This window comes from Cyprinus carpio, chromosome B4 (assembly GCF_018340385.1).
Source record: "Cyprinus carpio isolate SPL01 chromosome B4, ASM1834038v1, whole genome shotgun sequence".
NCBI classification, from domain to species: Eukaryota; Metazoa; Chordata; class Actinopteri; order Cypriniformes; family Cyprinidae; genus Cyprinus; species Cyprinus carpio.
The window spans coordinates 37341302-37413390 of record NC_056600.1 but is presented as its reverse complement, the minus strand read 5'-3'; the positions used below and the strand labels follow the sequence as shown (position 1 = coordinate 37413390).

Genomic DNA, 72089 nt, shown 5'->3' with positions numbered 1-72089 from the left:
TTGTGCCACTTAGGTTTGAATCTAATACCTGGCTGTTTCGGATAAGTTACCCTGGGTTATGGTTATGTGCAAGTTGGTGTATCAACTTGACCTCCACTTAAGGGTGCAGAATGAGAACAAGCCAAGTGTGTGACATTCCATCTCTTCCCTCACTTAGCAGAAAGTTGTTTGGACTCACACGCTTTTTCCACTGTAAACGGAGCAGAGAATCTGGAGTGTGCTTTAGGGACTAAGCGAATAAGGAATTCTGACCCTCACTCTCTCCCCTTGAGCAAAAGATGGGGTGCATGCCGCTTAATGTCTGTGTACTGTTTCATCTTTGCTTGTTTCCTTGAATTCATCTGTCCATGACACCATTAAATCTGGAACCACAGAGAATGTAAGGACCCTACAACCGAGAGTTCATCCCTACTTTTGTAGAAGGGCATTAGATTCTGGGCAACAGCCCTTATGATGTGAGGCCAGCCACGGGCTAATCTGTTCACGAAGAGCCACCCATTTCTGAGCATGAGGAACAAGCACTGTCAAAGTCAGAGACCAAAAGGGAACTCCATGTGGAAGAAATCAGAGCTACAAGTTCAGGTTCAACATCTGTAATGGATCCTCTAGCACATGCAGAGGAAGACGGAACGGCAGTCTGCTGTATGGTTTTTGTGAGCCTGGCTTGTACACGACATCATAGTCAAAAAAATAGCAGACCGCGCTGACCAGCGGGCAATGCGCAATCCCGCCCCTTATTCTTTCCTTTGGTAGTGAGTAAGGTTGTGAGTGCCTGGTGGTCCGTTTGCGCAAAGTAAGCGCTCTTTTTCCACAATTATTTACGCTCTGCCACGCTCTGTACCATCTGGCTGAATTTGGGGCAAACACAGCACCCATCCATAATCACAGGCATCGGTTCGAGATCACTGAGCGTAGGGATGGGTCATACAGAGCTAGGGCAGAGTTGGACACTAAGAGCTGCTTTACTTCATCAAAACTGATCTGGGCAGCTGCAGACCATGTGAAAGTCTCTTTATCTTTGACACATTCATGCATGGGAGCCACCACCATTGCAAAATTCAGAATAAACGTTGAGTACCATGAAGCAAGGCCCGAGAAGGATCGTAAGGCAGCAGCATCAGATGGTGCAGGAGCTTGAAGTATTGCATTAACGTGCTCTTGGACGGGCAAAATACCATCTGTGGTAATGATGGTCAATACTCTGCTTCCATGGCCAAGGAAGCAGAGTATGGTCTTTCTGAAATGGCACTGTTCATCATTCAGAACCAGTCTAGCCTCTTTGAATTTTAGCAGGAAGTAAGAGCTGGAAGAGACTGTTGGAGAGATAGGTGGGGTCCTTCACGATACTGCTGGCTTTGCTGGAGCATCGTGTGAGGAAAATGTCCAGGATGGAGGGGAAAGGGGCACTGATGATCTTTGCAGCTGTGTTCACTGTCCGCTGGAGGGTCTTGCAGTCTGCTGGACTACATTTCCCATACCAGACAGTGACTCAATGGTCCCCCTGTAGAATGTGGTGAGGATGGGTGGGGGGAGACTTGCTCTTTTCAGCCGGCGGAGAAAGTGTAGGCGCTGTTGTGCCTTCTTGGAGAGTGACATGGTGTTGGTGGTCCAGGTGAGATCCTCTGTGATGTGCACCCCACGAATTTAGTTCTGCTGACTCTCTCCACAGTCGAGCTGTCGATGGTCAGTGGGGGGTGGTCAACAGAGTTTCTCTTGAAGTCCATCACAACCTCCTTTGTCTTCTCCACATTGAGGGGACAGGTTGTTAGTGCCACATCATTCAACAAGATGTGCCACTTTCTCTCTATAGTGTGTTTCATCGCTGTTGCTGATGAGACTACCACTGTTGTGTCATCCGCAAACTTGAGGATGTGGTTGGAGCTGAACTTGGCAGTGCAGTCGTGGGTCAGAGCAGCGGGCTGAGTACATAACCGTAGTATATAACCGGTATGAACCGAGATTTCTGTGCCTCTTAAATGCCTGAGCGATCGATTGAAATATTTGTCAGGGTTCTCCGAAATGTACGCAAGAAGCATGGGCATTGCTACGCTTTTATAGCGGGCTATAGCTCCATAAACTGCACACAACTTCACGATCGCCTCAGAGTCAGTCCCCTTAAATTTCATATGAAAACGGCGGCAGACCGGTCTCCTCCCCGTTTTTCAGCGTGCTCTTCAATCTGCAGACTGCGGTGGAGCAGCGCGAGGGGACTCAAACAGAAACAGAGGACACAAGGTGTATTTATCGATAGATTGTTAGAATATCTGTATCTGTGTATCACGATCAGATAATCAATCCGTCTGGCCCAGCTGGAGCTTGTCAGCTAATCACTTTAACAAGCACAATATGGGAATATCTATACAGCCAGCTTACCTGTCTTCCACAACGGTTTTCCAGCATTCGGTTTTGCTCCTTTGGCCATAATATCACAGACTTAACTTTTCCGTACAACGAAGAGACCCGTACTGGGGAATTTATCGTATCCTCCATCGCAACCTGCCGGACCCTAGGTTCACCTCCTTTTTTCCGCCCGTCACTGCCGCTGAGCACCAGGCTTCATCGCAGCCGCAGCCCTGCTCAACCAGCCACATGCCTTCTACAATGCCGAGGCTTACCTCGCCTCCACCGGCGAGACTTCCAACTTTTTCCCCGACATCCTCGTATCATTCGGCCATGCCAATATATCATCCGATTGGAAAGTGGATAGTGGTTTATTCAGACAAACCATTCTCGCGTAGGGTAAATAAAGCGCATCTGTACAATTTATTCTTCACCCCGCAAATTAGCCAAGTCGGCCAATAGATCGAACAAAGCCCTGTACTCGCCTCGTGTGTCATCACCATTGTCCCGCGCAAGACCCGGCTCTCCCCGAGCTCTGGGTCGCAGCGGCAATCCTCAAATGAGCCTGGGCCATGCCCCAGTTCTCACCGCAGAAAAAACCTCACTCGCTTCACGCTTCGGCTCAACTTTTCATCGTGGCTCTTTCGGCCACAGAGCTGCATGTAGCCTGGCCTCCAGCTCTTTCAAAAGGCACTAGCGCGAGGCCGGCTGCCTCTGCTAGCGACGCAGGCCGTGTTGCAAATCAAGTTTTTAGATAAAGATGCTAAAGGTAGGTTGTTTGTTGCTAAAAGTTTTTAAACGACATAACATTTTGGATATTTATGTCATTTTTGTAACCGTCAAAACTGCGTAGAACACAAAATTAAATTACTCACATTTTTTTTGTATTAATTTTCAGTAGCATTTTACCTGTATTTTAAATCACACACTGTACTACGATAGACAGATAAGATGAAAATTATTGATTTTCAAGAAAATAAGTTCAACAGTGTACCTAAATTAACAATTATAGGTGCAAAATAGAGGTTGAACGACTTTTGATTTGATTTTTTTTTAAGTAGACTTTTATGTGATTAAAGTCGAGTCAAAGTTGACCAGTCGCTGATGATGTCATTAATGAATAAATAAGTCTGGAGCTGTGACAGCACTGCCCACATGGCTATTGCTCCTATAACAGCTCATTTTTAGAAGTTCTTTTGCTTTTTGGGTTGTTTTATTTCTCAAAGATTTCTGCTCATTCTAAATTTGAAATAGATAAAGTAGCACAGTAAAGATTACATTTTATATGAATGCATTAGTGAATTAATTCTACATGGCAGTGTCTCTCTAGTAGTAGTGACGCTGTGGGATTTAGTTAAGAATATATGCTTGAACTTTCAGATTCTAAGCTATTTTGAGAAATCACAGAACAGTGTTGACCGTACATTTCCGCGCTGAATGATTCTGTGTGTGCGTGATCTGCACGCTACTGTCTATAGCCTATGCGTGTGCGTTACAGTGCAGCAGCGCATTAGAGTAGAACAGGGATTTTAACTTACCTGTTCAATAAGCTGTTTAGAATGTTCAATTTCGAGCATCCAGTAATATTATCACACATGTCTACTGGAGCTTTCGGAGTATAAATTTATTTGTCATTTTAACTGTTTGGAAACGGAGTGTAAATGTGGAAGTCCTTAAAAGATTTATTATCCTGTTGCGCCCTCTACAGGACCAGCAACTAGTCGAAGTTGACTAGCCGATCACTCTGTGCAACCCCTAGTGCAAACTAACAACTAGGGTATTATAAAGGAACTGTTAAAATTATTATTATTGAACATGTGTAACTAGCATCCTAGTTTGCATGTGTTGTGCATACTGCTAGGCACCTCTCTCCAAGTCTCTACCAGCTGATGTGCGGTTTGGCTGGCTAACTGTTTTAATACATAAAAAAATATTTTTGTGTGGTTAAGAGGAAAAGCATGTCTTTTTGTCATTTTATCACTTTTTAATATTGTCAGTCATCATTTCTCCTGCTACTTCTAACCTCTCTTTTCAGTGGTCTCCAGCTCCTGTAACACATGCTAGTGTGAGGCTGCTTCTGCTAGCTGTGCAGGCTACTCAGACTCTTCAGCATTTTTCCCCAAATATCACAAGCCCCGTGGACTACAGCTACAGCTGCTGAAACAAGTGCAAAGCTGCTTAAGCTTGCAACACATGCCCTCACATCTCAGTCTTTTCCTCCTGTTAATTCAAATCCTTTTCAGCGGCTTCAAGCTCCCCATAGCAGACACTAGCATGAGGCTGCCTCTGCTAGCCGTGCAAGCTGCACAGGCTCTTCAGGATGTCAAAAAAACCCACTCCCTCCCCGTGGCCTACAGCAGCTGAAGGAAGCGTGAGGTTGTCTCCGCTTGCAACTCAGGCCCACACATCTCAGGCTTTTCCTCTAACCCAGAGGCCGCACTTTATTCTTTTCAGTAGCCTCCAGCTTCCATAGCAGTCACTAGCCCAGAGGCCGATCTAAATGTCAGACTGCCTCTGCTGACAATGGCAGCCCATGATTCTCTTGCTCATAGTTCCTGCTTCATTTAAAATTACATTGTCTTCCAGATCAAGTTCCGCCTCCCCTCGAGCTTCAAGACGCAGCAGGCTGTCAGCAAGTTTGGGCCGCGCCCCAGAGTCGGCTGCTCTTCACACTCAATGCCTCACTCCTCTTCTCTACCAATCATTGTGGCATTTTCAGCTACAGCGCCGCAAGCAATGTCGCCCACTGGCATGGCTCCCTAAACTCTTATCCTTCCCACTCCCTTCCTTCTACCTCTGACGGCATATGTTAGCTTGAGGCTGTCTCTACTAGCCACTCAAGCTCAGCCACATTACTATTACCCATCGTCTACTCCTTTTCCCCATCAATGGCCACCAATCCAACAGTATCAGGCCCCTTTTTTTCTTCCCTCCAATTCAGAAGCTCTTTCTGCATGGAGTGGCCGTGTGCGCCGTTCATGCAGGGTGTGTCCCTGCCGGGATTTTTTAGTATCGCCTAGAGCATCAAAGTAGTTTTGACCCATAACATGTAGGTATTGTACATAATCGACCAATCGTGGGGCTGCGCATGAGAAGGTGAGATCTACAGGGAACAATCAAAATGATGTATGCGCACGTGTTTGTTCGTTCATTTGACTCAAAGCTGCGCACCGATCAAAAAATGACACCAAAGTAGGTGCAAAAGCGATTTGAAAGCATAAGGAGCAATCTGCTCTTCTCTCATTAGCTCTCATGAATGTCACACAACGATCGACCTGCACAGTGCAGACAGCCAAAACCTGGATGTTTTGGGCAGTATTGGGGTCCTGGCCGGGACGTGTCCCGTGTGGGCGGTGCATGTGGCCAGCCTATGTCTACATCCCCTCGTGACCCTATTTTTGTCGATGCCTGTAACCATCCCATCACATGTTTTTTTTTTTTTGGTTTAAAAAACATCTAAAACTCTCCATCGTCCAATCAGGCATACGTGTAGAAATATTTTCCAGCCACTCCTTCCAAATCGGGGCAGCAGCTACAGCAGCTCAAAACAGCCCTCTCACAGCAGCGGATCCAAGCTCTCGGTCAATGATCATCGGACCCCTTCAAGAGCTATCAGGACAAATAATTTTCACACAAAGAAAGCCCATCTAAATCTAATTTAAATGAAATTTGAAGCTACTGCTGCAGTGCCCTGCTCATCTGATACTGCTGCTGCTGCAGTGCCCTGCTCATTTGATACTGCACACTGAAGTGCCCTGCTCATCTGATACTGCCACCACTGCAGTGCCCTGCTCATTTGATACTGCACACTGAAGTGCCCTGCTCATCTGATACTGCCACCACTGCAGTGCCCTGCTCATTTATACTGCCGCTGCCATGCACCGCTCATTTGATACTGCCGCTGCAGTGACCTGCTCATCTGATACTGCCGCTGCAGTGCCCCACTCATCTGATACTGCCGCCGCAGTGCCCTGCTCATTTGATAGAGCCACTACAGCAGCCTGCTTAATTTGATACTGCCCTCCATCTGTCGTTTCAAGTTTCAGGCTTATTTAGCATCTGACAGGGCTCTCACTTCCAGTGCAGCAGAGCCGTGGCTCCCTTCGGTCACAGTGAGATCCCTCCGTCCGTCGTTTTGAGCCTTCAGCGTCGGACCGGGGCTCCTCCTTCCGGGGGGGGGGTTCTCTGGGTTCGGGCTCTATCCTGAGCTCGGAGCCCTCCCTCCGGACAGCATGCAAAATATGCTACTAATACTTTGGAAATGTAAACTGATTTTTCCTACTGACACACTACAGCAAAAGATATAAATAATTGGCTTAAAACCACTGATCTATAATATAGAACTGGATTGCTCATGACGTCATGAAAGTGAAGCCGCCGCGCCGCCATATTGGTAATCCCTAGTGTGCGTAAACGTTCTATTGAATTAATAGAAAAATTGTATGATTTTAATGAGAAAACATCATCTAACAAGTCAGCGTTTATAAATCTGAAATATTTCTGTACATTATTACAATGCAAACACCCTAGGCATGTAAACGGTTATTTTTCAAATGTCAGGATTTTCCCCTCCTTATTAAAAAGCTACGTTCATTACCGTAGCGAACATCATGAACATGATAAACATCAGACGGACACGACCTCAGCATATAAAAACAAACGACAAAGTGCTAATTCTGAAATCTGAATTTATTCACAGAAATAACTGACTATATACAGTACGGATTTAAAGACATAAAGCTTTATTTCCAAGATAGTAAGTTAAGCTTTTCACTTCATTATAAAGCAACATTAACAACATAATTGTATTATTCATTATAATATATTAATATATTTAAATCCATTTCTGATACTAATACGTTCATGTTTAATAATTCCTGAATAATTATGTTCATAAAGAAAAAAGCTATATTTTGTGTTGGATCGTTAACGTTACCTGTGTCATCAGTGCGCAGCAGACACGCCCACCTAAACGGTTTAAATATATCGCTTATACTGCCCCAAAAGACCGTAAACACTGCAGATAACACCTGACGTAAACATTAATTTACATTCACATAACATAAAAACTAATCCCGTTTGACTGATTTGCTTCAAATTGGGTGATTTTAGGACAGCGGTTTGAATGTGACTCAATGGTGCTCTCTGCCGGTAGGGATTAGTAAGATGGCAGATCGAACACTTCCGGTGGCTTCACTGCCTGCTGGCAGTTTAGAACACGATGAGCGATCCAGTCATATATACAGGTCCTTCTCAAAAAATTAGCATATTGTGAAAAAGTTCATTATTTTCCATAATGTAATGATAAAAATTAAACTTTCATATATTTTAGATTCATTGCACACCAACTGAAATATTTCAGGTCTTTTATTGTTTTAATACTGATGATTTTGGCATACAGCTCATGAAAACCCAAAAATTCCTATCTCAAAAAATTAGCATATCATGAAAAGGTTCTCTAAACGAGCTATTAACCTAATCATCTGAATCAACTAATTAACTCTAAACACCTGCAAAAGATTCCTGAGGCTTTTAAAAACTTCCAGCCTGGTTCATTACTCAAAACCGCGATCATGGGTAAGACTGCCGACCTGACTGCTGTCCAGAAGGCCATCATTGACACCCTCAAGCGAAAGGGTAAGACACAGAAAGAAATTTCTGAACAAATAGGCTGTTCCCAGAGTGCTGTATCAAGGCACCTCAGTGGGAAGTCTGTGGGAAGGAAAAAGTGTGGCAAAAAATGCTGCACAACGAGAAGAGGTGACCGGACCCTGAGGAAGATTGTGGAGAAGGACCGATTCCAGACCTTGGGGGACCTGCGGAAACAGTGGACTGAGTCTGGAGTAGAAACATCCAGAGCCACCGTGCACAGGCGTGTGCTTTTGAACCAGAAACAGCGGCAGAAGCGCCTGACCTGGGCTACAGAGAAGCAGCACTGGACTGTTGCTCAGTGGTCCAAAGTACTTTTTTTTTTCGATGAAAGCAAATTTTGCATGTCATTCGGAAATCAAGGTGCCAGAGTCTGGAGGAAGACTGGGGAGAAGGAAATGCCAAAATGCCTTAAGTCCAGTGTCAAGTACCCACAGTCAGTGATGGTCTGGGGTGCCATGTCAGCTGCTGGTGTTGGTCCACTGTGTTTTATCAAGGGCAGGGTCAATGCAGTTAGCTATCAGGAGATTTTGGAGCACTTCATGCTTCCATCTGCTGAAAAGCTTTATGGAGATGAAGATTTCGTTTTCAGCACGACTTGGCACCTGCTCACAGTGCCAAAACCACTGGTAAATGGTTTACTGACCATGGTATTACTGTGCTCAGTTGGCCTGCCAACTCTCCTGACCTGAACCCCATAGAGAATCTGTGGGATATTGTGAAGAGAAAGTTGAGAGACGCAAGACCCAACACTCTGGATGAGCTTAAGGCCGCTATCGAAGCATCCTGGGCCTCCATAACACCTCAGCAGTGCCACAGGCTGATTGCCTCCATGCCACGCCGCATTGAAGCAGTCATTTCTGCAAAAGGATTCCCGACCAAGTATTGAGTGCATAACTGAACATAATTATTTGAAGGTTGACTTTTTTGTATTAAAAACACTTTTCTTTTATTGGTCAGATGAAATATGCTAATTTTTTGAGATAGGAATTTTGGGTTTTCATGAGCTGTATGCCAAAATCATCAGTATTAAAACAATAAAAGACCTGAAATATTTCAGTTGGTGTGCAATGAATCTAAAATATATGAAAGTTTAATTTTTATCATTACATAATGGAAAAAAATTAAATTTCACACAATATACTAATTTACTAATAATTAACACAAAATCAGTGCTTAAAACCCTTTTTTGAGGTGAAAATACTAATGTGTCTAAGACTTTTGCACAGTACTGTACTTTACAAATGACATTGTTGCTACTTTATAAAGAATGACCATACAGTCATTCACTGAACTGATTAAAGACAGTGACAGACAGCACTAATTTTAACTAAATATTATGTGTGGTTTTGTATTAAATAATGACCCAGATCGTGAAATACGATGAGAAATATGATACGAATATTATGAGCCTCAGAGTAAAGGAAGCACAACTTGGGAAATGAGAGCATCCAAGGAGTGTGTGAATGCTATGGATTTATTTTAAATATTGTTAATGTTCTTTAATGTTATCCATAGTTTTTTGTGGCTCTTTTTTTAAGTATCGGTTCAGACACCGTTTAGGCACCGGTACCATTTTAAAAGTATCGATATGGCACTGGTATCGTAAAAAACCCAATCTATACCAACCCTGGTGCCATTCTGCATTTCAAACCGTGAATAAAAGTGGTTGAGTGCATCCGGGAGGGATGTGTCATTATCACAGGCCTGTGGCAGGGGCTTGTAGTCAGTGATGGTCTGAATGGCTTGCCACAGGCTCCGTGTGTCTGTAAAGTGATTGTTGATTTTTTGAGCATACGACAGTTTTGCATTTTTGATGCCACAGGACAGATTGGCTCTTGCTGTTTTGATGATTGCTTTATCTCCTGATCTGAATGCTTCATCTCTGGTCTTTAGCAGCCCGCTGCTGTCATCCACGGCTTTTGGTTTGCTCGTGTGGTGATGGTCTTGGTGACTGTCACATCATCAATGCACTTTTTAATATAAGCACTCACAATTTCAGTGTATTCCTCCAGGTCTGTGTGGCTGTTGTAGTTGGCTGCCTCTTTAATCATGTTCCAGTCTGTGCACTGAAAGCAGTCCTGTACTGTTGAGGTAGCATCATCTGGCCAAAATTTGATGAGTTTTTGAACCGGTTTGGTGAGTTTCAGAGGTGGTCTGTATGCTGGAATTAGCATAACAGAGATGTGATCCGAGTACCCTAGTGGGGGTGGGGTTTCTGTTGTGTAAATAAAGTCCAGTGTGTTTTTTCCCTTGTTGCAAAGTTCACATGTTGGTAGAACTTTGGAAAAACTCTCTTTAAGTTTGCGTGGTTGAACCCACACCCATCTATTATGAAAAAGCCGTAGGGGTTATTTGTTTGTTGTTTGCTGATGGCGCTGTACAGCTTGCGAAGCGCGTCCTTCACGTTAGCACACGAGGAATGTAAACTGTGACAATAACAATGGCCGTGAACTCCCGCGGCAGATAGAACAGTGGACACTTCACAAACATAAACTCCACCAGTGATGAACAGTGTTTACCACAGCATTGTCACACCACTCTTTGTTGACGTACACACATAAGCCACCACCATGAGTCTTACAAGACAGTGATGAATCTCTGCCTGCTCGGTAGCAGGCAAGTCCATGCAGCTGAATAGCGGAGTCAAGGATATTGTCGCTTAGCCATGTTTCAGTGAAAACAAACACACAACAATCCCTTGTCTCATGCTGTGTACTGTGTGCAGACAGACTGAATTAAATTAAGTTGTGTTTATTTTCCAGGGAGCGAACATTTGAGAGCATTAGTGATGGAATCACTGGTCTAGTGGGGTTAGCCCTTAGCCGAGCTTGTGTGCCTCCATGCTTGCTCCACGCTTCTGTTCTCTCTCACACTGCCAGCGTCGCCATTTTGTTCAGGTAGCGTCAGTAGGTGAGGCCACGGTCTCGGGGTTCGGCTTCAGCAGCAGATAGGAGGCCTCGTAGCTTCTCAGTGGTCACCAGCGAAAGCTGATGTTTGTACACACTGCCAATTTCCAGAAGGTTCTGTCGATCATAGGTGTTTTTCAGAGTGTTCATCTGATGATTTTTCAAAAATGCATAATAGGGGCACTTTAATAAAATGAATTATAGTTAACATACAACTAAATTAATCAAAACACAAAAATGCAGAATGAAGGAAAGTAAGAAAAGAGAGATAGAAGAACAAAAGAATGGCAGTATTTAACTTCAGTTACCCACAATCTAATGAGAATCATCAGAGAATCAAAAATAACCTTAAAAAGGGGGCCAAACTTAGACACGCGTCTAAATAGTTGTAAACGGTTACTTGCATTGGTTTTGTTGCTGAACAAGAGTCCGGATGCTGTAGACAAGAGGTTCTTGATGAGATCTCGGATTCTATGTAGATAACAGTCTCAAATTAGACAATTTTTTTATTTATTTATTTTTATCACAGTGGGTCTCAACTAGTTTGGCCATGAGACCCACAATTTCCCAGTAGTAGAAAAGGCCGCTGAGCTGACGAGTGATCCTCTGCTGCCATCTTCTTGTTATGATTCCATGTCATATTCAGCTTACAATTCTTTTGTAATTTGTTTTCCACCAGTAGACAATTTTTTTCATGTCACCTTTCTAATCAAAGTGTACATTTTTAATGTGAATTTTACTGCACAACTGTAGAGTTAAAAAATTTATAAATGGTTTGAAATATTATGTTATTTTTTCAAAAAAAAGTGTTTAAGTGGGGGTGAGCATCTTTGTCACCGTTTTTTATCCATGATGAGTTTGCATCCCTGCTAGTGCTTAGTGATGGTGGTAAGCATTGACTGTGTAAATTAATTTATACATAAAATAATAAAGTGTAATCTATAAATTGTTTCTAATCCCATGTTGTCTGACGCTGTTTTTAAACATGAAAAATTTAAGAAAATAGACGAAAACAGCAGGAGGAGGAGAGAATACATCGGCAACATGAGCAAACATAATTTTACTTTAACATAAGCCCTATTCAGACAGGATTCCCATCTGAATGTGCTATCTCCATAATCATTACAGACGATGACAGTAAAGATTAGGCTACTTTAAGAAAAGTCAAGGAAATTACTTCAGGTAATACTAATCCCCTGCAAATAGACCAGCTGTAAATATGTAAGTAAATATTTGGTCTTTTTCCATGATTTTTCAGGGGTTTGAAAAAAAATTGTTAATCTCTGACAAACCTCAAATGTTTTCAACAAACGACATTGCATAGTATACCATTCAGATAAAAAAAGGTCAAAAGCACCTGTTAGAAACTTCTGTTAGCTAAGTTAAAATTTAAGTAAGTGCCTATTGCCAATAGAATCCAATCATAGTTTAATTAACTGAATTAATAAATCGTTCGATGTGGCACACACACATGATAACAGGGAGGTGGTGGCAGTGCAATATCGAATTATGTATCCCACTTCTGGTAGTTTTACTGAGATTTCTTATCCTATATGAATTGGCCATTAATATTGCACACGTCCTATGGTAAATTAACATTACTCCTACTACCCTTGTAAAACTAATCCCGTCTGAATAGGGCTATAGATGGAAATGTGTAAACTGGATCATATAAATCATGTTTTTAGTGTTACATATTACAAATTTTAATAAATATAGGGCTCTTCTTTTCAGGCTGAGTGAAAATCTTTCATTCTTTGTAAACTGACAATTCATACAAGTATCACAAGGTGACGATCTTTAGGGGCGGAACCAAAATTCGGGAAGTTTGGTTCCGCCCGGAAGTGTTTGGTTCCGCCCGGACCGGAAAAACAGAACACCGGAACTTCCGGTAGCGCCGTAAGAAGGAAAATCAGGGAATTCGATGCACCTGTGCCTAGTTAGGGACAGCGGTTGGTGATTGGAGGATACGCTGGACAAGGCAGTACTTAAGGCCAAGTTATTTCACAGTCTGGGAGCTCTTTCTGGTGTGCGTGAAGCACTGTGTTGTGCCTGTCTTGGTGCGCTGCTGGTGGCTGTCTAACTCTCTCTCCCTCAGGCTGGAATTGTATGATTGTGAAGACATCGCGAACCTTAAAGGTTGAGAAGTGAACTGATTATACGGCGAACTGAGACGACGTGAAAAAGGGGATTGGAAGCGGCATTGATGTGAGTACTAAGAACCAGTCGAAAGTGCCCTGTATATTGACCTGGCGTTGTGTAGATCTCTCCAGGAGGAGGAGGGCGGCCCTACCCCTAATATAGCGTGGTGGGAGAGCCGAAGGAATACTTATTGAAGTAGTCACAACGACGACATCACTAGCTAGGCCGCATATTCCATCGCCAGATCCGAACCAAGCGAAGTGAAGGAAGACGGGTGTCCTTTTCGTACACTGAGTGTGGTGGGTGAGTCTTCGTGCTGTGAAAACCTATAATTTTGACGTGGTGTTGTATATTGCTGTGGGCTGCTGTGTATTGCCGTGTGTCCTGTCAGATAAACCCCCGCCTTCACGCACTTCGTCGCGGGAGGACAAGGAGAGTGCTGGTCCTAGCCTAGTTCAGTACAGTATATGTTGTGAGCGTGCTTCAGATCTCCGGAGATGGCACAGTACGCTGTGTTCAGCCCAGAGGTGAGAGCCATTCAAAGCAAACTAACTGTGTTATTGTGCCCAAGTTGATACCTGTGGAGAGAAAAGGAGAGAGAGTGGGTAACACGAGGAGAGACCGAGGAAACCTGCACTTACGCCGCTGCCTGTGGAGAAAGAGAAAGCGAGTGAGCACCCAAGGAACGAACTGTGTGAACCAGTACTTACAGTGAGCTGTAATCAGCGAAGAGGTGAGAGCAAAACCAAGCTGAACTAACTGTGCCTGTGTGTCCCAGCCGTTGCCTGTGGAGAAAGAGAAAAGCGAGTGAGCACCCAGAGAACGAACTGTGTGAACCAGTACTTACTGTGAGCTGCAATCAGCGAAGAGGTGAGAGCAAAACCAAGCCGAATTAACTGTGCTTTTGTGTCCCAGCCGTTGCCTGTGGAGGAAGAGAAAGAGAGTGAGCACCTCGAGAACGAACTGTGTGAACCAGTACTTACCGTGAGCTGTATTCAGCGAAGAGGAGGAAGAAGGAGGGCGCTACGGATACCTAAGACTCAGGCCGGGGCCCGAGTCCCACGCCCCGGGGTCCCCGTGGCCCCCTTGCTCCCTGACCTCTTCCCGGCCATAGCCCATCTGGAGGGCCGAGTCAGAGTTTAGTTTTAATTGCCCTTTCCCTATTCCCCAAGCTATTTTTAAAATATTTAAATAAAGATTGTTTTATCACTTACTTGTTCTCGTGTTGTTTGGCCATTGGGTTGGCTTTGGGGACCTCCTCGAGGTGGAAGTTGAGAAGGGGTGTGGCTTAGTCAAAGCATAGCCAGCCCCTGGGTGTGACACAAGTACCACTTTTAAAACTATCCACTGAAGTTTGACCCATAAGAGTATTTTGTGATGTTTGTTTTATAGGACAGGCTTTTACTGTTATATTTGCGATGTGTCTAGCCTTTTTTTATAAGTAATAATTAACGGTTTCCTGTTAAATATTCCATTTATTATTTGATCATATTTAAGAACATACCAATATTTATTGTTCTAGGGACAAAAAATGTAGGTTGTCTCGCAGCTAGTCTGCAACCACATGTAAGAACCTAACCTTCTTCATCACTTAACTTAGAGAAACAAATCAATTCTGAAATAAAGGGCAGTTTCTGTCCTCTGATATCAATTGTGAAATTAAAACCGGTTCTGTCCCTGAGAGATTTGGAGACTGTAATACAGGTTCTTATAACATCATGCCTGGACTACTGTAATTTCACTATATTGTGGCCTGCCTCAAACTGTCATCTCTCGCTTGCAAACTGTCCAAAATGCTGCAGCGAGACTTCTCACTGGCACAAAAAAAGAGGGATCACATTTCTCCCATTTTAGTGACTTAACATTAGCTTCCTGTAAAGTTTGAAATTGCTATTTTTTGCATATAAAATTGTATCTGGTGTCGCACCAAGAACTGAAAAATCTAAGGGTGGTCGGGCCTTCTCTGTTGCAGCACCCAAACTTTGGAACTATCTGGCTTTAAATCTGCTCCTTCAATAGCCAGTTTTAAAAGTTCTTAAATATATATTTGTGGCTGTCAACGTTAACACATTACCCATAGAAAATTAATGATGGGTTTTATTATCGTAAAAGTGTAGCAACCATGTTTTTTTTGGTGTATTGGTTACCATTTGTATAACCACAGTATAACTACAACTACCATGGTTAAACTACAGTTAATTTGTATTTGTTAATTTACTGTAAGTAATAATTAATTGGTCCTTGTATATATATATATCCTTTTTTAGTGGATAGAATTTATTTCTCCCAGTGTCTCTCTTCCCATGTATATTTGTAAAGCCTTCTATGTTGCATTTCCAACCACTGAGCCATCACTGAAGGACTCTGCTGCAGCCAGTTCTAAGTATCAGTTTTTTCGTCAGCTACCTGTAATATCGTTAATAAGTAGGTACTTCAGCTGGTACCGATTCCTAGAAATGTCCAAGAGAAAGAGTGAGACATGAGCTGCCTGAGCTCCCAAAATCAATAATAGCAGAAGAGATAAATGGCAGAGATAAAAAAAAATAAAAACACAAAAATAAAACACAAAAATCAAAACACTTCTAGATACAATCTATTGTAATTAATCATTCAATACAAATGAAACAGATATCTCTAATATACAGCTCAGACAGCAGCACATGGCTAGCGCTTAGTGATGGTGGTTAATGTTGTCTGGGTAAATTAACACAAAATTATAAAGTGTAATCAATAAGTTGTTTCTAATCCTGTTTTCAAACAGGACAAATCGAAGAAGATAACAAACGGAGACAGCAAGAAGAGGAGAGAAGACGTCTGGAACGTTTGGAACGTGAACAAAGGATTCAACAGGAGCTGGACAGAGAGAGTGAACTGTCCAGACGCAAGCTTTCTCGAGCAACTGACCGGCTTCGTGAAAAACAGCTTCAGAGGTCATGAGAAACATCATGAACGTATACAAGTTCTCCAACAGCAAATAGAAGATGATGCTGCTGCGATCGAGAGGAACGAGGTATGACTTTTAATTCAGATTACATTTCATTACTGTATAATACAGCATGTGATAAAGTAGCACTTTTTACTGAGACCCGATATTGTTTTTCACATTTATTAATTTAGGTTATCGATATCGAAGAAAAATTCAACAACCTTTTATTTAAGTATCAGATCACAGAAGATAAAGAAATACAGCAGCACCAAATTTGGAGCAGGATTAAGATACTCCTGAATGAAGTTGCAGTTCAATATTGTAGAGAAAACAACCTTTCACTATGGTCTCAGTTTACCTTTGATCAAGCTGTAAGATATAACGAACTGTCTCTTACAGAGAAGCTCACAGTTCTTGAGGCATCTCTACAGTTCATTATGCACAGTAGCACTGAAGATGCTAAAGATGACGAAGATCAGCCGCTTGGTTGGGAGAAGTACCACTTTTTCTTGGGTTTGTTGGAGCAGCTTCATTTCACAAGTCCAACTTTGGCCGAACACATTTTATTAAATGTACTTGACACAATCTCAGAGCTTTCACCCAAAAGTAGGGACATTTTGGGTCAAATGTTGTTCAACAGAATCTGGACACCAACAGAAATAATGCTCTTACTTTGCAGAAGTCCAACTATCAAATGCCATCAACTTGATTCAGTTCTCCACACAGCACAAACCTACCACCTGGACTGCATCATCATTATCTCTGCTCTTACAAATAAAAACCCTTTAAACTTTCTTCAAGAACAAATAAAAAATGACAAGGAAAAAGATGCTGATACAATTGTGAAGGAACTTCATGAAGCAAACTGCCCAGAGAAAGTCTTGGTGCCTTTGAATGATGTGCTCAGATACATGCAGTTGGAACTCCCAAAATATCAACTGGTGGACCTAACCAAAGAACAAATTGCTGAATTGAAAGGAAAGATAAGATCTCTTAATTTTACAAACCTAGATATAAACCTTTTGAAAGACATATTAATTGGGATGTCAATAGCAGTGCAAGACTGCTCAACAATCATCACAGCAGACAATGTGAAAATTGAAGGATATTTTCCAAGACTTACACAACTAGCATCATTGCTTTTGCTTCTTCTGACAGAAAATAAAGGATGTCTCCTAGAGATTGGCACAGGTGAGGGCAAGTCCTGTATCTTAGCCATGTTTGCAACAATTTTGGCTATTCGTGGAACAAAAGTGGACATTGTGACAAGCTCTCCAGTTCTCGCCCATCGAGACCAAGAAGAATGGAAAAGGCTTTTTAAAATGTTTGATGTCACCTCATCTGTAGTACCCCCACATTACTCAAGTGACTATTCACCAGAGAAACAAGAGGAATGTCTTAAAGATGCTTACCGGCAGCAAATAGTATATGGCACAGTGGGAGCCTTTGCAGCAGACACACTAAAACAGGAATTTGAGAAGAGGACAACTCGCGGTACAAGGCAGTTTGAGCTTGTAATAGTGGATGAAGTGGACTATATGACCTTGGACAATGGAGTTCAAGTAACATTCTTGTCCCATGAATCTAGTGGATTCAGGCATGTGGAGCAAGTGCTTTCCAACATATGGGCCATGATATCTAGTTGCCAACCAATTGAAATGCTTGAAACAGGAGAGGTAAAATGGGCCACAAGGATACAATACTTTCATAAAGCCATAACGGCAGCCATTATGGGACTAGAAACATCAGACAACTTTTCTGCAAATGAGATCTTATTGCCCGGAGTGACTCTGGGATTCTACACCCACGAAGATATTGAAATGATACATCAAGCTGAGAGTAAGAAAGAAAATGAAGGTAATGGGAATGAAGACAGAATGTCCAAAACATTATCTGAAGTCATGAAAAAACTGGGAGTTTCACAACAGTATGATCTCTTGGGTATATTTGAGGAGGTCTTGGAAAACAGTGTGGTGTTTAAGTGCTATTCTTTAGAGAACAAGAAAGCCAAATGTTTTGACGCTCAGGAAAAACAAGGTGACCTTAAAGTTGAAATGCTCCTGCTGGAAGGAGGACTGGCATGTGAAATCATGTCTGAGAAATCACTCATTGATGCAACTGTAAGCACAATAAAGTCATCTATCAAGTACTCAGATAACCTCCAGACAGCCAAAGAATCCAACAACTTCATTATCATCCCTGTTTTCTTAAAAAGCTATGTTGAGAATCAGTTACTGGTGTTTGTCGAAAATGCACTGAAGGCTGTTGAGATGACGCGTGGCAGAGAATACATGATCGACACCTCGCCGGCTGCTGAAAGAGACATCGCCAACAGTCAAGACAGAGACAAGTATAATGCAGTAATTCCAGTGGACTTCAAAGCAAGCGGTGTGCTGGAGAAAAACAAGAAGTGGGGTAATGGTCTGCAACAATTTTTAGAGTTCAAGCACCAACTCGCGATTTCACCGATATCCAATGTGACAAATTACATGTCAAATTTCCATTATTTTAAAAGGTACCTCAGTGGGAGAGGTATATTTGGTGTTTCTGGTACATTAGGAGGTAAAGCAGATCAGGACTTTCTGGCAAGACATTATAAAGCAACAAGCTACATTGTACCTGCACATCGCCCTAAAAGGGTGGTGGAGCTACCAGTCATCCAGGTGAAAGGTGGAAATCACCAATGGATCCAGACTATTTGTGAAACTTCATGGAAAGTAGCAGAGAGAGGACAAGTTGTCTTGGTAATTTGTGAAGACGTTAAAACAGCAGATGAACTACATAAGAAAATACAAGTTGAAGAATACGGAATAAAGGCAGAACAGATTACTCTGTATACAATCAGTGAGAAGCACAACATCGAAAGAGAGAAATTCTGTGCAGGCAGAATCATCATTGCTACAAATCTGGGAGGACGGGGGACAGACATAAAGGTTGATGAAAGTGTGAATAAGTGTGGTGGTCTTTTTGTTCTTCTTACTCATTTTCCACACAACCGAAGAGTGGAGAAACAAATATTTGGTCGTACATCGCGAAAAGGCAATCCTGGGATGGTCCAGATGGTTTTGAACTGTGATCATCTCGCACCCCCTTACCAAGGTCAGTCTGTAGAAATCATGCGCCAGCTAAGAGAGGATTATGAAATTAAACGAATCCAAGACATGGAAAATGATGAGCTGGTTGAGATAAACCTAAAGGAAAATCTATTCTCCAGGTTTTGTAAATTGCTGAAAGACTTTGATGGGTATTACTCAGAGAAAGAAAAACAAGACCCCATGCGAATGCAGCTCAATGATATTCCTGATTGCTTTAACCCTCTGGAGTCGATTAACGCGTATACGCGTTTTGGGGTATTTTCTCCTGATAACCCCGAAAAGAACTTAAATTACACTTTCAGTTTTGATCGTACAGATAAGTGCAATACATCAATCGAATCTGTAAAGGGTCTACTTTTTTTTGTATACAGACATAATAACAACAAAACTTTGTGCACTTATAAAATAAAGATAACAAACAAGGAGTGCTGTCTGCAGCCTTTGTCTCCGCTGATCTTCAGTTACAAATGCGTCATTAAAATGAACTGTAACTCAGTGAATACTCAACGAAGAGACATGAGAGAGATATCTATAGAAAGCCTGACATGTCTACTTTTAAACTAAACAAGTGCTGCTGAAAACAAATATTCTGTGATAAAGTAATCCATATGAAAAACAACGCAATGTCCGTTTTTCACGTCTCCCTTCATTATCTTCTAATGTGACCACGCCCCCGCGCCGAGCGCGCTTTTGAGATTCAAATGTTTCAATGAAGCGCGCGGCTTTTGAATACGCCCACACAACAGAAGACAACGCAGCGAGACTGTTCTTCAAGTTTTTATTATTTTACTGTTTGCTTCGCGATGAGAGGAATAAGACATAATTCACCCCAAAAAGATGTGATGTGGTTGAGGATTTGAGATTTGGATTTCCTCAGAAAAAAGAATGAAGCACTTTATTCAGCAGAGTTCATAAACATGAGTAAGTCTCTTTTTATTTATTTATATACTTGTACTAATTTTCACATAACGTGTAAACATTTTACTAGTTAGACTTTTTCCAAAAGACTTTTTCCAAACTATAATTCCTGACTATTATGTATAATCAAGTGAAATATTATGAAGTTTCAATAACAATATACACTACTATACCATTCAAAAGCTTGATGTAAATAATATAAATGTAACAATAAATGTAACTGTAACAAATGTAACAATCATTGCTGTTCTTTCAATTTATCCCCCCCTAAAAAACCTAAAAAAAAATATTCTCAGCTCTTTTCAACATTAATAATAATAATAATAATAATAATAATAATAATAATAATAATAATAATAATAATAATGATGATAATAATAACAATAAAATGTTTTTTTTGTAGAAAATAAGATTGTTAAAAGGATTTCTGAAGGATTGTGTGACTGGAGTAATGATGCAAAAAATTCAGTTTGAAAGTCAGCTTTGATTTTTCCTAATAAACTGTTTAACTGCACTCACAAGTGAATATTAAATTATGTTATGGGATAATTAAATATATTCTAAATAAACTGCAAACATAAAATTATATAGATTTATTTTGTCCTCACATTCTTTCTTGTAACTCATCCCTCTCAGTGACACAGCTGACTGAATGGCTCATTATGCAGCTCATTATGCAGGCCTTTGTCTTCTCAGGTGTGAATTCATGATAGTTGACGCCTACTCGCATATGACTTTTACCAACAAAAAGTGTCTTAGAAAATTTAAATCAATATATTGTTTTCTGTAAGTGAGTAAACAAGATGATTTTCACATCATTTAGAAAAAAAAAATTCTAGGCTACAAGCTCCAGTTCTCAAAATTCCTGGGAACCAATTTTCTGTATGTGTTTTATTGCCTTTTTCAAGTGATTTAACATTTTTAGTTTTTCACTAACCACGCATAACATTTTTTTTTTCAAAAACACAATCATGTACATACAGGCTGCTCACATATTATTATAGCCTAGTTTGTGCTGATTACAGTGAGATTAGACTTTAGCCATTTAGATATTTATAAGAAACTGAAAAAAGCACAAATGTCAGGGCATGACAAAACTTCTCCAGGCCCCAAAAATACCCTTAGACTCCAGAGGGTTAAACATCATCGGCCTAAGTTTGATTATCAGCCTGCCATCAATGCTTTGAAAGAATCTTGGGCCTTGTGGTTAACCCTTCATGAGGATCACATCAATAGGCATGACGACTTCGGACAGCTTGAAGCAGACCTAATCAGGACAATAAATGAAACAAGTGGAAAGCTGCTGCGAGGAGAATGTGATAATTTCTATGATCACGTCAAACAGGCAATTGTTAGAACTGATCTACACTGCCGTGAAAAATCCAAAAATGATTATGGAGCTAAATCCTGTTGGCAAAAAGTTGCAAACTCTGACCCGCACTACAGGGCTGTGGCACTGTATAACCAGGCGTATATCACTATTAACCTCGGTAAAGGTAACTATAAAGCAGATGCTATGAACCTGCTCGAAGACGCAAAGAAATCCATTGATGTCTACATCTCAGATGTCTCAAACACAATGGTCTCATGTAACTTATCAGTTACTGGAAACAAAGATCAGAGCACAGAGAGCAACAACTTTCAGAGTCAAATGGAGGCCAGAATGAACATCTTTAAGTCTTGGATGACATACATTGATAATGCATTGATTCAACTTAAAGATCTGGAAAAAGATGACAGTGACGCCATTACAGAGGACTGTTCAGTCTACATGCTGTCCGAAGAAAAGAACTTCATCATCACTAATGAGCTGAGATCCTTATACGACTATGGCCTCGGTGTTGTTTTTGAGGTGAAAAAGAAGCCCAAGTTTTGCATAGATGCTTTGATATGTTTCATTCTTGGCATGGTACAGGTTCTTGCAGGGGTTCTTGTTTGCGCGCTGACATTTGGAACAGCTACCCAGTTTGGATTGGGCCTGATTTCAGAAGGAGTATCTGACATGATCAGTGGAGTAGAGGGGATGATAAAGGGTTCATTCGATTGGGCGTCATGGGCAATATCTAAGAGTATCAGCATTGGGCTTTCTTTGATAACGGCTGGTTTTAGCATGATCAAAAAAGCAGTTACCTCAGTGTTTAAAGTGACAAAAAGTCTCCTCAATGGTACAAAATCTTTTTCTTCTGTTGCATCTGAATTCATCAAATCAGGAAAGGCAATGTTTACTTCATTCAAAGGAGGTGTTCAGTCTGGTTTATCATCTGTCAGTAAGGAATCTTTTAAATCTGCGATGAAAAACATGACATCATCTACAGTGCTTAAACAGAACTTCAAATTTGCGACTAAATATGTAGTTCAGGAAATCGGGAAACAGTCTGTGCTCACTGCCATGAACTACGCGATGGACGCAGCCCTTCAGGAAGTCTTTAAGAAGATTTTACAAAGCTGCTTTGAGAATGTTGTTACTTCAACGGTGAAGCAGAGCAGTAAACTCGATCAGGCTCTTGTGGAGTTTATCAGCTCAGGCATTCCGAAAGCTGCATTGACAAAAGATGATTCAAGATTGACCAGAATTATGAGAAGCAAGTAAAAAAATCAGTTGGCATGCTCTGTGAAGAGGTAATTCCTGACCTCATACTGGACTGTACCACAGCACGGGATGTTATCAGCAAACTCTCTGAGGTGTGTGAAAAAGCAGAAGAGCTTATGAATAAAGCCAAACTGTCAGGAGTGTACGAAATGACAAAGCTGGCTCTGAAAGTAGCTGAGTACTCAGCAGATCTTACTCAAATATTGGGTGCCATACCAACAGAAGAGATAATACAACAGAAATTTGTTCCTGAATTATTGGAGAACATCAGTGAGCTTCAGAATGAAATGACAAAGTATGACCAAGATGGACGACACAATTTACATGATGTACAGCGCCTTAAAGGTGAACTTCTACAGACTATCGCCCAGAAGGTGTCTGACCAATTCATCAGTTCTTGTTCTGAACATATAAATTCTTTAAAGAACAGCATATTTAAGAGTCACTTGAACAGTGCTGCAGGAAAGGCGCTGGACCACGTCATGCACAGACATAAAACTCAGCGCTTCTTTGATGCCCAGAGAGAAAAACACAACAAGAAATCTGCGAGCCACAAGGAAGTGGAACAGCTGTCAGATGAGGACAAAACAGAGCTAAAGCAGTATACAGAAGATATGTGCAAAGCTGATCAGCCTACTACAGCCCTCGATGTGTACGTGCTCACAAAAAGCAGCCTGCTTGGTGGAAAAGGAATTGAACTCACTGGCGTTGATGAAAATGGAAAACAGCTCACTGTGGAACGTTACCTAGGAACCAACAAATCAGCAGGCGATATAAAATTGAGATTAACCAAATCTCCAAAAACCACACATCCATCACAGTAAGACTTTTCACTAGAGCGTTATATAGCTCACATATAAAAAATAGTTTCAGTGTTAATGCTTATGAACTTTGAGTACTGAATGTAGTTACTTTTCATTTTAAAACAGAGCTGATACACAGCTGTACAGTGGGCGTTTTGACATTGTACAGGATGATGGCAGGATAGTCAGCGTTAACTTGGATCATCAGAACGCTCTTTATCATGCTGTAGCACAAGCAACTGGCAGCGAGACAAAGGACCTAAAGACAGAAGCTTTGATGCTACGTAAGAAAGTGAAAAATGAGGTGAGTAAACTTAGTTTATGGCTCTGATTTCTTTGCATGACTGTGTGCCCCTCCTGAGTGCCAGATTTTAGTTCTAGATCTACTCATATTTACTGATGTACTGAAATCACTGGATCAGGATCGGGAAAGGTCCACGAGCAGGGGCTCAAACCTGGGACGCCCATAGCGCAAAGGGGCTATATGTCAGCACAGTGCCCACGTGAATCTGCTTTTTAACAGCATCACTTAATTAATGAGTTATTTATCTTATTCACTGCAGTTGCTTCACTCTGTAGATTGGACCTATATAATCACTTGAACACAAAGGATTTCTGCAGTGTATCACATCTTTACTAGAATCTCCAAGGGGATTAATTTGTAAAAATTGTTGAGGTGGACTTTTTGAGGAGCACATTTGCCTCACCTCTGGGATTGAGGGTTGGATTCTGCCAAGTTTGCATGCTCTCCCCAAGTCTTAGGGTGTCCTCTGGGTACTCTGGTTTCCTTCCCCAGTCTAAAGACATGCGATGCAGGATGATTGGCGTCTCTAAATTATCTATAGTGTGTAACATATATATGTGATTGTGTCCTGCACCCTGCCTTGTAACCCAAATGTCCTGGTATAGGCTACAGGCTTTCTGCGAACCTGTGTAGAGTAAGTGGTACAGAAAATGGATGGATAAAAATTAGATTCCTGGCCAATCAGTGTACAGTGTTACTCAGTCATCTGCACACGTGATGAGATGATCAGGATTATGTTTAATCTCAGACTTGTAATTTCTCACTAGATCCAGACAAACTTTGAGTCGTACACCCCCCTGCTTATTCTCCAGAGAGGATACGACTTCTGTCACAAAAACCCCAGTAAATACAGCATAACTGGAGGAAGTATAAAGAAGACCGACGTTGCTCTGCAGAAATACTTACAGAGTGTTAAATTCATCAGAAGTGGCGAACAAGTCCTCATCAAAATGTACCATCTTGGATTTGTTGGTGAATATAAAAGGTAAAGAATCTGATTGCTGAAGGTGATTTCTGTTATTTAGACACAACACAACACCAGTGTGTATGGAGATCAGCGAAAGAAAGAGGATTCATCTGATACACCAAAAGATAATAATGATTTAAATATTAAAAAATAGTATGCATAACCAGGAGTGTCATGTGTCCATTTATTTGATTCCATACAACAACAGAGGCTAGAGGACGCTAAAAATACTCAGCTTTGCTCTAAATTAGCTTACTAGTTCAAATAAGTAAATTTCATGCTCATTTAATTATTTTAAATTCTGTTCTTTTTTTTTTTTTAATTGTGCCCGTATTTTTCTTAAACAGGAAACCAAATTTTTTTTTAAAACGTTATAAGATAAGTCTCATTCTCTCTGCGCAGTGTTGTAAGTGCTCTGAGGTCCAGTAAGAACACCACAGGGACACTTAACACAAGCCACATTCCACCGAAGGACTCCATCAGACTTGCTGAGTCTTTCATAGATAACCCAAACTCAGTGAGTGAGCTTAAAAATAAAAACCTGCCGCTTTATAAACTAATCAGCAGCATGAAGACTAACAATAATGGATGGAACCTGATTGCCATGGAGGTTCTGGGACAAGATCACAGACGAGCTTTAACTACGGGCCCAAGCAGCCACTCACAGACAGCCAGGTAACATTCACATCCATTGTGTTAATGGTTATGTGTGAAATTCTCATGCAAGTCAACTATACAGAATTCCAATTAACAGTACAGGAATTTGTAGTAATACTAAACATTGAACATTTACAGTTTTACAAATGTTAAGCAGCTGAGTGTTTATTTTTTAAATCTGCTTTTAACATTTCTTCCTTTTTTCAGGAAACTTCTAGCAGACACCATAATTAGTGGAGACGTGGAGCTTCTGCTGAAACGCTGCATGATTCTACATCACCCGCTCACCTCACAAAAGCTGAGAGAAGCTCTAGGTAAGAAACTCATCCTGCGAAACACATGATCTACCCTCCAGATACAGATACTGTGATTGTCAAGGTGTTTGTCGTAGACACGGTAATGCAGCAGTTACTGGAATATTATGGTTGTTTCACCATGCTCCTGTTGATTATTTTAATAAAAAAAATCGTTCTGTAATCGTTTTTATGGTGAAAATGTAATCTTTGACAAATTAGAGAAATCAAAAAATGTTGTTGTTCTTTGAGCAATATACACAAGATATGAAATATAAGGCATGCGTGACAGAACTGATAGTCTAAGAGTGAAAGAGCTGCAGTGTTGCTGCACTAAACAATATGCTTGTGTGTAATTCCAGGTGAAAGCATTCCCTCTCAGTGCCACGTTTTGTCCGATGAAGGTATCCGAGGCTACTACAAAGCAGGATACAGAAACCGGGTGGCAGAGTACAGCCGCATGGGAATCCTGGATCAGAACCTGTGTGAGCGTCTGGACGAGTGGGTGACTCAGGACCAGCACGAGGACACTAACACTGCAGAGTACAGCCAGGTTCTGCAGGGGTTACAGTAAAAATGCCTAGTGTTAGTGAACACAATTTCTCTTTAGTGCCTTATGATAAATATGATGGTGCACTGAAATTGCATCGATTGCAATAAATAAATAAATGGAAAATTATTTTAGCAAGTAAAGATATCTTGTAATATTGGTAGATCATTTTGGTAATTTTAAGCATTTATTTTTAGAATGATAAAATAGGCATTTAAAACTCAAAATCAGTAGAAGTATCTAGAAATATTGTGTTCTATTAAAACAAATCTAGTGTTTTCTTGTAGAAACTTAAGTTTGGGTTTAAGCATTTAGAAAATCAGAATACTACAGGGTTATTCCACAAAACAAAAACAGAAATCCAAACATTATAAAAAAAAAAAAAAATAAAACATATATATATATATAAAAAAAAAAAAATAAAATATATATATATATATATATATATATATATATATATAACAGGAATAAAATCTAAAAACAAATGTTCAGCTTCTCTTCAGTATTGCTCTGTAGTGTAGAACAGGAACATGCTTCAAGCTCCTCTCTGATTAAAAGTTATAAAAACTGTGAAATCAATAAAAATGTGTACTGATTTTATAATCACATAATTCTTCATAATCCATTAAATGAATCTCCATTTTTCACACGTGTATTGTATAATGTTTTGTTACTAATCTGCATAATGCTGGTGAATGGATTTGTACTTGTAACTGATCACATTTTCTGAAAATATGCCAATAAAATGTTATTTTATTTTTGTTCCTATTTTATTCTTAAAATGAGATAATCACTCATTATCATATAATCAATAGGGAAAATGGGACAGAGATAAAGGACTAAACATATGGAGTTGATCAAATAGACAAAAAGGTGAAAAATAAAAAGGGACAGTGTAGAGCAGTAATATTAAGTTTTTATTGTTATTGACTTTTAGATGTTAGAATTATTTTTTTAGAAGAATTTTTTTTTTTTTTTTTTTGTAGTAAAACGCAGCGCTCGTCACTGTCACTATTTTCCCAGCCATCCAATCAATGGAGGAGGGACCGGGCAAATACCGACCAACAATCCTGCTTGTACAATGACTGCCTACAACAATGAAGAAGTCAATATTACTGGTTACTGCATTTTTATATTCAACAAAAACCTTAATCTCTCTCTCCCTACAGAAAGAACTCACAAGATGGCGGCGCGTCCACACGCAGCGGCTTCTCTCTGTCCCGACAGAACGGTGTTTTTTTGTGTTTTTTGTCTTGTGAGTCGCAGTGTTTTTGTACGTCGTCATCGCGTCTATCTGTCTTTAAGCGCACATACAGTCGTGAGTTTCTGGCTGGATGTCGGCAGAGCCGCATTTTTAGAGTTAAACTCCGCGCACGCGGAAGAGCTGCGAGATCTCGGACTGCTCCGGAGGCCTACATCATCACCGACCCCCACTGCTGCATCTCGCCCACAGCGGAGACGCCACAAGCGGCGTGAGAGGAAGCAGAAGAGGGGTAAGCGCGGAGGTATCCGGGCTAGGCTAACGGCTAACCCACACAAGCCAGCTATCCCCACCATCGTACTGGCTAACGTACGCTCTTTGGACAATAAACTGGACTACATCTGATTACTACTCTCAACTCAGAGGACTGTAAGAGACTGTTGTGTTTTTGTATTCACGGAAACATGGCTCAGCGACAGAGTTCCGGACTGCGCCATTCAGCTCGACCAGCTGACGTGCTATCAAGCAGACATAGCTCTCGTCGCGGGAGGAAAAACCCGCGGCGGCGGGCTTTGTGTTTACATCAATGACGCGTGGTGCCGCGATGCTGTTGTGATCTGCAAACACTGCTCACCCCTGGTGGAGTTTAAGATTATTAAGTGCCGGCCGTTCTATCTGCCGAGGGAATATACTGCCATACTGCTCGTTTCGGTTTACATTCCCCCGAACAACAGCAACAGGAACGATGCACTAAATGAACTGCACCAGCACATCAGTGAGCAGCAGACAGCACACCCCGATGCTTTTCTCATCATAGCTGGGGATTTCAACGATGCTGACTTAAAGAGTGTGTTTCCAAAAATACACCAACACATTAACTTTCCAACAAGAGGTAATAACATTTAAGACTTTGTTTACACCACACAGAGAGGAGCTTACAAAGCCCTCCCCCACCTCGGTGCCTCAGACCACATCACTGTCATGCTAATGCCTGCATACAGACCGCTCGTTAAAGTCGCCAAACCAGTTCAAAAACAGATTCAAGTGTGGCCAGAAGGGTTGTCTGACGCTCTCCAAGACTGCTTTGATACAACTGACTGGAATATGTTTAAGCAGGCTGCCACTTACAATAACACCACTGACCTCCAGGAGTACTCGGAAACTGTCACTGCCTACATCACCAAGTGTATTGAGGATGTAACAGTCACAAAAAACCATCACTGTCCGGGCCAACCAGAAGCCGTGGATGACAGGGGAGATCTACAGACTCCTGGAGACGCGGAATGCTGCATTCAGAGCTGGAGATGAGGGGGGCCTGAGAACAGCCAGGGCCAACCTATCCCGCGGCATCAGAGAGGCTAAGAGACAGTACTCCAGGAGGATAGCCCATCAATTCAGCGACAGCAGAGACACTCGGAGCCTGTGGCAGGGGATACAGACCATTACGGACTACAAGCCCCCACAGCGGACCTGTGACAGCAACATCTCTCTGCTGAACGAGCTGAACACCTTCTTCGCTCGCTTTGAGGCACAAAACAGCACCACTGCACAGAAGACTCCACCTCCTCCCAGTGACCAGGTGATGATGCTGACCCCGGACAGCGTGAGGAGATCCTTCAGCAGGATCAATGCACGCAAAGCTCCGGGTCCTGACAACATTCCTGGGCGTGTACTGAGAGACTGTGCAGCAGAACTCACTGATGTCTTCACAGACATTTTCAACATCTCACTTAGTCAGGCTGTTGTTCCCACATGCTTCAAAGCTACCACCATCATTCCAGTTCCGAAGAAGCCATCTCCATCCTGCTTCAATGACTACCGTCCTGTTGCACTTACTCCCATCCTCATGTAGTGCTTCGAACGGCTAGTCATGCACCACATCAAGTCTGCCCTCCCCCCCTCCCTGGACCCATTCCAGTTTGCATATCGGTCCAACCGGTCGACCGATGATGCCATCTCAACTATCCTCCACTCAGCACTCACACATCTAGAGAAAAAAAGACTCATACGTCAGAATGCTGTTCATTGACTTCAGTTCAGGATTCAACACAATCATCCCTCAACAGCTCATTCACAAACTGGTCGAGCTGGGGCTCAACACTTCGCTGTGCAACTGGCTGTTGGACTTTCTGACTGGAAGACCTCAGGCAGTACGTGTCGGCAGCAACACATCCAGCACCATCACACTGAACACTGGGGCCCCCCAAGGATGTGTGCTGAGCCCCCTCCTCTTCACTCTGCTGACCCACGATTGCACACCATCACAAAACTCGCAACCTCTTCATTAAGTTTGCGGATGACACGACTGTGGTGGGTCTCATTAGCAACAGTGAGGAGACAAACTACAGGAGCGAGGTGAGCCGCCTGGCCGGGTGGTGCAGAGACAACAATCTCTCTCTGAATGTAGAGAAGACGAAGGAGATTGTTGTTGACTTCAGGAGAGTGCACACTCAGCATGTTCCTCTGACCATCAACGGTGCGACTGTGGAGAGAGTGAGCAGCACCAAGTTCCTGGGTGTGCACATCACAGAGGACCTCTCCTGGACCGACTACACTGCAGCACTGGCCAAGAAATCACAGCAGCGTCTCTACTTCCTCCGCAAACTGAGGGGAGCCAGAGCCCCACCCCCCATCATGTACACCTTCTACAGAGGCACCATCGAGAGCATTCTGACTAGCTGCATCACTGTGTGGTATGGCGCCTGCAACGCGTCCTGCTGGAAGACTCTGCAACGCATAGTGAGAGCAGCTGAGAAGATCATTGGTGTCTCTCTCCCCTCCCTCCAGGACATTTATGGAACCCCGTCTCACTCGCAAAGCCCTCTGCATTGCAGGTGATCCCACTCACCCGTCACACAGCTTCTTCAGTCTGCTGCCATCAGGGAGGAGACTGCGGAGCCTCCAGGCCAGGACCAGCAGACTGAAGGACAGCTTCATCCATCAGGCTGTCAGGAAGCTGAATTCGCTCCCGAACTTGCCCCCACGTCCCTCTTCTGCCCCAGGCACCACTGAACTATAAACCCCCTCCCCCCCAGATCCCACATCTCCAGGTCCTTCCACCACCCCCTCCCTCTAACATATGATGACATGCACCAGTCACTTTGTGCAGCATAGGTCTGCTCACTACCTCATTCACCATGGAACTGACGTCATTCTACCACCTCATCAGTCAGTTTAAATAAAATAACTGCTCTTGAGCCCTTTGTCACTTTAATCAGATTGAATAAGCTATTTTTTATGCACTAAAAATCTTATCTGCACTGTTTGTTCACTGGTTTGCACTCTATCTGCCATGTGCCTTGCGCTGCTTTTATTTAACCTTATTTTTATTTTATTTTTTTTCTATTATGTCTTTTTTACATTCCCTTATTGTATAGTTTTATCTTATATTTTATATTTGATCTAGATTTTTAGGCTCTACTGTTAGTGTTATCTGTATGCACCGGGGGTCTGAGAGTAACGCAATTTCGATTCTCTGTATGTATGTACTGTACATGTGAAAGAATTGACAATAAAGCAGACTTGACTTGACTTGACGTTGCTGCCATGGATATTCCAAATCAAATGCTGTGCCACCAAAGTATTCTCAAGCGCCACCACCTGGTCGTTTTAAGAAGAGCTGATGTCGCTGTTGGACAATGTTTTTCTTGCTTCCTGCTTGCCGTGCTGATGGTTTGTGATCGTAGCTGATCGTAGCTCCGTGTAGCTTTGTTTTTCTGTAGAATCTCACTATCATTCTGTTGTTTAAAGTGATAAAATATAACTTAATTCCCACCATATTTCTGATATTATCTATCAATCTAATCTGATTAATTTGATCGTTCTGTGGAATTCTGCGGAATGGTTTTAAGGGTATAAGAGAGTACAGAAGCTGAAAACATAACACATAACATAAAAATATTCACTTCTTAACTTTTATTTAAGGTTTACAATACAAATATTGGAACAACTGGTTTGTTAAACAAAGCTAGGTCTTTTATAGTAAATCCAGTAAGGAAATATTTATTTATAAATTGTACAATTTACCCTGATATCATTCAACAATACTCTGATATAATTAAACAATAAATAAATATGCATGCACAAATAAATAAATAAATATAAATAAGGTACTTTTAACAACTATAAGTAAATTAATTAAGTGGTGTGGCAATCAATTAAATACTTCAATAAATGCAGTACATCAGAAAACTAATTTAGTAGTAATTTATAGTAATTTAGTAGTAAAAATAGTAATTTACAATCAGTAGCATTTTTGCATCAGAAAAAAGTTATTTACATTATTTATATACATCAGAAAAACTACTGGATGTGATTGTAGTTTGATGTGGATGTGAGTCAATCTCTGGTGTTAAATTTGGCAATCAGCATCATTTTAACATTCTCCTCTGTTAGGCTGCTTCTGTGCTCTGTTAGAAGTGTGGTATAGTGAGAAAAAAGCCTCTCCTCCTCCACTGAAGTAGTAGGGAGATACAGGTACAGTGCACCTAGTGAGGCGAGTGTTGGCATTCGATCTTCCCCGGCAGCCTCACTCTTGTCCATCCGGATGTTGCAATGCCACGCTTCTGTACAGACATTACTCAGTGCAGGGACAACTTGAACATAATTCTTAATATCAGGTTTTAAACCAGATACCTTGGCTGGATCAAAGATTGAGAGGACTTTGAATAGTTCAGTGCAAGGATGTCTCTCCATCACTGCCTGTAACTTGGTGGAACATTCTGCCATTGCTTCTTTAAACAGCTCTGAACAAGTGTACCGCTCATCCTCATTTAACTCCTTCAGTTGCTCTCTAGTCTCTAGTATGGTGTGACCATACTCAAACAGCATGCTGAGGTCATCCAGCTGGCTGAAGATGGTGGCAGTTGTGGGTCTGGAGGTTTCTTCCAGTTTGGTTAGGGTGGCAAGAATATCAGAGCTGTGCTCCACAATGAAAGTGGCCAGGACTTTCAGGAGCTTTCCATTGTATTCTAACAGAACACCAAGATCCCGCACTGCTTTAGAGGTCAGTGGCAGTGTTGCCATGCAAGACATCAATAGTTTCTGCCAGGTATTGCACAGCTTTTATCCAGAATCCCCATCTCGTCTGGACAACAAACACTGGCATGAGAGGAGACAGGCCCTGCAGGGCCCTTATTGAATAATATTCAATAAAACAGTATGTTAACACATAGGCTAAAGGAACTTGCTGCATGAATCCGTAAGTGGATTATGAATTTGTGGGTACGGATTCAAAAACCGAAGGTACGGTTTACAAAATCTGAATGCACGGATTGGAAATTTGTGGGTACGGTTTGTTAATCCGTGGTTACGATTTGTTAAACCGAGGGGGAACAGTTTAAGGATTCGTGAGTACAGTTTATAAACTGAGGGGACAGAGTGCAAAACTGTCGGCACAGATTGTTTTTTTTTTTTTCTCCTACAGGTGACTTTCCGTGGTTAGTTTTATTTAAGACATTAGACAAAATCGTTCATGCGCCCTCACATAAAAAAAAGTTTTTCTGTAAATATCTGCTGCATCAGATTCCTATACACACAAGCAACAACCTTCCCTGCTATTGTTAGTTTTGGCTTATCCTGCTATTGATTTTTGCACTGCTTACCACATGTAAAGTTTATCTCTCTCTGTTGGCCACGAGGGATTCACATGTGATAAATGCAGGGAATTAGTTAGGTGGACAGAGAAGATTTCAGAATTAGAGACACACATCAAAAACTTTAATTTAGGACAGTAAGAAAGTGAGGGCTCTAGATACGGCTTTGGATGCGACTAGCTCAGGGAGTCCTGTACATTTGTCCGGTTCCGGCATCAGAGCCCCTGCAGCAGGGCAACTGGGTGACGGTGAGGCAGCATAATCGTGGGTCAAAAAACACCGCCCTTACGTTCCGATCAAAGCATTAAAACAGATTCTCCCCACTCAGTGACACACCCACTGAGAAACCTGATGAAAGTGCTCTAGTTATTGGTGATTATAGAGTGAAAATAGAGACACCAGCCACCATAGTCCAATGTTTACCAGAAGCCAGAGCGCCTGACATCTTGGCAAATTTAAAAGTGCTGGCTAATGCTAAACGTAAATACAGTAAGATTGTTATTCACGTCAGTGCTAATGATGTTCGACTTCGCCAGTCGGAGATCACTAAAAATAACATCAAAGAGGTGTGTAAACTTGCAAGTGCGATGTCAGACACTGTAATATGCTCTGGTCCCCTCCCTGCTTACCGTGGTGATGAGATACACAGCAGATTGTCATCACTCAATGGCTGGATGTCTAAGGGGTGCCCGCAGAATAACATAGGTTTCATAGACAATTGGACGAGTTTTTGGGGCAGACCTGACCTGTTGAAAAAAGATGGTCTTTATCGCTCCCGGGGTGGTGCCACTCTTCTCTCTAGAAATATATATGGCACATAGTCTTAGAGTTTGTACTTGACTAACTGGGGCCCAGGTCAGGAAGCAGACAGACTGGCTAAACGACCGTCTGCTAGCCGCCTCATGTCACAGAAGTCAGTTAATTCTCAGCACATAGACACTCTTTCACCTAGATATATCACTATAGAGACTGTGTCTGTTCCCCAGGCTAGAAAATACAAAAAACGTCCAAACCAATTTGAGAGTAACAATTTAATTGATGTTCAACAAATAAAAACAGATGCAATACAGATAAACAAATGATAAAGCTTGGCTTATTGAATATCAGGTCCCTTTCTATGAAAGCACTTTTTGTAAATAATATGATCACTGATCATAATCTAGATGCACTATGTTTGACAGAAACCTGGCTAAAACCTGATGATTACATTATTTTAAATGAGTCTACACCCCAAGATTACTGTTATAAACATGAGCCACGTCCAAAAGGTAAAGGGGGAGGCGTTGTTTCAATTTACAACAATGTTTTCAGTATTTCTCAGAGGGCAGGCTTCAAGTATAACTTGTTTGAAGTAATGGTGCTTCATATAACATTATCCAGAGAAACAAATGTTAATGATAAATCCCCTGTGATGTTTGTACTGGTTACTGTATACAGGCCACCAGGGCACCATACAGACTTTATTAAAGAGTTTGCTGATTTACATCAGAGTTAGTGCTGCCTGCAGATAAAGTTTTAATTGTTGGCGATTTTAATATCCTTGTTGATAATGAAAAAGATGCACTGGGATCAGAATTTATAGACATTCTGAACTCTATTGGGGTTAGACAACACGTCTCAGGACCTACTCACTGTCAAAATCATACTCTAGATTTAATACTGTCACATGGAATTGATGTTGATGGTGTTGAAATTATGCCGCCAAGCAATGATATCTCAGATCGTTATTTAGTTTTGTGCAAACTTCACATAGCTAAAACTGTAAATTCTACTTCTTGTTACAAGTATAGTAGAACCATCACTTCTACCACAAAAGACTGCTTTGTAAGTAATCTTCCTGATGTATCCCAATTCCTTAGCATATCCAAAACCTCAGAAAAACTTGAAGATATAACAGAAACTATGAACTCTCTTTTTTAGCATTTTAAATAGTTTCTTTTTGAAGAAAACAAACATAACCCCAGGTATTTATTCAATACAGTGGCTAAATTAACGAAAAAAAGCATCAACAAGTGTTGACATTTCCCAACAGCACAGCAGTAATGACTTTATGAACTACTTTACGTCTAAAATCAGTACTATTAGAGATAAAATTGTAACCATGCAGCCATCAGCTATAGTATCACATTAGACAGTGCACTATAGTACCCCTGAGGAACAGTTCCACTCATTCTCTACTATAGGAGAGGAAGAATTGTATTAACTTGTTAAATCATCTAAACCAACAACATGTATGTTAGACCCTATTCCATCTAAGCTCCTAAAAGAGGTGCTTTCAGAAGTCATAGATCCTCTTCTGAATATTATTAATTCCTCATTGTCATTAGGATATGTCCCCAAAACCTTCAAACTGGCTGTTATTAAGCCTCTCATCAAAAAACCACAACTTGACCCCAAAGAACTAGTTAATTACAGACCAGTCTCGAATCTCCTTTTTCTGTCCAAAATGTCTGGCCTGATTTGTGCATGCTTGTCATTTGAGATCGAATGACGCAAGGAGTTAATGGAAGTCTGTAGCATAAGGTTTGTCCAGATGAATGTTGAATTCGCCAAAGACTAAAAGTGGACTGCCATCCTCAGGGAATGAGGACAGCAGGCCATCCAGGTCCTCTAGGACGGTAGAAAGAATTTGTCCAGGAGGACGGTAAATTACCACAACCTGGAGTTTTATAGGAGCTGTTACAGTGATCACATGAGATTCAAATGAGTTATAATTGCATAGGGGAGAGTGGGTTGAGTATTTCCAATTTTCAGAAATGAGCACACCAGTGCCCCCACCCCGGCCAACCTGACGGGGTGTGTGAGAGAAAGAGAAATTGTTAGAGAGAGCAGCTGGGGTTGCTGAGTCTTCTGGACGAATCCAGGTCTCAGTCAAGCCCAAGATGCTGAGTGTGGAGTTTAAAGAAAAAGCAGAAATTAAGTCTGCTTTGTTGACAGCTGATTGACAATTTCAGAGACCCACAGAGAAAGAAAGAGGTGCAGTAGAGGATGTAGAAAATAGGATGGCTCGACAGCCATATATATTTAGTGCTATGTAATCCTTAGTTACTGAGCAATGTTTTCAGACAAAATACTCACAGCCCTTCATTGCTGTGCACTATTTTCTGCATATTGGCTTATTTGTGTCTATTTCCCATTCATTTCATATGGCGGTCATTTTTGACCGTGAGCAACACAAGTGTGATGACCATTTGGCTTTTTTAAATCAAGCCATAAAAGTCAGAGCAATTTTAAAATTTCCACAAAAAAAAAAATGTTTCAGTCTAAAATGACTGAACAACAGCAGAGGGTTAAAAGGGCGGTGCTGTCCTGAGATGGTGAGCTCATTCCAGGGTTTGTTGTCTCGGCATGGAAGAGCTCTGGATTCCTTCTCTCAACAACAAAAAGAGGCGTTTCCCAATTTTTGGGCGTCTTCAAACTGAAATAGGTGTTTTTCCAGCTCTTTATCTGATTTGCTAAAATTGAGTGGGTGATTCCCAAATGCATTTTTCCCCATCAACCACAAGATTTCAAGTGATGCGGATATTAAGCACAAGCACCGTCTGCTACTGAGAGATCGCCTACATATGAATGTAAGTGAATTGTTGCCAATTTGTGTAACGTTTTTGATTAATTTGTGTTACTTTTCTAGCTTGCTACCCACTAAGTTATAAAAAGCTCCAAACAATCTACTACTAGTCACAATCTAGCGTCATGCATTATTAGACTACATTTTCTATTCTCATTGACATGTGTAGATAATGATAGCTTGCTTAACTTTCCTGTCACACATTTTTAGTCAATTCAGGAATCAATTCAATTAAATAATTAACTAAATTACAATTGTTAATCAAGTTTAACCAGGTAGTTAACTTGTCACATTAGAATGCTACAAATTGTTTTAGTAAAATGTTGTGGAAAAGAACGTGTCTTAAATAGAAATGTGTGGATATTTTATCTTTGTGCTATTTAAGCACATAACAGTTCAGCGGAGAGGTAAAGATCCTCAACCACAGTGCTGCCATGAAGATGCTAATTTATTCACATGCCCTTTCTGCTCATGTGACATATACAAGCCATGCCAGTATCATCAAATATTGACCCATATAGCTGGATATAAACTAAGATCTGTTGAACATGGAGGAAAGTGTGTAAGCATAGCTTCAAAAAAATGTCTATAAAAGATGTATTAAAACGTGTAGAAGATTTAAAACGTGTATTAACAATGACATTTTTTAACCTCCGTTTTAGATTGTTATATACAGCTGTGGCCTTGGCTGTGGTCAAAAGGCCAAACATTTTCACAGCTGTCAGTGTCCACAGACCTACATAAATAAAGGTGCCTTAAAAGAGCCTCTTTGCAAAAAAACCATCATATCTGCTTTTACTGCTGATCTACAACCAGTTGCTCGTCCATGCAGCACAAGAAACATCTTCACAGCAACCAGTCGCTCGTCCAGCACAAGAAACATCTTCACAGCAACCAGTCGCTCGTCCAGCACAAGAAACATCTTTGCAGCAACCAGTTGCTTGTCCAGCACAAGAAACATCTTTGCAGCAACCAGTCGCTCGTCCAGCACAAGAAACATCTTTGCAGCAACCAGTTGCTCGTCCAGCACAAGAAACATCTTTGCAGCAACCAGTCGTTCATCCAGTAGAATCAGCAGCTCCACTAGTGATTAAGAGAAAGAAAATCACAGTGAGTTGCCCTCACTGTGGAGTAAGTCTGAATTCTAAAAATGTAAAAAAACACATTGAGCGTAAACATGAAGCCATAAATCCCATAACTTCAAACTTCTCATCTACCAGCACAGTGTGTTGATAAAAAAAAGAATGGGATATATGTAGTGGCAAAAAACATTTTGAGGGCCCTGTATCCCCATTCATATGGCGAAAAAAAATTTGGGGCTCATCACACAAGGTTATGTGTGAAATGGATGTCTGCAACACGTGCTGAAATAGCACAAAGGAGTGACCTTTTTGGTAACACCATGTGTTCATCTAAGGTCAGTAGACTACTCCAGTGCTATTGCACCTAATGAAGATTTATCAGAAGATGTGTTAACTGAGATGGTCGAGCAAAAATGGTTTGGTGACACAAGAAAAAAATCAATGCCTTAAACAGCGAGATCAGGCTAAAAGTAAAGGTGCCACATTTACTAGCCTTGTTACTATTTGAGGCCCTGACTACAAGTATTATATATCCGTATGTGGCGGTATCATATGAAAGGAAAAGTTAATCAGTGAATTTAACCGACTACGCCACCCTGGTGGGAAACCAGAGAATTTATTCCTATTAAAGGACACAGGTAAGTTTCACCAAATGAAGGCAAAGTAGGGGAGACGGGGGCGAGAATACAAAAGATTGGATTTTATTATAAAAACACACACATAGATTTAAAACTCACACAAACCATTTCCACAATAAGGGAGGTAATTCCCAGGGCCAGGATTAGTGGTAACCAGGCAGGTCGGCTGCAACTCAGAATGGTTATCCAAAAAAACCCACCTAAATTCACACCAAAGCAACCATCACACACACCAATGGGAAATTGTATCCACACACACCGCACACTGTGACACACTGCAGAATGACAGCAGATAGCCTCCCCAGTTCCACCCGATCCTCACTGGCCCTGGAGAAAACAGAAAATAACATTAAAGAAGAAATTCAACAAAATTATAGAAATGAAAACATGAAAATGCAAAAAAAAAAAAAAACTTATAAACACTTTGTAGCGACTCTGGCACTCGAGCATCCAGAGAACACCATGCACAAAACGTAAATCAAAATCAATAAATACTCAAAAAGAAATAACCCTTGCAGCACACAATATGCTTACAAAAGAAAATGCAGGGTAAACAAATCAATACCAAAAAAAACACAAATATAACCAAACAAACAAAACAAACAATTATGGTTAGAAGAAAAAAAACAATCCAGAACCTCAACTGGTAGATAGTCCATGCGGAGAAAATACTCAGTCTTTACAGCTTCGTAAACTCTCAAAGTATTAAAGCACAAAAGACCGTAAAGTGCAGATCGGACTCCAAAATGCGTCCCTAAGCAAAACAGCAGCTGCGTTGCCTGAAATCATTGGCCAGGATGAGGACTAAGATGTTTTAATTTCCCCTTAACTAAAGAATAAAAAAAACCAAATGATTATAACGATTAAAACAAGATAACCACCAATATGAAGAAATAAGTGGCATACTTACGATTGTTATTGAATAAACATTAGATGCAACGCTATATGGTTACTCACAACCGGTGTCATAGCTCAGTCTACCAGCCAGCATTCACTGCTCTCACTGCAATTACTGAGAGCAACACACAATAAAAATTACAGATGAGACTGTAAACAAACGGAGCACCTAAACATACCTGCAGCCGAAATACGCCGCGAGTTGCCGCACTGCCAACGCCACCAGACGCGCTCTAAATGAAACTATAAATAGCGCATATTAGACTCGCAACATGCACATTGTTACACCGCCAACAAACAGCCAAACAGACCTGAGGAAGGAATCAGAACGGAAACGGAAATGCCAGGGAGAGAGAGAGAGAAGCACCCCAGGTCACAAACATACCCACCTGCCATAATAAAGGTCCTTAAATAGTATAGATACTATCGTTTCATTGGTATATGAACTTTAACCCCACCAACCAATGAGATGCTAGTGCTGTCGCTATCATTTGATTGGTGAACCAACTGTACATCAACCAGCCAATAAAAGACTTATCCTGCCACATTCTGCCCCATTTTTTTTAAATCGACGTCCCGGCGATGAACAGACGACAATTACTTGCAGACTAATCCTGTCCTACGTCCCAAGGCCTAAACCAAATGGAGATCCCAGAAGAGGTAGGGCTATGTACGGTGGCAGCTCCTGCGTCTCGTGCAACAGCCCATGGTAGACGGTGCACATTTGAATGATAGCCCGCAGTGGTTCGCCCAGTTCTCCTCACGGGGACACCTGCCTCGCCTGACTGGTCATCTGGCAACCTAGCAGGCTCATGCGATAACCCAGATATCAAATCAGGTGCCTCATGGCTCCTATCAACTGGGGCCTCCCCATCAGACTCCACTAACACTCTCTGTGGGATAGAAAGATCCAGAGAAACCAGCACCTGAGGCACTGGCCCCTGACTCACCGGAGAGGTTGCTTGGACCAACATAAGCAGATCAACTTCTTCTGACGGGTCTTCTGCTGGAGGCACCTCCTCTTCTAAAACAGGTGGATTTACCATGGCCGGAACTGGACCATCTTTTTTGGATCCGGGCCTTCAAGGCAGAGCGGTGAACGCACCTAGTCTTTCCCAACTCACCCACTGGTGCAAACAGTATATACCGCCCCACCCTCCTTGGGTGCCTTTACGACCTGATGCACCACTGGGCTCCACAGGTCCTGTATTTTATGGCGGCCTCTCCTGCCATACTCTCGTACATAAACTAACTGACCCTCCCCCAGTGGTGCTTCACGGACATGGGCATCATAATTTGCCTTACGCCGACCAGCAGCAGCTTCCAGTCGGCCCCGTGCCCCCTCAAACGCCACCTGAAGCTTAGCCTGATGTTCTCTCACCCACTCATGCACACTACCAACTCCGACCTCCTGGACTCTTCCCAACAGAAAATCTACTGGGAGTCTTGGCTCTTGCCCGAACATTAAAAAGTACGGGGTTTCGCCGGTCGTCTGATGAGGGGTAGTATTGTAACAAAACAGCACTTGTGGAAGGCATGAGGCCCAGTCCATCTTCCTGGACACCGGCAGAGCACGCAGAAGATTGTGCAATGTCCTGTTAAAGCGCTCGCACTGCCCATTCCCTGCTGGATGATAGGGAGTAGTACGAGATTTTTCCACCCTATACAGAGCACAAAGTTGCTGTACTAGGGAAGACTCAATTACGGCCCTGGTCAGAATGGATCCTACTAGGCACACCAAACTTGTAAAACCATTCTATCACCAAAACTTGTAACACTGTTTCTGCCCGTTGATCTCGTGTAGGCACTGCCATGGTGTACTTCGTAAAGACATCCGTCATTACCAGCATGACGGGAGGGCTGATAAACACGCTGAGAAAACCGCATGCCAGCAACACTCTGAGTGAGCTGATCCAATTGTTTCTGCTGTAGTTTTAACATCTCCCTCAGCTCTCTCAACTCTGACTGAGAATGCCCTTGCACCCCATACTGAATCCCATAAGCCATTGGAACTGACTGACTCCTACCTCTCACGCCCCCTGGCACTCCCTCCCGCTCCCATCTGATTGCCTCCCCACGTACTTCTAAAAGGTTGGAGGCGGGCTGGCGGCGAACCAATTGCTTCAGTTCCCTGCGAAGTGTGCTATCAGCAACATATTCTACAAACTGATCACACAATACAATTTCAGCATTAGGAATGGCATTTGGCGATTGCTGTTTAACCCTCTCTAGGAGAGTCATCAAGGCCAGGGAAAACTCTAACAGAGATTCCCCCTCTTGCTGCCTCCTGGAAAAAAAAGCTTCCTGGAGTGCTACATACGATTGAGAGCAACCATACAACTCACGTAAAATGAAAACAATTTTATCTGGATCACCCCATTCCCCACTAGGACGATGTCTAATTTCTTCACGCGCTTCACCTTCTAAATGGTCAAAGAGAAAAAAGGCTTTATCAGCTTTGGACAAATAACGAGCCCGCATACATGCCTCAGCCTCCTCCACCCATTCATCAATACCAGTGCCGGATTTGCCACTAAATTTTGGACACCGTCTGTCCCTGGGCACAAAAACAAAAACCGGTCTGGCACAACAGAATCAGTCTCGACTGGCTGGGGAGGATCAGGCATTACTGCAGAGCCAACAACTGGGGCAATACTAGGACCAGGTAACTCACCTGGCGCCTGCTCACGGCGCATTCGCTCATTGTCAGCTCGCAACTGCGCAACTAATTCTCGCAACTCTTGCATCTCTTCCTCCATACTGGTCATCACTACACTCACCCCAAACACAGAGCCACTGGAGGAGAAATACAACCTGTCCAAAGGATCAAAAAAAAAAAACACACGCTGCTGTTTTGCTCTGAGGGAAAAAACCAAAAATAAGATCACAACCAATATCAAAACACAATTTTCACTCACGTCCCAAAAAAAGAAATCCTTGCCTTACAAGGTGAACTCTGCCGACTACGCCAAAATGTGGCGGTATCACATGAAAGGAAAAGTTAATCAGTAAATTTATCCGACTACACCACCCTGGTGGGAAACCAGAGAATTTATTCCTATTAAAGGACACAGGTAAGTTTCACCAAATGAAGGCAAAGTAGGGGAGACGTGGGCGAGAATACAAAAGATTGGATTTTATTATAAAAACACACACATAGATTTAAAACTCACACAAACCATTTCCACAATAAGGGAGGTAATTCCCAGGGCCAGGATTAGTGGTAACCAGGCAGGCCGGCTGCAACTCAGAATGGTTATCCAAAAACCCACCTAAATTCACACCAAAGCAACCATCACACACACCAATGGGAAATTGTATCCACACACACCGCACACACTGTGACACACTGCAGAATGACAGCAGCTAGCCTCCCCAGTTCCACTCGATCCTCACTGGCCCTGGAGAAACAGAAAATAACATTAAAGAAGAAATTCAACAAAAATTATAGAAATGAAAACATGAAAATGCAAAAAAAAGAAACTTATAAACACTTTGTAGCGACTCTGGCACTCGAGCATCCAGAGAACACCATGCACAAAACGTAAATCAAAATCAATAAATACTCAAAAAGAAATAACCCTTGCAGCACACAATATGCTTACAAAAGAAAATGCAGGGTAAACAAATCAATACCAAAAAAACACAAATATAACCAAACAAACAAAACAAACAATTACGGTTAGAAGAAAAAAACCAATCCAGAACCTCAACTGGTAGATAGTCCATGCGGAGAAAATACTCAGTTTTTACAGCTTCGTAAACTCTCAAAGTATTAAAGCACAAAAGTCCGTAAAGTGCAGATCGGACTCCAAAATGCGTCCCTAAGCAAAACAGCAGCTGCGTTGTCTGAAATCATTGGCCAGGATGAGGACTAAGATGTTTTAATTTCCCCTTAACTAAAGAATAAAAAAACAAATTATTATAACGATTAAAACAAGATAACCACCAATATGAAGAAATAAGTGGCATACTTACGATTGTTATTGAATAAACATTAGATGCAACGCTATATGGTTACTCACAACCGGTGTCATAGCTCAGTCTACCAGCCAGCATTCACTGCTCTCGCTACAATTACTGAGAGCAACACACAATAAAAATTACAGATGAGACTGTAAACAAACGGAGCACCTAAACATACCTGCAGCCGAAATACACCGCGAGTTGCCGCACTGCCAACGCCACCAGACGCGCTCTAAATGAAACTATAAATAGCGCATATTAGACTCGCAACATGCACATTGTTACACCGCCAACAAACAGCCAAACATACCTGAGGAAGGAATCAGAACGGAAACGGAAATGCCAGGGAGAGAGAGAGAAGCACCCCAGGTCACACAAACATACCCACCTGCCATAATAAAGGTCCTTAAATAGTATAGATACTATCGTTTCATTGGTATATGAACTTTAACCCCACCAACCAATGAGATGCTAGTGCTGTCGCTATCATTTGATTGGTGAACCAACTGTACATCAACCAGCCAATAAAAGACTTATCCTGCCACACGTATATGAGCCAAAGGTTTCGCATTACAGTAGATTGGGCAGAGTCTTGGTTAATTACAATTCCAAGACAAACACTTGGCATTGTCCTTGTCTCAAAGGTAGAAAATCATGCCTGCATAAGAGCATTGGAAAATGGTGTCTCTTTCAAATGAAGCGGCAGCTCTTCACAACGCTGCCACAAGCTGAGGCAGTGAGTGAACCATCACAACATGAACACGTCATGATGTCTGGCCAACAGTGGGAATATCCTCCAAAGGGTGAAGGCCTGAAGCAGATGGTACAATATATTTACCATAATAAAAAGCTTCCTGAGACACTATCAGATGTTTTTTACGGAAGATGTAAAGGAGGAAGATATTCCTAAACATCTTATTCCTTAGGAGGAGTTCTGCTCTCAGTGCCCTGGACCTGTTCGTCTCAGTGCTCCTGCCCTCATCATCAGAAATGCTAAAGTTGCAATGCTCACTGGTGTAGTGACTGGTAGGCATTGTTGGTTTGTCAGTTGTTAATATATGTGAATATTCATTAATTAAGACATTGGTTTATGTCAGTGTGCAGTAAGTTTGCATTTGCTACAGTATTTGGGGCAATGTAGGTTAAAGTATGCAGTACATTATAATTGCCATGTGATCATTTTACATGTCCTATTAATGTCTGTTTTTTTTTTTTTTAACCTCATCAGGAATATCCACATATTGCAAGAAATGCAGTAATTGTGGTATGTTTTACCGATACCAGGACTGGATGCATGGGCTTCGCAATTTTAATGATCAACTGCTGCTAACCGTCTTTCTGTGCATCTTCATAAGGAATTCTGTGCAAGTTTTGTTTCTTAAATTAGTTATTTGTAAAATGGAAAAGACATTAGCCTTAAGACTTCATCCTGAACTAACACTGATACATGTTCTTATGTTTATTCTCACTAAGGCTCATGTATCAGTTAGAAGAGTGCGTTCCATTTTGCAAAGGACATCACATGTGCCTTACCCAAAGGACTCAGAGTTTTTTCATGCATATTTACATTTTGAGGCACTGACCCACCATGATTATAACTTTTCATGTCTAAAATGTGGTCATCATCCTCCAGTTGTTGTAATGGATTTACACAGAAAGGGAGTGTACAGCATGCCACATAAAAAAAAAAAAAAGTCACAGGTTTATTAATTTCATTTTCTAGTTTGCAGCTAAATTGTGTAAATGTAATTTATTTTCTTTATCCAGTCAGTGACATAAGTGAAACAACATGAAACCTACAATGGTGAGGTGAATTCAGAAGACTTCTGGGAGACTCTTTCAATGGAGAGGATTGCAGCTGGCTTGTTGAAAAGTAAGTTTATTACTAGAGTTTTTTTTAATGAAACATTATGAACAAGAATGTAAACCACTTCAGTCTCTTAGGAATACTTTGTGAGTTCTTCACATCATGCAGATCTGCTGTGTGCAGCTGGATGAATGAGGCAAAATAGATCTGTTGCCATTATTTATATAAAACATCCAAGCAAAAGTCCCATTTCATGAGTTTAAATTGCTTATTTGTTTCCTGTATGATCATAGCTGGGGACAGAAATCCTTACAATATAAACCCCAATTTTGAATACTGGGCCCCCTGGATCGGCAGATACACACACAAGGCACCAATTGTGTTAAACAGAGTGGCAAAAGGTGCAGAGCACAAGTGCACAAGACCTCATCACTGAAATGGACATAACAGAGGAAAGACTGAAGACTGAATTAATTAAGCTAAAGGTATTTTCCACCTTAAACAACTCAATATAAATTTCTTCATAGCATCTTACATTTTGCAATCAAAAAATTATGGAAAGAAGAAAACCAAAAAAATAATTATCATACAGGTCTAAATTATTTGTTACCTTCAAATCATGCCCAGAACTAAGATACAAATAACTAGTTTTACAGTGGCAATGATAATTGTAATGCTAGTATCAAATATATTTGTGCTCCAACAACAGGTTGCAGACATTTTAAAACTTTGCAAGGCCTGTGGATTTGGCATTCAAGGATCAAAGACTGATCTTCTATCCAGACTGAGAGGACAGATGCAAACCAGAACTGCATATGACACAATATTTCAGAAAGTTTGGGGAGCATCAGGTATTTGTTGTGCTCTGAGTTAAAATGCACATATTCTGAAAGGTATTAAGTTCCATTCCATTTAATAAAATAAACTATTCTTTTCAGGTGGATGGGCAGTCATTTTATGCCCTTGTGGTGTGGTACAGTGTGAAATGTCTCATCCGTGCTGAAAGTCCTTGAGACTTTTCTGACATGTTGTTCTCTTGGAAACACATGCCAAACATCTGCATTTATGATTTTGCCAGAGGACTGGCCACCCATGCCAATGTTCGGAGACCAGAAGCAATGCCATTTGCACCATTTGACGGGCGGCTTGCAGAGGATACAGAAGACAATCTGAGGGCCGCACTGAGTGGAACCCTTACTGTTAGCCTACCTTGGTTGAATGAAAAGAAGTTGGATGAAGATGTCAGTTGCCATCCAGTGACTGGATCCTCAGATCACTATGCCCTATATGACAAATTCCACGAGTCTAATTCTAAGGATGTGCGAGACTCACTCAGAAAGATCCAGCTTGTTCCAGAGTTGGCTGGTAGTGTTAGCACACAAGCCGCAGAACAGCTTTTTTCTGGAATGCGGAAGAATAACTACTTCCTGAATATGTCTCCCACCACTCACATGTTTTTTGTCAGAAATATTTTGCACATTCAGAATCAAGAGAAAAACAAATCAATGCTGAAAAAAAATCCAAAAGGGCCACTCAAAAACTACTGTGAATCTCCAAAAAGATTCCCTTGGACGTTTGGTTGTAGGTAAGTTCATTACATGCATACCTTGAATCGTAATTTTTATATGGCTATGCAGAGTTAAAATATGTCTATTTGTCTTTATTGTGTCTTTAGATAAGGAGAACAGGGGTCCTGAAAGAACCAGACTACACATGATTAAACCTACTAAAGCTTGCTGGGGCAAGCCACTGAATCGATCACAGTGTAAACTGGTAATCTAACTGCACTCCTCCATTATGATTAAATTTTACATTTTTATTTAAACTTACATTTATGCATTTATCAGACACTCTTATCCTAAGCAACTTACAATAGAGGAACATAAGTAATATGTCACAGATCCAGCGATATTCATTGTGTGCAATGCCAGGTCTATTAGAAAGATGGATAGATTTGCACTAGGAACATGTTACTTTTCAATAATTGAACATTTCTAATCTCATGACAGGTGACTCAAGCTCTTTCAGTAAGTAAGGATGATGAAGTGGGTTCTACAGTAATAAAACAGAAAGACTTTACAACTCTGACAGAACTTTCTGAGGTTGAAGGAAGTGTAAGAAACACTGGAGAAACCTCTGTACCCATGAAATATCCAAATAATAAACACGCGATTACGATAGTAAATGGGTTGTATGTGATTTTCTTGAGATTTGGGGCATTTTTTATAAAAAATATTATTATGCATATCTGTAATGCTAATTTGTGCAACGATATTAAAGGCTATAAATAGCATATTTTAACAACAGTAAATGACCAAATTCCACATGTGACCGCAAAAGGGAGTTATTACAAACACTCGTTGGTGGTTTAAAGTGAGTTTTGAGTAAAAGTGTACTAATAATTTCATAAATTGCCTTATGTAGCTTGATGCTATTGTTAACGCTAATGCAGCTACATAACAGGTGTGGTTCTACTTCATAATGCATTTTGTCATAATAATTTACGTAAGGTCGTAAGAAAATGTTTTGTTGTATTTTTATAGAAAAGCTTTTGATAATAGTTGGGTAAATGAATACTGGGATTGAAGCGATGTGGCTTGGTAAACCTTGAAATACCACAACAAAGGCTAATAATGGCTGAATAAAAACAAAAGAATAATGATAAAAGAATAATGGGAATAATGTCTCATACCTGGCGGAGGTGTGAAAGGCTCATTTCGTAAGAACAATAGAATCATGAATGAGGCAGTTTGTGGAGCCAAACATATGGAGACAGCACACAGGAGAGCTTACAGGAGATCACAGAGGCCATAAATCAATTTTATTAGCCTTATATTATTCTTCTCTAAAAACACACAACATGGCCTTAGAAAATGTTTCATAAAATTTACAGTTTTAAAGATTATATTATGACATTTCAAATGAATCATTAGTAGACTTGTGGCTTTAGCTCCATTATGTTTCTAAAATCATATCCTACATCACATTTTTTTAATACATTTAAATAATGTTTTTAATATTTTTATTTTTGTTTTCATGTTTGAGCTTGTATATCATTATTATCGTAACAGTCTGAGTAATTCTGATTCCTGTACAGTAAACTTTGAAGTGTCAGCTTTGTGAACATATGTTGATTATGTTTCTAGTCAGAAAGAATCAGGGTTCAATCGGACTGAATTCATTACGATTGAAGAATCTGATTGTTGTGTTTACATGAACGCTAAATTAAGTGATCGGGTTGATGTGCGCGTTTATATGTCACAAGCTTAAAATCGGAATATACTCTTTATTCAAAAGGAAGAGCTGCTCGTTGCGTGCGTCATATGTCATTACGTTATTTCTGCGTCATTGCACATGAGCCGTCAATCCAATTACAAATGGATTATTTGGGTGCATGTAAACGTAGCCAACAATAAACAAGAACATAATGATTCAGTGATGTAAAGTTAGACTATTGTTTACAGCAGGGGTGTCAAACAGGGCCACAGGCCTGCAGAGTTTAGCGCCAACCCAAATTAAACACACCTGATCCAGCTAATCAGGTCCTTTAGTCTTATTGGAAAGTACATGGTACGCGTGTTGGAGCAGGGTTGGAACTAAACTCTGCAGAGCTGCGGCCCTCCAGGAACCCCGGTTTACGAACAATTTAAAATTATACTATTAATCTATCATCATGCATTGGTTGAAAACATAAAACAGAATTTTTGCATGGTAACACAGGAGAAGACCAGGAAAATTATAATTGTATGTGGAAAAATTTATTAAATAAATATAAAACTTATTTAATTTATTCAAGAAACCTTGGGTGTTTCAAGGTAACCCTTCTACAAGGGTCTGAGAAATGCTGAAAATGTAACTTCTTTTGAAAGGAAGAAATAAAACACAAAACAATCTTAACTGAATCAGAGCGTTGTTGTAAGAAAAAAAGCAAAAAACTAGATGCTAATGGGGGTTAAAGCAGGGACACACCAAGCCGACGGTCTGCCAAAGTCGATGGTGAGCGACGGTCAGGTTAGTTTGTTTGGTCTGTTCCACATTCTGGACTGCTAAGCAGACAGTGTACTGGTGTGAGTTGTAATTATCATTGATTGTGCTAATGTTGAATTTTCTCCCAGACTCTCTTCTGGGGAACCCATGGTGTGTTTTTGGTATTCGCCTTGGTTGAGTTTATCATCTCCATCTGTCTGTCAAAATTTGCCTATAAAGCCAACGCCTGCTGCTGTCCTCCTCAGGTGAGGAACATCAATTTATGATTTAAAATCTATTAAAATTCTTCCTAAATGTTAGACTTCTGCTAGCATGTTGTTCTATCCTAGCTAGTAATGGGTTTCAGTAGCTTAAAACTTACACTCTGTTACACATTGCATGGCAAAAATGTTGTATAACAGGGTGAACAAATTTACTAGACCACATGAAATATTTGGTCAGGATTATTAGGTTATACTTGAACTTGAGGCCCGAGTTCAACCTGCAGCTTTGTTGAAATCCACGTTTAACTGCTTCAAGAACAGCAACGTTATCATGGCACTGCCGAGAAATGCCATGTAGCTTTTCAGTTGTGAAATTATTTTAAGAAATCCAGATGAAGACACAAGGTCCCACACCAGGACATTTTAGAAGCAGTTCTGTTTTTTGCTTTCTTCTGTTTCATTTAAAATACAGTGAGGTTTATAAACTGAAACTGTCTGCCAAGGTTATTGCATTTCTGGCACTTCACAGTAAGACGGCATAACATATTAACTTTTTTTTTTCCAAAGGTGCAGTTTGTTCCACAAGTTTTACTTTCACAGCCCTCTGATTTTAGGCCAAGTCATTTCCATGATCTTATCAGCTCAGAGGTAAGAGAAGCTTGAACCCCAGTTTAATTTGACTGAGTAAAATGGTACTAAAAGAATATATCATATTACAATAACATAAACATAATATTATCAATAAAAAAAATCAATAAATAAGCAAGGAAGCTGATCATATAGCATGCTTTTTTTGCAGATACCTGTGGCCAGCAGCTCTTCCATTCATCACCAGCCTGCAGACGCTCTTCCACAATACAGTGAATCCAAATAAATATGAATAAGTGGACAGTGTTATATATGGGAATGTATTGAAAAATAGAATGTCCATTTTATTTATATCTATATATATAGATATAGATAGATAGATAGATAGATAGATATGAAAAACTAGTGGTTTTATTTTATTTTATGAAAGTTTTGGACTTTTTGGACAATCAGATGTCTTTTTAAAATCATGGCAACATGGTGGGTGGAAAATGAGATTGACATTTACAACTTAATTGAGTACTTTATGTATGCATGTATGTATGTATGTATCAATACCAATATGAATCACAATGTATATGTTCCTCATAATTATGTACATATAGTTGTCATACTTGCTCCCATATTCCCATCTGTATACATGTGTGTGAATACGTTATTGAATACGTACATTACAATATATAAGTAAATATATTGTCACATTTTTAAATATATTGAATAATACATAAGGAATTGATGCTTTTCATATAAGATATTAATACAATATAATATTCAGTATATTTTCAACATACATTAAACAGTTTAATATATTGACTGCTAATATATAAGAAAATGTTTTCTTTGTGGTGCTAAAGTTGTATGTGATGTTTTTGTGCGACACATTTGGTTTCCCACTGTGCTTTATCTCTTTTTCTATTAAAAAAAGAGAACATGAAAGCTAAGAAAGAAATCATAATAATTGCATTTTTTTTTTGTAAGTCAATTGTGTTTAAATTATAGCTATTCAAGACTAAATAATGTTTGATGATTTTCTTTAGTCAAGTCAAGAATGCTACATAATCATCATCATAAGCATGCAGAACAACCACCCAATAAAGCATTACAATAATCTTACCTTGAGGTCATAAACGCATGAATGAATATTTCTGCATTTGACATTGAGAGCATAGGTCGTAATTTAGATATATTTTTGAGATGGAAAAATGCAGTTTTACAAATGCTAGAAATGTGGCTTTCTAAATAAAGATTGCTATCAAATAGCACACCTAGGTTCCTAACTGATGACAAAGAATTGACAGAGCAGCCATCAAGTCTTAGACAGCTTTCTAGGTTATTACATGCGGGGGGTTAGGTCCGATAAGTAACACCTCTGTTTATTTTTATTTATTTTTTTATTTAGCAGTAAGAAATTACTTGTCATCCAGTTTTTTATATCGACTATGCATTCCATTAATTTCTCAATTTTGTGTGTTTCACCGGGGCACGAAGAAATATAGAGCTAAGTATCATCAGCATAACAGTGAAAGCTTACCTCTTGTTTCTTGATGATATCTCCCAAGGGTAACATGTAAAGTGTGAAGAGTAACGGCCCTAGTACTGAGCCTTGAGGTACTCCATACTGCACTTGTGATCGATATGATACCTCTTCATTCACTGCTACAAATTGATGTCGGTCAGATGAGTACAATTTACACCATGCTAATGCACTTCCATTAATACCAACAAAGTTTTCTAATCTATTCAAAAGAATGTTGTGGTCAGTAGTGTTGAACACACAGTACTAAGATCCAATAGCACTAATAGAGAGATACACAACCATGATCAGATGATAAGAGCAGGGGCATCATTTATAAAACTCTCTGTAGATTTCATCCTGAAAGTGTACGTAGGCACAAAAGCTTGATTTTGTGTACGCACAGAAGTTTTCAGATTTATAAAACCATTCATACACCGGAACCTACGCAAAAATCCCTTTATAAATCCCAGTCAGGGGAAGATTGTGCGTACGTGCATCTCCATCCCGACTCCTCCCAAAATTACCATATATGGAGCTTACAACACCTAGTTTTAATATGCAAAACCTCATCTGCATATCATTTCCATGCATATTCCCATCCACGTGACACCATGTTTAACACCGTTAAAGGTAAAAGACATCAAGGAAATATGAGATACAGACAGTAAATGCCATTTGTGCCAAACATTTTTTTGCTAAAAGTCATCCAATATCCTTGTTATGTTTTAGAATAAATATATCAAAATATACAAAAAATAAAACTGTTTAAAATAGTTATCAAATAAATATTTTAGAATAAAGTTTTAAAGCTATTAAGAATATAGTTGATCTCATTCTTTTACACTGGCTTTTACAATGGCTATTTTTAGCGGAAACATAGGTCTATATTTATTGCAGTGCAAATTCAATTGTCTGAATCGGCGCGTCACTGAAGTATTTTAAAAAATTTTACGTGCAAATCTTAACGTTTACTTCAAGTTGTATCTTTCAAATACAGTGGTATTTTTCATGGAGATGTCTTCACACGACATTAACACCTGCAGCTGTGATCATACAGTAGCCTAAGTTATTATCATTGGACCTATTCAAACCAGACAATGGACTGTTCGTTCACCCAAAATCTAGCAGTGTCCGCCATAATATCGAAGTTAGTGTGCATCATTGATCATTGTTCTCTCGCTAAAAATATTTTTTCATAACATGAGATCTGCAGTTTAAAGATGAATTATTGTGCACCTATAGTACTCCTCGCTGTCATTAAAACATAGCATGCCACAGGAAAAGTAATTCCACTACAAATGTCTAAATTCACATAGACTAATTTTTGTTTAACTTCTCCATAATGACTTCATGTAATTTCAGTGCTTATTTACATTATGACAGTGGAATATTTAATGTAAATTTGTATATCGACATGAAAACGGAGTTTAAAATTGTTGTTTGCTTCATTAATTTTCTCACTCCTGGAAAAAAAATTTGTACGCATTGGTCAGAGTTTACGTGCAGGTGCGCAAATTTTTTCTATCAAGTTTGTTTTTATAAATCCCACCTTTTGCGTAGATAGTGGCCTACGCCTCTTTCAGGGCAGGTTTTGTGCGTACGAAACGGTTATAAATGAGGCCCCAGGTCATTTGAAACTCTAAGGAGAGCAGTCTCAGTACTATGAAGTGGTCTAAATCCTGACTGGAAATCCTCACAGATATAATTTTTCTATAAGAAGGAATATAACCCTCTGAGGTCTAGGGGGTTTTGGGGGCCTGGAGAAGTTTTGACATCCCGACTTTTGTGCTTTTTTCAGTTGCTTATAAACAGATACATGGCTAAAGTATAATAACACTGTAATCAGTATGAACTGAGCAACAATAATATGTAAATAGCATGTATGTACAGTCGTGGCCAAAAGTTTTGAGGATTACATAAATATTAGTTTTCAAAAAGTTTGCTGCTAAACTGCTTTTAGATCTTTGTTTCAGTTGTTTCTGTGATGTAATGAAATATAATTACAAGCACTTCATACGTTTCAAAGGCTTTTATCGACAATTACATGACATTTATGCAAAGAGTCAGTATTTGCAGTGTTGGCCCTTCTTTTTCAGGACCTCTGCAATTCGACTGGGCATGCTCTCAATCAACTTCTGGGCCAAATCCTGACTGATAGCAACCCCATTCTTTCATAATAACTTCTTGGAATTTGTCAGAATTAGTGGGTTTTTGTTTGTCCACCCGCATCTTGAGGATTGACCACAAGTTCTCAATGGGATTAAGATCTGGGGAGTTTTCAGGCCATGGACCCAAAATTTCAACATTCTGGTCCCGGAGCCACTTAGTTTATCACTTTTGCCTTATGGCACGGTGCTCCATCGTGTTGGAAAATGCATTGTTCTTCACCAAACTGTTGCTGGATTGTTGGAAGAAGTTGCTGTTGGAGGGTGTTTTGGTACCATTCTTTATTCATGGCTGTGTTTTTGGGCAGAATTGTGAGTGAGCCCACTCCCTTGGATGAGAAGCAACCCCACACATGAATGGTGTCAGGATGCTTTACTGTTGGCATGACACAGGACTGATGGTAGACTGATGTCACGTCACTATCACTATGTCACTATCACTATCACCTTTTCTTCTCCGGACAAGCCTTTTTCCAGATGCCCCAAACAATCGGAAAGGGGCTTCATCGGAGAATATGACTTTGCCCCAGTCCTCAGCAGTCCATTCACTATACTTTCTGCAGAAGATCAATCTGTCCCTGATGTTTTTTTTGGAGAGAAGTGGCTTCTTTGCTGCCCTTCTTGACACCAGGCCATCTTCCAAAAGTCTTCGCCTCACTGTGCGTGCAGATGCGCTCACACCTGCCTGCTGCCATTCCTGAGCAAGCTCTGCACTGGTGGCACTCCGATCCCGCAGCTAAATCCTCTTTAGGAGACGATCCTGGCGCTTGCTGGACTTTCTTGGACGCCCTGAAAGCCTTCTTTACAAGAATTTAACCTCTTTCCTTGAAGTTCTTGATGAACCTATAAATTGTTGATTTAGGTGCAAATCTTAGTAGCCACAATATCCTTGCCTGTGAAGCCATTTTTATGCAACGCAATGATGGCTGCACGCGTTTCTTTGCAGGTCACCATGGTTAACAATGGAAGAACAATGATTTTCAAGCATCACCCTCCTTTTAACATGTCAAGTCTGCCATTCTAACCCAATCAGCCTGACATAATGATCTCCAGCCTTGTGCTCGTCAACATTCTCACCTGAGTTAACAAGATGATTACTGAAATGATCTCAGCAGGTCCTTTAATGACAGCAATGAAATGCAGTGGAAAGGTTTTTTTGGGATTAAGTTAATTTTCATGGAAAAGAAGGACTATGCAATTCATCTGATCACTCTTCATAACATTCTGGAGTATATGCAAATTGCTATTATAAAAACTTAAGCAGCAACTTTTCCAATTTCCAATATTTATGTAATTCTCAAAACTTTTGGCCACGACTGTATATTATTGTGTTTTTGAGAAAACGTTTATGTGTGGTTAGTGAAAAACTAAATTTTTTAAGACACTGAAATAAGGTCATAAAACATCTAGAGAACATTTTGTTCACAAGACTGTCAAACCTGGAGCTTGTAGCCTAGAATTTTTTCTTCAAAATGATGTGAAAAATCATCTTGTTTACTCACTCACAGAAAACAATAGATTGATTTACATTTTCTAAGACACTTTTTGTTTCAAAAGGGCATATGTGAGTAGGCGTCAACAATCATGAATATTGGTGTGATTCACACCTGAGAAGACAAAGACCCCAATAATGAGCTGCATAATGAGCCTTTCAGTCAGGTATGTTACCGAGAGGGAAGAGTTACAAGAAATAATGTGAGGACAACTTAAATATCTATTTTTATGTTTGTAGTTTATTTAGAATATATTTAATTATCCCCACAAAATAACTTGAGATTCACTTGCGAGTGCAGTTAAAAAGTTTATTAAGAACAATCAAAGCTGAATTTTTAGCATCATTACTAAAATCACAAAATCATTCAGAAATCATTCTAATATTCTGATTTGCTACTCAAAAAAAAAAAAAACATTATTATTGTTATTATTATTATTAATTTTGAAAAGAGATGATTTTTTTATTAATTGAAAGAACATCATAATTTCTAACATGATTATTGTACTTATCATCACTTGTGTGCTAAATAAGTTTATATATACATATACATACATACTGACTCCCAGCTTTTAAATGGTATAGTGTAAATTGTTACACTTGGAGTAAGACTGGAGTAATTATGCTGAAAATTTAGATTTGATCACAGGAATAAATTAAATTTTAAAATATATTCAAATAGAAAGCAGTTATTTTACAAAATATTACTGCTTCAGCAAATGCAACTTTCTGTATTTTGGATCAAATAAATGCAGCCTCATGTGTCATGTTGAATATATATAGATGAACATCACATACCTGGCATTTCCAAAATGTATATTGTTTATGATTTCTGAAGGACATACTTTTTTGAAGAGACTTTGAAGAGATGGGAGTGTGTGCCCGCGTTAGCCGAATTCAGAGGGATTATTGTGAGGATACTACCTTTTCTAGTATCTTTGACAGAAAAGGGAGATTCAAAATCGGTCTGTATTAACTAGTTCTTTGGGGCAAGTTGTGTTTTTTTTAATGAGAGGCTTTTATAACAGCAAGTAAGAAGGTTTTGGGGACGTATCCTAATGACAATGACAAATTAATAATAGTCAGAAGAGGATCTATGACTTCTGGAAACACCTCTTTTAGGAGCTTAGATGGAATAGGGTTTAACACACATGTTCTTGGTTTAGATGATTTAACAAGTTTTATACAATTCTTCCTCTCCTATAGTAGAGAATGAGTGGAACTGTTCCTCAGGGGATCTATAGTGCACTGTCCAATGTGCGATGCTATTAGCTGACGGGCTGCATGGTTACAATTTTATCTCTAATAGATCGATCTTAGAAGTAAAGTAGGTTCATAAAGTCAGTAACACTGCTGTGCTGTTGGGAAATGTCAACACTTGTTGATGCTCATTACTTTTTCGTTAATTTAGCCACTGTATTGAATAAATACCTGGGGTTATGTTTGTTTCTTCTAAAAGAGACGAAAAGTAATCCGATCTAGCGGTCTTTAAAGCTTCTCTGTAGGATAGGGTACTTTCTTGCCAAGCAATGTGAAATTGACTAATAATCCCGTATCTAGTTTTGTTTTCCTCCAGCTGTGCTCCATTTTGCGGGCTGCTCTCTTTAGGGTGCGCGTGTGCTCAATATACCACGGTGTCAGAGTGTTTTCTTAATCTTCCTTAAGCGTAAAGGAACAACTGTATCTAAAATGCTAGAAAAGAGAAGAGTCCCCTAGTTTCTGTTACATAATTAAGTTTTTCTGCGCTGCTGGATATGCTGAGGAATTGAGATAAATCAGGAAGATTACTTACAAAGCAGTCTTTTGTGGTAGATGTGATGGTTCTACCATATTTGTAATGAGTTGGCTTTACAGTTTTAGCTATATGTAGTTTTCTACACCATGACTAGATAATTATCTGAGATATCATCGCTTGGCTGCAAAATTTGGTAACACTTTACAGTAAGGGTACCGAATTACAGATGAATTACAATGATACTGCATGCCTAACATTAATGTGTGAATTACGCATTACTTCATGTCACTGAATATCTCCTGAATTATCAGGACCTACACAGGAGTTCACCTAGTCTTTTCCATATCACTGACTTCTCTGGGATGAACAACACCCTTCAATTCACTGGTAATTATCATGATACACCCGCTTAACCATAACAGTGTTAGTACAAAACTTTTCCAACACTATCAACATCAATTTCTAGCGCCAATGTCAAGTGACAGTCTTGAATCTTGATTATGATTATCGGCAAGGCGTACCGTAGTTGCAGGTAGTGAGGCAACGTGGTGTCCTTACCCCAATAGAGTTAAAGTAGGGATAAGACAGACTATCTATTGATTTCAACATGTCAGGTCTGCCCCAATAACGAATCCAATTTGTCCTATGAACCTATGTTATTCGTGTGGGCACCTATGTATCTCATCACCACGGTAAGCAGGGAGGGGACCAGAAGCATTATTACAGTTCGTCTGACATCGGTGCATGGAAGTCTCACAAGGACACCTATTTAATGTTATTGTTAAGTGATCTCCGTCACGACTGGCAAAGTCGAACATCATTAAGCAAAGCGTGAATTAACAATCACTTATGCTGTATTTACATTTAGCACTTAGCCAGCACTTTTAATTTTGAGCCAAGGCGCTGTATTGAGCCGCTCTGGCTCCCCGGTAAACATTGGACTATGGTGGCTGGTGTGCTCTATTTTCATCTCATACTCACCCAATAAATACGGAGATGCACATTCACTCACGGTTTATTCAGTGCGGTGTGTCACTGAGTGGGGAGAACACCTGTTGATGGTTGTGGATCGGAACCCAGGTAAGCGGGCGTGTGTTTTGACCAGAGACATTTTTTTTCAAAATTCTGCGCTCTTTCACAGTCATCTCATTGCCCCTGCTGCAGTGTCCTCTGGTACCGGAACCGAACAATGTACAGGACTTCCACTGAGCTAGTCGCATCCACAAAGCCGTATCTATAGGACCTCAACACTCTTACTGTCCCTCAATAAAGTTTGGATACGTGCCACTCTAATGCTAAAATCTCTCTGCTCCCAAGCCTCAGCACCTATTTCCATGCATCTACTTTAGTCACATTGGTGAATCCCTCACTGCTGACAGAGATATGAAACATGTGGCAAGCAGTGCAGGTGAACGATGCAAGAAGCCATTACTCACCGTGGATTGTAGAGTAATTCCGAATTACCACCGTTTTTGATGGACTCGTAAAAAAAAAGGATGATGGAGAATGCCGATAGACCGGTGAGCGATAGTCAGTAGGCTCTAAGGAATGCTAACGCACAACTGCTACACCACAGCGCTCAACAGTTTAGATGTTAAGAGATGTTGTCTAAATTAGTATTCAAATTAGAAACATGGTGAGAATTAACGTTATTCTTTAGCAATTTGAAACAACAGATAGAGTAAGGTAGAGATTTCTACAGATAAACAAAGCTACATCGGATCTACACAAACAGAGCACAAGCAGGAAGGAACAGGGAAGCGATCTCAACAGGAAGCCAAATAATACAGGAAGTGAGTACTTTGTAGTAGTAAGTACTGGTCAAACAGGAAAACTAGTACTTGAAAATACTGTTTAAAATGTGTAACCTAATGCAGCACGAGATTCTGGCAAAATGCATGAATGTAATATGGTTTAAAAAAAATCAAATGTATTTTGGGTTAACTAATTTCAATAAAATGGGAAAGCTGGTCAATGTGATGATCTTCCCTTCATAGTCAGCATCCATGTTTTCGTTTGGAGAAATCTCCTGTAACACAAGGATACTATAGCTAAAAAAGTAATATAGTTAAAAATACATTTATTTCATACTAAGTATCAGTTCAACATCTATTAAAACATATAACATATTAATACAGATAACTCGAGACCTACTGGTTATAAAATTTTAATGAAATCTTAATTTGGAGTATTACTTGTGCAGGGCAATGCACATTTCTTTATAATAAGCCTAACAATTTGTTTTAATGTCACTTTTAATGAGAACTGTATAATATCAGCCAAGCGTTTAAATGCAAAATACGTGTATAAAGTGTACCCACGAGTATACGGTTGCAATTGTTCACTTGTCAGCACAATCAGATATACTAAGTATGTCTTTAATTGGACTTCAGCAACACTTCTGCACAATTGAAGTACATGAAGTACTAAATTAGTTGTTCCAATTTAGCAGACTTGAAGTATGCCAGTTTAGTATACTAAAAGTACAATTGCAGTACATTTTAATAAGTACATAAAATAGGGAAAACTATATTAGTAGTATACTTGCAATGAAATAAATGTATTTAAAAACATTTATATATATATTTTTCAACTGGTGAAATATCCTGTGAGGATCTCATAACAGCCTGTTAGTGTGATTATACTTTATGGTCAGAAAAAAAGTACTGTACAATAATAGAACTTAAAATGAACACCATTCATAATATTGTGTTAGACAAACTCTACTATACACAATGTGGTCAGAATTGTTGGTACCGATATTTTGTGGTAAATATGATCAAAGACGGGCTCTTAAGAGATAAAATGTGCATTATAAATACTTTAGATCTTTTATTTAATTCTAAAAAATCGCAAAAATCTAACCTTTCATTGAATTAAAACAATTGTGAAAATGGAGGACAATCTCATTATTAAATAAATATTTTTCTCTCATATACACATTTGACACAGTTATGGTATTCCCGATTAAGTTCTTTTTGAGGAGGTGATTATGAAACATGAATATTATCCAGGCATGGCTTCCTGTTTTCATAAAAAGAGAGGGAAAACAAAGTCCAAAGTTCCTTAATCGATCCATCATAAAAGATAATTGAGTTTCAAAACATTAGTGAAGTGGCTGTAGAGGAAACAAGTGGCTAGAGCAGGTGAAAAATTTCCCATTTGCCATTTCCACCACAAAGGCAGTAATTAATGGGGTCATAATGATGCTGCTACAAAGAACATTTATTTAGTATATTGGGTGAACTGCAATGTGTTTATGTGGTTTTAAGGTAACGAGAAACACAACATTATTTTTCCACATCATTTAGCATTATTGTTGCGGGTTCTCTATGCTCGACCTTAATGAAATGTGTCAATTTTTACAAAACTGTCATTCGTTCTGAGAAGCGAGATTGCTCTAATTTGCCAGCTATCCAGTGCAGTTGTGAAATGTGGGGTCCGAATGTATCAAAGCGTCGTAACAGAAAAGTTACGACCGCCCCTGTACCGTATTGTGATGCCGTGGTCCCAGCATATGACGAGACCAAAAACAATAAAACCCATTATGCTCAAAAAATCGAAAGTGCTCCAACCTGTTGATTCACCTTATCGCGGTCCCGCCCCACTTTTAATACTTTGCAGTTGTCCACCCCCGCCATTTTGTCATCCGACTTCCCGCTAAACTGAATACGGCCACATCCGGTAACTAGTTCAGGTAGTGCGATGTATTTTTTTTTTAAGATTGATTTATAGCTAGCTTTTAACTGTGACGAAATGACAAAGAACTTAATAGACCGTAAATGTTATATAAACTGGGAGCACAAATGAAAACTAATTTACGACGAGTCAGATGGTCTCAAATTGTACCCCATCCATCTTCAATGTTAACATGGGTCCGACGATATGAAGGAAGGTGGCTCGAGGTAACCTTATGGGTGACCATATTTAACTACTTTCGAAACTGTCAGAAGGAGTTGTATGATGAGCAGAGGTAAGCAATGAAAAATTATAACAAGGTACAGAGGATGCTACCAATTTTTCACATAGTGGGAACGTGTTGGGTCATGGGTACTTTTAAACAGTTTGAGGGTGATTTCAGTCGTTGGATCGTATTTAAAAACAAATGTGCACCCAGCAGTCGAGCAGATCAAACCACCACTCGGCGTGGGTGCTGGTTAGTAAGCAGGGATCGGTGAAGACTTACTGGATGTTCATAGCATCGGATGGTTTTTGGAAAGGTTCATGTAGCCACGCAGGCCTCGATATACATGAGCGTAAAGACATATCAGCGAGGAGGAGAGACACATCATTATTATTTATTATTCATGATAATAATCTTGCAACAATTGTGTTGTTACATACAGTCAGTTTGTTATAAACGTATAAAAGTATATTAACGTTTTGTGACATACACAGCTGCTGACCTGAGCTGGACCCATGCACCACAGACTAAGTATCTTGTCTAATCTCTTAATTGTACAATGGAGTAAGGTAAGTGAAACATTTATAAATTCCCATATATAAAAGGAGGAGGCTGTAACTTGGACGTGAAAAACACCTTAGATATAAGTCAGGTGTGCATCATTATTAGGCAGATTTTTCTTTTACAGATAAAATATGTCAAAAAAGATTATATATCCTTATAAAAGTTCGTGGGGGAAGTCGTGGCTAGTGGTACGAGAGTTTGACTCCTAACCCTAAGTCTTGTGGTTTGAGTCTCGGGCTGGGCCATGAACATGGACTGAGTGTGGCCTTGGAGCAAGGCACCTAACCGCAACTGCTCCCGCGGTGTGCGCCGCAGCATAAAGGATACCCACTACTCCCGTGTGTGGTGTATGTGTAATGGGATGGGGTTAACGCATGCAGAGCACAATAGTTCTGGAAGTCATAGATCCACAGGGTTCACCATACTTGGCTGTAGGTGTGGTCACGTCACTTTCAAACTAGAAATACTTGCCGAGGCGTTAAGGTAAGTAAAAACGCGAGGAAGGAGAATAATTGGGAGGGAGGGTGTAAAGGGTTAGGGGTGAGCGAAGTTAGGTAACTGGGGTGGGATGTAGAGGGTGTAGGGTGACTGTACTGGAACTATTTTAAACTAAGTTGTTTTACATCAGTTGTGTTAAACAGAGAGAGACTGTGATTTGTGTTTTAGAAGTTGTATAAAATCATTGTGATTTGTCAATCAGTGTTTGTTGTTTTCAGGAAGCAAGAGACATCTACTGACCATCCTGTAAAATTTCACCATTTAATTTCCATACGTAATAAACCAAGATGGAATTAACTTGCAAACTTTACATGACTTCAAATCAGAGATTAAAGATAAAAAAAAAATCAAATTAAGGTAATTAAAAAAAAAAAAAAACTTCACGGCAGAATGTCTGATGACATTGTAAAGGTTTATCAAAATAACTATTACAGCAGGTAAATGTCTGGTGACTTTCAGGAGGATCATCCCTGCAATAAATTAAGACGCAAGCTTCATCAGAGTATCAGGAGCTGATCCCAAGTGTGTAGCTGGAAGCTGTTGGTGTATGTACTGGACCCTGGTAAGGTGCTCGGCAACTGAATTAAATGAACCCAGTGTCAACCCTGTGTAGAGCTGACAAGGTTGTTTTTTCTCAGGAGAGTTTATGTACAATGGCACCCGGCTCAGTGCATTGTGTTCCCATATCAGAAGTAGGTGGCGTTCAGGTCGAGTTTGTGATTTTGAACTGTAGTTGTGGTCAGAAGACCGATGGATCCTCCAATGTGTTTTATGCATCACAGTTCAGGGGCGATGTGGAGTGGATCACCCTCACAGTTGTCCACTGCATCACTGGCGGTCATCGATACAGTCTTTGGAAATAATTAATACATGTTTTACATTAGTACTTAAAATACATCATGAGAATCAATATATGATGGGACCCATACTTTGAACAGTGTGTGTGTGAGAGAGAGAGATGCATTAAAACAAACAGTAGTAACACACTCCAACTGTAGTATTAAAACATAGTTCAATATCTGAATGAGAAAAGTGTAGCTAGCTGGCCTGCTATCAACTGCAATCTCTGTAATTTACAGGAATAATGTGAGCTATTGTAATGTACCATAATATCTTGTACTAACCATAAATATGAAATAAATAGGTGGACAATGGTAATCATGCAAAATTCGTTGTACTTTCTTAACTGCTTGTTACTGATCTTAAATGTATTCATAGAATGGACTTCATTAATCTAACGTTAGGCGAACAAGCCACATAGCTAGCTAAGTTAAGGTTAGTTTAACCCAAATCAGACACCTTTTTCAGCACCCGGCGTGACTTCTTTACTTGAACATACGTAGCTGAGCAATTTCTCGGGGTAAGTGTTCGTCAGTTTTTGGTCTTCCCGTCCATGAAATGGTATGAACACACATAAGGGCGCTTTTGTGGTCTGCTTGAACTTTAGCCCCTTCAGCCACTTGCCTCAGGTGCTCCTTCTTCTTTAGGGTGATGGGTGTCAATTGCCAAGTGCACACACGACACTGACCACTTCACATTGTGTTCGTAACATCGTTGGTACAATTGTTCTCTCTAATACAAATTGTTATGCAGCCCCTAACTGAGCATATAATACTTGGATATATTTGCGGTCTGTTATCTAGCCACTACTTAGGTACGTCAGGTCCCTCAGCCGGAAGTAAGATGCAAAACGAACGCAATGGTTGCACCATTGTTGCCATGGAAATTAAGGTGACTAGACAACAGTATGTGGACAGCTGGCATGTGTAGGATTCTTTCCCAGGTTCAGGAAATAGTCCTCGCTAAAATGCGCTGCACACATTTGAATATTTGTGGTTGAAACGTTCTGGAACCAGTGTTGTAAAATACAAACTTAACCACTGATTTCTAGATATCATGTCCCTCTTTTGGAAAAACAAATAAAGTAGTTTCGCTTTCACAACGCAACACGCGTCCTCCAGGACATGGCGCCGGCAACTGTTAACAATACTACAGTGAGCATAAAATCACGCCCTCTTCTTGCGTGTACATTTGAGTGGTGTTATACAAATCTTCCCACACAGTGACGTATACGTGTGGCGTGGGCAAGTCTTAACTTTTAGTAAACTGTATCGCTTTGGATTTTGAGACTTGAGTCCTTTCCAACTTAAGTATCTTATCTATGCATGAACAGCTTGTAACCCCTCCAAAGAGAAAGGAAAACTTGAAATCACATCATGACCCTTTTAGAATTTCCAATCAACATAAAATTGTTACGAAACTGCCTGGAATAGGATGTGTCTATATCGTCCCTAATGCAGGGTGAGAATGAGAGTTTTGAGTGGACAAAGACTCTTCAAAGAACCGGTGGTTTTTCCTTGGTGCCCACAAGCACCTTTCCTGGTACTACAAAGAACCCTTTTTAAAGGTTCGTCAACAGGAACCACTGATGAATAGGTTCTTTATGGCCCCATTTCTTTCAGATCAATAGCCTTACATTTATCATACTATTACATTTTCGTTGAATAGAAGTTGCTCATAAGTAAAAAAAAAAAAAAAAATCCAGAAGTAACAAGAAGTGACAAGATGTATGGTTAAACATGTTTATTGCCTGTTACAGTATACATTATATACATCATACTATGTATATGCGTTTAAGATGTTTATGAAGAGAGAAAGTTGGAGTCTTTAGCGTTTCTCAATTATTTTCAATCATCTATTTTTCATATAATTTCTACAAATTTAATCTACACTTCGTTACTAATTACATATTAGCCAAATAACAGGACATGAATATCAGAATGATCCTTTCATCTCTCTCTCTCCGTGTGTGTGTGTGTGTGTGTGTGTAACGTGTAACAAATTTAGAGCATTTTTTTTAGAAATCTCGACAATGTATTCCCCGTGTGTGAGCATGATCAGTACTGCATTGTGGATGTTTTTTTTTTGTGCATTGTTGTTGACAGTGGTACACACAGACAGAGACGAGAGAGCGAGATGAGATGAAGGGATGCATTCCTGATGTTCATGTTCGTGTATCTTGATATCAATATGTAATATAAACTTGCATTTCTGTAATTCCTTTTCCTCTACAGTACAGTTAGTAATTGAAATGTAGATTAAACTTGGTATAATTATATGAAAAATAGCTTATTGAACTAAATGCTATAACTCTAAAGACTCCAACATTTTCTCTTCGTAACATCTTGTTCAAGTTTGCAATTCTATAATCATACTGTAACCATTAAATTTTTTCTTTTTTCGTTACAAAAAAGTGCTAAACTTTGACAAAAAGTACTTTATTGTTAGAATTGTGATTTCAGAAAGTATATACGAACCAACCTGAAAAAAAAAACTTCAGAAAGCCATTTTAGTCTCCAAAAAGCAAATATCTGCAAGTCCTCTAGTGGTAAAAGTGCACGTTTCTTGTTTTTTTTATGAAATTTTAAACTCCATTGTCAAAGATATGCAAAAATCTTACACTAAACCAGTGTCAAATATCCATGTCATCCCATGACTGAAAGGTAGAAATGTGAGTGGCTATTTATTAATTGAATTTTCATAAAAGCCTTGGATGCCTTTTGTATGTGATTTACAAAAACCTATTTGCGACAAGGTGGATCGGCTTGATACTGTGTAAAAACACTAGATCAGAAATCCTCCAAAAACTGTTTATTAATGTTTTTGCTCCAATTTTGTACAGAGTAAAATGACATTTGTTCTTTAAATAATTATTTTGTCACAAAATTCCATTTTGAGTGTAAAGACCATGAGTATAGCGTTACACCTCAAAACGAAGACAGCGCATAAGGGTTACACGAGCTTTCTCAGTGTTTCCTGCATTTCTGTCAGCAGCTCCTTCCGAAACTTTGACATTTTGGAGCTTCTCTTTTGTTGTAGAGATTATATTATCAATCCTGAAACCACAGAACAAATTTTATCAATATTTTTTTAACCATGAAAGATAAAGACATATTTGACCTAACGTTAGATTCAGTTCATTCAGGGCTCCTTGTAGGGGACATCACAGATTAACAGTACAGCACATATTTTTAGGCTAAATAAGTTTAGGCAACTGGTTCAATAAACCATTGACAAACTGACAGCAAACCCTTCACAAAGCTATCAAAAACCTCTCATCTACACAAAGATGTGATTATAAGCCCAAACTCTCATTAAAAAGAGCTCAAGCTATCCACCTTATTTTGCAACGCTTGAAGTAGGTACGATGGACGTATTTCCTTATAATGTGTTAAACTTCCATTTTCCGTTTTCGCTAGCCCGGTAGGTAAGAAGCTTAGAGAGCGATATGGTGGTGCACACACAGAACACTATTAAATGCTGTGATGGTAAATATTTACCACACCTGCGATTGTATGACACAGTGGAAAGATGAAATGAAGAAGTGGCCTGCAATACCTTTTTTAACCCTCTGGGGCCTGAAGGTTTTTGGGGGGGTTTTGACATGCCCTATGGCTGAAGTTTTTTTTAGTTGCTTATAAAAATATAAATGGCTGAAGTCTAATAACACTGTAATCAGCACAAACTGGGCTTCAATAATATGTGAGCAGCATGTACATACATTAATGTGTTTTTGAGAAAGCGAACGTTTATGCGTGGTTAGTGAAAAACTAAAATTTTGAAGTCACTGAAATAAGACAATAAAAAACCTAGAGAACATTTGTTCACAATACTTTTGAGAATAGATTTTGAAGCCTAAGAGTTTTTGCTTCTAAATGATGTGAAAATCATCTTGATTACTCGCTCACAGAAAACAATATTGATTTTCCTTTTTTAAGACACATTTTGTGTAGGAAAGGTATATACGAGCAGGCGTCAACTATCATGCATAATGCTGTGATTCACACCTGAGAAGACAAAGACCCGCATAATGAGCCTTTCAGTCAGGTGTGTGACTGAGAGAGAAGAGTTACAAGAAAGACTCTGAGGACAAAATACATACTTTTAAACAACACTAACATTATTGTGATGGTCACTGATACTAGTACTAATTTATAGAAAAAAAAAAAAAAAAACACAATTACCACATAGCACACATATTATCAGTGATATTTACAGCTTACTTGATACATTTACACCTCAGAGGATCCCAGGTATAACACACTCAAAATACTTACACCAGAGTAGATATTTATGAACAGAAGCTTAGTTACATTCATAAACACAAGCATGCTTTGTATGAAGACCTATACAAAAAAAATAAATATAAACATCCCCACGGCTCTCAAGTTTTGAAGACAGGCAAGAGTGACATCCCCCCCCACCCGCCGCCGTCAGGGGTCAAAGGAACATTTTTGTGTGTGTGTATGTGAGTGTGAGTGTGTGTGTGTGTGTGTGTGTGAGAGAGAGAGAGAGAGAGAGAGATTATGACTGGTGACAATTTAACCAAATACAAAGCGTTTACTCAATTTCCATTTATTAAATTTTTAAAAAAATTGTGTATGCGTGTGTGTGAGTGAGAGAGAGAGAGAGAGAGAGAGAGAGATTATGACTGGTGTTGTTTATTTTAAGTGTTTGTTGCCATTTTGGACTCCTTTATCATTTGTGGTGTTGGCTCCCATTTAAACACTGTTCGGCTCAAGCCCAGCCATTTTCAGGGTCATGATTGAGGACAATGTCCCGTCCAGAGACAAGCTGTTTCGTGTTGAGGTTTTGTTCAAACCAACCATCGAAAATACCCTCTCGGCATCAGCATTCGAATGTGGAAGGACTAAAACAAAGGCTGCGATCTTTGATAGCCAAATTGGTTCAAGCCAGTCACCTTTGAAAAGGGACCAGGGGCCTCGGTTTCTCAAATGTTTTCCCTTCATCGTAATTACTAATGAGCAAGTCATGTGTGCAAAATATTTCTTACCTTGTTCTTTGGTGTGGACATTCTTCCCCAAAACTCCTCAACATCAAAGACTGTTGGGTCCTGGGGCAAGGCAGTGTCCATGAGTTGGTACTCCATAATCTCCTCACTTACTTAGTCTTGTTCCTTTGGGTCATGAAAAGGAAGGAGTTCCTGAAATCTTAAAAAGAGCACGTGTACAAGACTGATTAGAGTACAGTGAGAGACAGATTTATTTTGTGATCATGACCATTAAACTTAAAAATATATAATCAGTATGTGAAAACCCTTGCCTGTCTACAAAGTATAGGGCATCTTCAACCTCACACTCAGCTCTCAGCTGCACGTCAATAAATCTTGCATGCTTCAGGAGAGCATCTTTCAGCGGGAGTTTATCCATGGCATACTCCACAGCGCCGATCAAAAAGGCCAGTGCTGCCTGCTGGAATTGTTGATCCTTCTGTGATGTGACCTCTCCAGCCTCAAGAAGCCTGTTGAGCGTAGCTCAGGTGGTGAAACCCACATTGAGTTTTTCTCCTATCAGTGAGACAGAAGACAGAGAAAGCTAGTCAAATACAGGCATCTTATAGGATATCTCTGGGTTATACAAGTTTCAGGTTTATTGTCATTGAGCACAACAAATTTCATGATAAATGTTATTTATGTGTATAAGTAATCTCAACTTTACAGGAAAAAAAAATTAAATAGAAAGTAGATAAATAGAAGAGGTAAAATAAAAAAGGATTAATTTAAGTTGAAGGATTAATTCTAAAAAGTGACAAGTGTGCCATTTAGGAGAGTGAAGATGGTTGAGTATAGCTCGGCATTCTGATGGCTTGAGGATAGAAGCTGTCTCTGAATCTACTAGTGCTGTTTCTGATGCTCTTATATCTTCTACCAAATGGCAGAGGGGTGAGTATATTGTTACTTGGATACCATACTTTTTAAAAATTTGTATCCATATTCCATCAGAAAGACATCTCAATCCATAGAGAAGGTGTATTTGCTGTGAATAAGCAGACAAGTTTATCTCCCTATGTGACTTCAAAGCATTACCTGGCAGTTTCCTTAAAGGCACTGATCACAAAACCCAGTAGGATGTTTTCCCCATTATATGAAGAGTGCTATTTAATTTATTATGCCCTATTCTTAATCTGGTTACAATAGTCTCTTCTCTTCTGTTTCCTGCCTTATTTTCCACAGTACCAACTCTTTTTTTAATTGAGTATAAATGTCTTCCTTTTTGTTCTTGATCCCACCTTTTTTGCCATTCTTTAATAATTTTTCCCCATACTATACTCTTCCCTTCTGATCTTGAAAGGCTGATAACTGCTTCTATACGCTCTTTTTGAAGTGCTTTCTTAGCTATTTTGTCTACCTTTTCATTTTCTATAATACCCATATGTGCTGGGACCCACATAAATATAACATAATCCCCTTATTTTTAATTCTTAAATAGGCAGACATAATATCATAAAAAAACCTCCTGATGATTCTTTGCCATACCGGTCTTGAGGCTCTGCAGTACAGAGACAGAGTCGCTGCAAATTAAAGTTCTGTTTGACTTAGTGTATTCTATCCATTCTAATGCCATCAAAATGGCAAACATCTTAACAGCATATACACTTAAGTGATCTGATGTTCTCTTGCTCATCTCACTCTTTTGGCTGGGAATTACAATTGCAGCACCTGGTAACTCCTGTTATCGGGTCTTTAGATCCATCTGTAAAAACTTGCTTAAAATTAACGTATTTTTGGTTCACATGTCTATAAAATTCACTCACCAAATCAACTTGATTATTTACTATTTTGGACTGTAATACCTCCAAATCCACTTTTGGAGTATCATACTTCCACATAGGGATACTGGGCCATACCACAGTTTTACAAAACTCCTTTCCATATACTCCCAGATCACGTGCAGCATCATCTCCTGTCCAACCAAAACTAAATTTGTTCCCCTTTCCCAATTGTCTTGCAACACTCTTTTGGTTGGGTGGCTATCTATTTGTTCCCTCAAACTAATCCAGTAATTTACAATCAGCTGCTTCCGTCTTAAGCTCAAAGGCATTTCACCTGCGTCTACCTGCGATGAGCACACTGGTGATGTTCTCATGGCTCCGAGACATAATCTCAATGCCTTTGCCTGAATATGGTCCAGACTCGCTAATACTGACTTTGCTGCTGTGCTGATCCAAATGCCTGACCCCCATAATCCAACCTAGATCTTATTAATGAAATATATATATATTTTAATTTAATGACTTAAAATCTGCTCCCCACTCCACTCCTGTAAGACACCTCATAATGTTTATTACTTTTTTACATTTATCTTCTACTTGTTTAATGTGTGATCTCCATGGTATTTGTGAATCAAACCACACCCCCAAAAAACAGAAAACCCTCAAATATAAAAACATCACTCCTAATTTTTCAGCAGAAAATTTAAAACCCCATTCCATTCCCCACATTCCAAAGCGCCCCATCATCTGCAAACAATGATCTATTCATGCCATTAGATACATTATTCAACCTGATGTATTCCTTCCTGTATTTTCTTAACTACATATTCCACATTTTTCCCCACGTTTCCAAAGCGCCCCATCATCTGCAAACAATGATCTATTCATGCCATTAGATACATTATTAAATATATCATTTATCATAACAGAAAAAAGTGTAGGACTTAAAACACTCCCTTGTGGTGTTCCATTTTCTACTTTATGCTTATTTGAAATATCTGTTCCTATTTTAACTTGAATTGATCTTCCTTTTAAAAAGTCTAAAATCCAATTAAAAACTTTACCTCTTACTCCCATTTTGTGTAGTTTAATCATTAATCCCTCTCTCCACAACATATCATACTGCTACCACAGATTCTTTATTTATTTGAGCTTTTCTTACATCGTCCTCTAAACACAACACTGCATCCATTGTGCCCCTTCCTCTCCTAAACCCACTCTGAAATTCCGTTATCAAACCCTTTTTTTCTAAAAAATACATTAATCTCTCATTTACCATTCTTTCCATTAATTTGCAAATATGCGATGTTAATGCTATAGGTCTATAGTTTGATTGCTTACTAGCATCTTTTCCTGGCTTCCTTATCGGGATAATTACTGCTTCTTTCCAACTTTTAGGAATTCTCCCTTCTTCCCATATTTTATTAAATAACATTAGCAATTTTCCTTTACTTTTTGTACTCTCCCATATTAAAAGGAGCATTTAGATCATCTTCAGATTTTCCTGGCGCAGTTTGTCTAGTTTTAGCTAACGCTCTTTCTACTTCTCCCATATTAAAAGGAGCATTTAGATCATCCTCAGAGACTTCCTTCTTTTTTAAAGCTTCCATATTCTTAGATGTGGTGTTCTCTCTACCTTTCTTTCCCTCCACAGATAAATTGTTTGAGCTGTGTATACTAACAAATGTATCTACCAACATCTCTGCTTTGTCTTTGTTAGTAACGGCATCTTTATCTCCATCACTTAACACAGGATAGTTCCACTCCCTTACATCCCCACTCATCTTTTTAATCATCCCCCAAACTTCTCCTATCTGAGTAGTACTTCCAATTAAACTACAAAACTCCCACCAGTATATCCGCTTTGCTTGCCTAATTGTTCTTCTTACAACTGCCTGTGCTTGTTTATACTGTATCATGTGCTGGAAATTATGAGTTCTTTTTAATAACTTGAAAGCTTTATTTCTGTTTTTTACTGCTGTTTTACAATTATCGTTCCACCATGGAACTGATTTCCTCCTTTTTATGCCTTTACTTCTTGGTATAGTATCTGTTGCTGCTAATAATATTCCTTGCTTTACTTCATTACTTAATAACTCTATATCTATATAGTTATCAACTTGACTTAAATATTTTTCTCTTTCTACTTGAAACTTTTCCCAGTCAGCAGCTTTCCAAAATACCCAATTTCCTCCTCTTCCATCTATTTTTTCCACTATAGAGATACTGATTTTACATATAACTGGATAGTGATCACTCCCTATTGTCCCATCTTTGTATACTCTCCTATCACAAATTGATGCCAAATTATTTGATACAAAAGTAAGATCAAGTACTGATTCCTTTCCTGTCCTAATATCAATCTTTGTCGTATTACCATTGTTTAGACACACCAATTCTCTTTCTTCCAATAACTCTTCTAATACTAAACCATTACTATCAGTTTTTCCACATCCCCACAATGTGCTGTGTGCATTAAAATCCCCACACCATATAACACTGTTCTCATCCTGTCCCCCTACATCTATAAGTTTGTTCAATTCAAGCTTTTTACATGGATTATAGTAATTTATGATTGATAATTTTGATTTCCCTCCCCAAACCTCTATTCCCACATATTCTTGCTCATTTCCCAAGCTTATAACTCTATAAGGAATTCCCTGTTTAACAAATGTAACACACCCTCCCCCTCCACCCCACCCTCTCTCTGTGTCTTGTCTAATTGCTATATATCCACTTAAAACAAAATCCAAATTAGGCTTTAGCCAAGTTTCTTGAACACATACTACTTCTGGTTTTTCCTCTCTAGTGCCTATAAATTGCTTAAAATATTGTCCGTTTGCAAATAGACTTCTCGCATTCCATTGAAGGATTAACATAATTAATATTATCAACCCACACGTTAGATCTTGACTTGACTGCACATTAAGCTCATCTCTTACTTCTTCCCACTTTAATCCTACTAACTC

At 39.8% G+C, this 72089-nt stretch overlaps 1 protein-coding gene and 4 long non-coding RNA genes across 6 annotated transcripts; 3 read left to right on the top strand and 2 right to left on the bottom strand.

Moving 5' to 3' along the window:
* Positions 1–22583: 22583 nt before the first annotated feature.
* LOC109046268 lies at positions 22584–26511 on the top strand. Its single transcript, XM_042722586.1, has 6 exons — positions 22584–23389; positions 23499–23676; positions 24444–24661; positions 25046–25318; positions 25508–25614; positions 25956–26511. Exons 1-6 carry the CDS (start codon positions 22584–22586, stop codon positions 26165–26167), a joined length of 1794 nt encoding a protein of 597 aa, XP_042578520.1. The 3' UTR covers positions 26168–26511.
* A 12412-nt stretch (positions 26512–38923) lies between these two features.
* Positions 38924–40243, bottom strand: LOC122137103. 2 transcript variants are annotated; one of them, XR_006154612.1, is made up of 4 exons: positions 39435–40243; positions 39303–39366; positions 39137–39238; positions 38924–39055 (listed from the first exon to the last, which is right to left on the bottom strand). It is a non-coding gene; the product is annotated as an uncharacterized LOC122137103 (long non-coding RNA). The 2 variants fall into 2 exon arrangements; XR_006154611.1 differs by lacking the exon at positions 39435–40243 and having other exon boundaries at positions 39303–39424.
* Positions 40244–42502: 2259 nt separating this feature from the next.
* Positions 42503–43464, bottom strand: LOC122137290. Its single transcript, XR_006154747.1, has 3 exons — positions 43400–43464; positions 43268–43331; positions 42503–43203 (listed from the first exon to the last, which is right to left on the bottom strand). It is a non-coding gene; the product is annotated as an uncharacterized LOC122137290 (long non-coding RNA).
* A 1295-nt stretch (positions 43465–44759) lies between these two features.
* On the top strand, positions 44760–46008 carry LOC122137289. Its single transcript, XR_006154746.1, has 4 exons — positions 44760–44962; positions 45190–45381; positions 45613–45747; positions 45835–46008. It is a non-coding gene; the product is annotated as an uncharacterized LOC122137289 (long non-coding RNA).
* Positions 46009–46012: 4 nt separating this feature from the next.
* On the top strand, positions 46013–47413 carry LOC122137288. Its single transcript, XR_006154745.1, has 3 exons — positions 46013–46481; positions 46572–46669; positions 46906–47413. It is a non-coding gene; the product is annotated as an uncharacterized LOC122137288 (long non-coding RNA).
* The last annotated feature ends 24676 nt before the right edge of the window (positions 47414–72089 follow it).

What these genes read in the sequence shown, in the direction of transcription:
- LOC109046268 (XM_042722586.1), top strand. Translation starts at nt 22,584, where the DNA reads ATGCTCTGTGAAGAGGTAATTCCTGACCTCATACTGGACTGTACCACA. An exon ending in AGCCACTCACAGACAGCCAG is followed by an intron (nt 25,319 to 25,507) that starts GTAACATTCACA and finishes TCCTTTTTTCAG; the next exon opens with GAAACTTCTAGCAGACACCA. An exon ending in AAAGCTGAGAGAAGCTCTAG is followed by an intron (nt 25,615 to 25,955) that starts GTAAGAAACTCA and finishes GTGTAATTCCAG; the next exon opens with GTGAAAGCATTCCCTCTCAG.